Raw genomic sequence first — 72,089 nt, 5'->3', positions numbered from 1 at the left:
CTTTTTTGTAATTTAAAATGCATTTTTGAATGCATAAATGGATTCAACACCCTCAAAAAACTTGGGGCACTCAAATTCTACAAAATAAAAACTTAGTTTCAAGTTTTTAAAATTCTGAAACGAATTTTGGTTAAAATTAACCAAGAAAAATGTAATGAAAAAAGTCATTTCATCTATAAGTTAGACTACGTCATTATTAAAAGTGATGACAAACCATTATACTTATACTTTCTTTAAGAGTAAGAGAACTCTACAAAATGTTTTAAGGTATTATAAAAACCATATAATTTTTTTTATTACACTTAGATGTGCTCTCCAACTCAGTATGGAAGAGATGTTGAAATGTCCTCTTATGTTATGTTATGTAAACACTTTTACTTACAATTAAACAAATAAAATTAAAATAAATAATTGCAATTATTAATTAAAATATTTGTCTCACTTATCTCAATTGGTTGAGTTTCCATTACTAAATCTCCTAGCTAATGAGAGGGGGTCAATTTTCCTCGACACCATCGTGGTTAGACTTTGTCTGGGGAAGTGATCCCTTCGGGTGGATTTGCCCATCTCTGCCTAAATATTTCCTCAAAAATTCTGACTTAGTCAAATTATATAAATATAAATATAAAATTAATAATCAAACCAACTTAGATTCATTTTTACTCTAAATTTACCAAATCCTTAAAGGAATCAATTCTCTTTTCACTCTACAAAAAATTTACACGTTAAAATATTTAATTTGTCTTTAATAAATCCATAAATCTAGATGATATTCTTACCTATAAATAAATTACATATAAATAAATTGAATTGAATTACAAGGTGATGTTCTCATTTACCTGGTCACCCGAAAAAGTTATGATAAAGGAAATTGATTAGTATCGAAATGGAATATGGCATCGTTTCAATGATGCTCGTGCTCACACCTTTACCTTTTTCCTTTTGACATTAAGGAGGGGGTCCTTGGATTCCCTCCAATCATATATACTAATTAATTGTAATTTGAAAGATGAATGACTACCCAAAAAAATATTAATGCCTTGTCGGTACACGTCGCTGTACTCAATAGTTTTACTGGTATGGCAGGCGATACAAAGTGAGCTCCCCTCTTTACTATTATTGTTATTTTTTTTTTTTAACTTTATACAGTAGCAAACCCCAAATGTCTTAATTTAGAATTTTAAGAGGAACTTCAAAATGTCCTGAAATAATTGAATTTGAATTAGCCGTGTTAAACATTGAGGTAATTTGAATTAAATGGAATCAATTTTTATGTATAGTTGAAGTATCTGTCTTCTTATGTGAAATGTGTCTTCTTAGGTGAAATGTGGTGGGTGTTTATTTTGATGTTTTTTTGTTTTATAGGTAAAAAGTTGTATTTAGTTTAATAAAATATTTTAATGATATGATGTGTTGTATGTATTTTAAATAGTAATAAAATTGTAAAATGAATTATATGAATATTTGTTTAGTTTTTTTTATTTTTTTTTTAATATAATTAATTTTTTTTGGTACATAGAGGTTATATATATATATATATATAATTGACATTGAAAAGAATGATAGCAAGTTAATAATTATTTATTTAATATTGAATGATGGTAATTTTTTTATATAATGAGCATATTATAGTACACATGTCATGTCATTAGAGTATAGATTGATATAATGAGAGTTGTACAAATTATATACATGTTTTTTTTCAAATATATATATATTGTAAATTAAAAAATAAAACCCATAAAAATTGTCTATTCAATACTTTACACCAATGAGAAAATGAAATTTTTGAATTTAATTACAAACCATTTGTGTTTATGGTACATAGTAATTAATATATAATGTTATTTTTCAAATTATTTATGTTTATTGTACATAGTAATTAGTGATATAGTACATAGTAATTAATAATAGAGTACACAAAAGTCAATTTTTGCTATCATTACACAATAAGAGGGGAGACATTTCAACCAATCATATTTGAGATAAATAGAAATAAATTTTATTTAAAAATAATAAATTTAATTTCATAATGTTAAACTTTGGATAGATTTTAATTTTTTTTAGTCAAATAAAAACTAATAGCAAATCAATGAAAAGCTGAATACTTTATATCCTGGAGGTATAATAAGTGGTATTAGAAGGTATAAATTCATTATAAATAAAGTGTATTTATGTATTTAGCTGAATATGGTCGGGTGTACATCTTTATTATTACTTCCCATCTTATTAGGGGAGATGTGCACCAACCATAATCTTATTGGTAGAGATGTGCACCAATCATGAGTGAGAGATGTAAATATATATATATATGTCATAATTTAGTTGATAATTAATAATAGGGACATTCATTATTAATTGTTATGTACAAAATGTGAGTTTATTAATCATAGTTATTTACTAGAAATAAGCTATAAATGATCGGTAAAGGAATATGTTTTCAGTCTTTTCAAATGCTTCTTGAATCATTAACCTTTTTAGAAATGAAGATGTACACCTATACATAATATATTACAATAAATTTTAATTTTTTTGTTAGTCAAACATTTCTGTTAATTCTTCAGAATGAAAAATTGGATGCACGTGATATCCCTTGCTCTCTCAGCCTCACTTTGAGCAGATTTGTTGGCCAAGGCAACAATGCAAAAACTAAGCATAAACTGCCAAGTTTTACATAGTTGCCAAAAGCAAAAAGACCAAATAGCCCAAAAAATAGAGAGATTGAGCAGACAACCAACAATCATCACAAAGCTAGCACCAAGAGCAACAAGAAGACCAGGATCATGATGGGCAGGAAATTCCACATGAGCTAGGCATGCCTCTAACTCATCTAAGTGGTCGGTGGTGTGCCTCTGATTCCTTCATAGAGAAGCCAAGTGATCAAGCATATCCCATTGGTTTTGTTGGAAGTCATTCATAAAGCTGATGAGTTCCTTGTGGTCATCGTGCCGCTTTTATCTCATATCCTCCAAAAATTCCATTACAGTTTGCATCTGCAGGTCCAAGGATTCTAAGGATGGTGGTTGGTCCACGCAGCCCAACGACTAGAGTTAGGCATTGTCCAATTCTCCCCCCAACTCAGCTCTCTCAACCCCCTCAACATCTACCACTCCTGCCTGACCATCCCTTCCCCTCAACAAACCTCGAGACCCCATCACCCTATGGGTCCAACTCCGTTTTCTCAATATTTCAACCAGTGCAACAAACCACCAAAAAGGAGTCCCACTAAGGAACAGATTATGGGGTCTTGAATTAGATGTCCAGACAGAGGAATTCTAATTTTCCCCCCACGAAATCCTAAACCACCCTCCCAAACCGCCAACACTTCCTCCACCCTTCAGTGGCAACAATGCCACAACCAAAATGAGAGGGTCTCACCCAAATCATACCTCTGCAATTAAACAAATACCAAACTCCTTCCTCCCAGCAGACAAAGCTCTAATGCTAGAGTTGACTTGGCTTGAAATGCTCCTGAAACACAAAGTCCCTCCCAATAAAATTAAATAAAAAAATAATAGTAATGTACTAACAATGATTGAGCAGGGAGAAAACACTTATAAGTAAAGACCCTCAAAAGGAAACTTACCAAAACCTTGCTTAATGAGCCCAGGTCTGTCCATGTACAAGTCTCCACGAGTTTGACTAGCACAACGACGTCCCTTGTCAACACGAACCAATTGCAGAACAAGCACCCGCAAACCCTTGCCCTAGGGTCCCAGACTGCACACTTACTCTTTCCAACAGGACTGCACTGTAATTCCCACCAACTAACCACAATTACAGAGGATGAATTCACCGGACATGCGAGCATGCACAAGTTGGCGGCATGTGCATACTCCAAATTAATTTCGCCACCCACACTATCGCCCATAACCTGAAACCAAAAGCAGAATAACTAGGAAACTTTCCAAAGTTTATAACAAGCTCTGTCCTTCTCTAGGTTTCAGAGCCTCCCACGCTAGCTATCCTGGCATCCTCCCCCGTGTTCAACTCCTATCATTCGCACAAGTCCCTCAACATTGGATCAGGCTACGCATACCAAGGTCATCCACCACCATCGGGTATATATATATATATATATATATATATATATATATATATAATTAAAATCTTTTATACTATTATTAATGGAAAAATATGATTCAAAAAAATAGTGAAATGTATATATGTCGCATCGAAATTAATTCTATTATAATGATACATTTATGTGGATTATTCTCTTTATATATATAATTGATTCAGTTATTATTCTAAGTTAATTATTTATTGTCTCTTTGGCATTATATAATTTGTTTTGCAATACAATTTTGTTTTGTGAAAATAGCTTGCTATTACTTAGGACTATAGATGAACTAAGATATGACTAAACTATATAAATTGAATATGTTAAATATGATGGACTAATATATATATCTTTTAATGGTTACACACATATTTATGTATAACAATTTAGAGATGAGATTAGATTAATTGTAATGTAGGTGTATATAGACATTGATTCATCTTAACCCTAGATCTATGAAGGGTTGAGAGGGATCAAATCTCTTGAGATGCGAACATCTTTAACATCTTTTAGAATGTAAAAAAATGAAGAAAAGTTTGCACCTTGGAAGATTTGATCCCTCTAGATTCTTGATAAATCAAGGGTTAAGATGGATCTATGTTGGTTATCTCTCTCTCTCTCTCTCTCTCTCTCTCTCTATATATATATATATATATATATATATCAACTTCATGCTAAAACATGTAAGGAATTGCACATGTCCTTCATTTTGAACAACACATCAATAGAATGTTTTACTTATGTATAGATATAGGCATTGAAATATTTTTAAAAGATAGAATAAATACACACCTGCCTCATACTAAAGTCTTAGATAATATTTTTAATTAAAAGGAACCAAATACGTATATTTATTTACTATAGTAAACATTATTAGTTTTTTATTTAGTGAATTATTAATTTTCATCTTGAAATAAACACTTATAAACTCTAGATTGAATATAGAAATAAATACACGTCTCCTCATTCTAAACCGTAGAATGTACCTCTCAGTAAAATAAATAAAGGTGGGTATGTTGCTTAAAATACCACGTAAAATAAATAAAAGTGTGTATGCAACTTAAAATGTGTTACCACCTAAAACTATTAAAACATATAACTAATATAATAATTTATCAAATTAAATAAATTTAAAAATTGCAAATCATGTGTACATGGTTATTTAAAATATGCATATGCACAATATCTTAATTAAACTAACATAATAAAAATACTACTTACTAACCTAAATATAACTTAAATTAATATATATACATTGACACCTCACCTTAAATGAAAGTTAGGAAGATTATATTAATATCTAAGAATTAAGACCCTATAAAAAAGCTTATTCAAGTATTCATATACAATTGAGAAAATTGCATAAGTATTAATATACAATTAAGAAAATTACATAAAATATAACTGTCTTTCTAGATGATAATCCATTTCACTAAAATACATGGGTTTACTAGTATTCTCAAAATAAGAACAATGTTTTAGATTTACTAAATAATTATATTAAAAACTAATTAAATTTTGAAATAATCATCCAAATAAAAATTGCATACCATCCCCATAATATACAATTGAGAAAATTGCTTAAGTATTCATATACAATTAAAAAAATGACATAAAATATAACTGCCTTTCTAAATGATAACCCATTTCACTAAAATACATGGGTTTACTATTATTCTCAAAATAAAAACAATATTTTAGATTTACTAAATAATAATATTAAAAACTAATTAAATTTTAAAATAATCATCTAAATAAAAATTGCATCCCATCTCCATAATGCTATTTGATATATTCCAAATTACGAACAATATTTTAAACTCAAATAATTATATCAAAAACTAATTAAATTTAAAATAATCATCTAAATAAAAATAACACACCATCCCCACAATGCCAAATATCTGATAGACTCCAAGGTGATGAGCTCCGAAAAACACTGAGATATGAATGTGCAAAATCATACCAACACTATTTGGACTCTAAAGTCATCTATATGACTAACCTAAATCCACTATCCATAATAAAACCAAAACAAAAAAAACAAAAAAAATACAAAATCATAGGTAACAATCCTTTTACTAGGCCCTGATAAATTAATGTAACGCAATAAAGCATCTATGCACAAGTGAGAATCAATCTCACGATGATTGTGCTGAAAAAAGGAAAAACACATTAAAAATAAATGAAAGTGTTGATCAAACTAAAAAGAAATTCCTTCTATTTTGTAAAGACGCTAATCTGTTCCCATCAATTAAAGTATGTGTTTTTTTAGGTCTACACTATGATTTCATCTTTGATCTTCCCTCGGATTTTTCCTGTTTAAAGCTTGAACAGGCCCAGCTTAAGTTTCTGGCAGCTGCTATACATTTGGTTCATATGTAACGCCCATTATATTTGCTCAATATAATACCATGCTGATTTTTTTCGTCTGAAAAAAAAAGTATGCAATATATCAAGAATAAAAGTGCACAATGTGCTAATAGATGGGGTCCACAGATTTTCATAAAGGCCACCTCACTTAAAAAAGGTCGTCCATGCATCGGAAATGATAACAACTCTTTTCAAGGTGAAAACATCAAGCACAGAATGCAAGCAACTACATATTTGCTGGTACAAAAATAATAAATGTGAGATAATCAGTATGACTTTTTTTATAAAAAAAAGATAAAAATAAATGGAAGTAAAGACAATAATAATAATAAGTCTACAGTATTTTTATTTTTTCAAAATTAAAAACTTTAATCATATATTTAATTAAAATATAATTTAAATTTAAATTTATATATTTAAATATAAATTTTGTAACCAAATAAATAATATTCATATATATAAAATATTTTGTCAAGTTTTTATTAGTATAATTGGTTGAGCGCGTAGCCCAAACCGGATGCAATTACCAAATAACTTTAATGATTTAAATATCCTGAATAAAAACTCTTTAAACCTCAAACAATTTGACAAAATATATATATATAATATTTAAAAAAAAAAACAATAAAAGAAAATCAATCATCACTCATAATACACTCACAAGCGTCCATCTTGAACCCTATGCCACTACATGCTGCCTTCGAAATCTAATTTGTCACCCAATCATTATTGAACAAAGATAATGATATATTGATTGGCCCCTAATCATGATAAACAAAACATTACCAGCAGTATCAAAATTCTCTGAAATTATTACAACATGAGAAATTTCCTTGATTTCATTCTAACTCTCTCATTTCTGTATCTCCGGCTGAGTGTGGCACGCAATAGAGAGGCTCCCTACCCTCAAACTGCAAACAATTTCCTATTCAAGTCGAGTTAATTCAAACTCCCTCCCCTTTCATACAACATTATGGTGTGTTTGCATTCATGGGAGATTGCATTCAGTGGAGAAACATTCAAACTTCACTGGCAAGTTATGGGTTTTTCATGTACACAAGTTCTCTGAAACTTAGTACTATAGTAAATGGTAACAACAGGAATACAACTACTCTTTCCCCTAAATTTGTTGCATGACCCGCTTCATATCATCTGCAGAAGGAGTCAAGAAATGAAACATCGAAACATGATTTTAAAAGAGGAAATAAGAATTTTATTGTTCAAGGTTTGGAAATTGTGAAAAATGTCAATGAGGTTGTGCAATTTGGGGACTGATTTTTCTGTAGGCTCATGGGTGTGGGACGATTCCTATTTCCTATATTAGTCTGGCAACTGCCCTTTTCTTGATGGAGGATTTTGATGACAGATAGTGATTATTTGCAATGGAGATGGTAGCATTTTTATTGCGATCTCTTAATATATATAATGATTTTTCCTTTACATGTTAATTTCATTGTGTCTATAAAATTCAGAACTCTAGATTTCATGTCTACTTTAGTGCAGAGCTTGTGTTTGCCTTCAATCTAAAATCTGAGTGCCAAATCTTGAAGATGCTTTTCTATCAAACTAAAGTGGTGGAGTGTATAGGTTATCAATTGTCCCTTTATAGAGATTGTTTCAGCCAATTTTTAATAATTTAATTTTGGTGGATCATAACAACACTTTGTTTTCACCAATATTATTAATTGCCAAGGGGCACATGGATTTTATCAGATTTGCCATGTTGGAGGACCCATTGAACCCATGTCTTCATTGCTCTCTAAGTGAGTCTCTGTTAGAAAATGTAATTACTCCCGCATCCCAGAGTTGACTAAATTTAGGAGAGTGAGTTAATTGAGTCAAGTCGAGCGAGTTCGAGTTAAGTTATAGTTAATTACACCAGTATGAATCAAGATAACTCAAACATGACTCAACATGACTCAACTATGTCTGTTGGGCTTGCAATAGAAATTGACTCAATTATCATCAAGCATCCCTGCTGGTCTATGTTTTAGCTAGGCTTACAATGACTCAAAACTTTGAAAATTTTGCATTTTCTTTTTCTTTGCTTCTTTTTCTTTGATAGTCTGGTCTACTATGCATGTCAGGATGACATCAACTCTCGAAATCCAGAGCCCAGGATGCCACAGCGGGCTAACGTCATGCAAAAATTTCAACCAAAATTAACTAAAATTCCACCAATACGAACAAACTGATAACTTAGAAACCAATCATAAATGTACGCAGTGACATAACAAATAAATAATTAGCACAAATATTAAGTAAACTAATGAAATAAAAAATAGATGGTTGGCACAAATACTAAGTAGACTAATGAAATAACAAATCAGAGAATGTTTATACCCATTTTAAGCTAGAATTTAAATGCTACAAATAATATATTAAACATTAAATAAGTAAATGCACAACATTTTAGTAACACAAAATCCCAACCAGCGCTTATAAAAAAAAATTAACATATAACCATGGTTGGCTTTTGCAATAGCTGTAGCGTTTCCCTTGGTACAACACAGGAAGGGATTTACTAAGAATGCCATCTACTCTTCATAGGTAGATAGTCAAAATGACCTTTTTATGGATGTAAAATAAACTCTCTCGCATCATGAAGCTCACAGTTTCATGGCCATTTATTCAAGTGATGGAAAATAGTTTGAGCACTAGTTTAAAGAAAACTGATATTTTTTAATAATTGTGTTTTTATTTAAGCGAAAATGTTCACATGGAATATGAGAAAAATATTGGAATTTTACTTCTTAAACAATAAATTAAAAATTTGTAAAGTTTTCGATTAAAAATATTTGAAAAATATTAAAATTTCGTTTTTCAAATATTAAATATAAAATACTTTGAAATAAACCAATTAATTTATACACATATAAATAATAACAATGCATTTGAATATATTAAATATGTGTTATAATAATAAAATATAAAATGTTTTTATACCAATATTTTGGAATTCATATCTATCCCAAGTTCAATGAGAATTATAGCATTGAGTTGTTAGAAGACAATTGTAGATCAGTGAATCTTTAGATATGTGATTAAAAATATTCATATTTGATATTATTATAGTCTTTGTTATTTTATATGAATGTGAAATTTGGGGATGCAACATTTCCAGATAGTCTCAAAGAAAAAAAAATAGTTTCAAAATCTTTCTATAATTTGTAATCTCAAAATTAAAGGAAATACACCCTATCTTATCCTCCCCAGTAAAGTCATCCTCCTCCACATTGAGAGTATAGTTATGACCAAGTACTTGTGTTGAAAATGTAACTAGTATAGATCTTTATAATTGTCATTTAGCTCATGACATGATGTAATTCTTACGTATTTGTAAAGAAAAGGATAGAAAATAATTGTAAAAATAAAAGAAATTTTTTTTTTTTTTATAAGCATGGGTTTCATGCTCATTTAACTATGTCAATAGGTCAAAGCACCCATTGAGTGCTTTTAGGGTTGAGTCATGAGTCATGGTACTTGTCATCATGTTCTAGACTCTAATTGGGCTTTTTGTACCAAAGAAGAAAAATATTTTTATGTAAAGTAGTCATGTATCTCTCCTCTGCCAAGTCAGCCTGCCCTTCCATTAAGTCGGCCTCATTGAAGGGATTCAACCTCACACAATGGACTATATATATAAACAATGCATTCGACCTTATGGTACATCCTAACAAGTGATTCGATCTGATGTTCTAATGAAGAAAAACAAGTGCAATGTTGAAGAAAAAGAAGAAGATCCGTAACGAAGAAGACATGATTATTTGACAAGCAAGAAGAACTGAAATTCTATTCTTTTTTCTGCCACACATGCGAGATTCTAGGATAGCTAGGGTAACTGTAGGTTTGCATTGTTGTAGGCTAAATTTTCAGAAGCTGCAGAGAGGGCCGAGATCCTTGTTGATTTGTTTTGGAAGGGTTGAATTGTGTTGAGTTTTGCAGAACTTGACTAGAGTTTGACTAGTCTTCTTGGGAGGTTGACTTGGTGGATTGGAGGATTTGTTGTTCTCTAAGGGTCTTGGTTATCTAATTTGATTTGGTTCTTGAAGAAGAGAAGATATTTTTTTTGGGTTTTTCCCTGTCTGAGAGCCTTCATCCTACGTCCTTGTTGTTTTGATCTTCATATATTTATGTTTTGGTAGTTGCTTGATGAAAAGAAGATAAATGAAGACATAAATAAGTTAAAGAAAACCTAAAGAAGACAACAATACATCACAAGTAATTATCAAGAGAAGAAAATATTTCTGCCTCTCTGATTTTCTAATAGCACCTAATTTATAAGAACAAGTTAACCAACATGGAAGAAAGAATCTTCCTACAATTGCTTCAAACTCTAGCCAAAACCACCTTAGGTTCAATTGAGATAAACATGAGGATGACTAATCTTAGGCTAAATCATTGGGGAATCATGAAAGAGTTCATGCTACAGAATACGGACAATATTAAAAAAAATATTATATCAAAATTTAAGGAGAAATTGTGGTGTGATAAAGAGTTAAGAGGGAAAAGAGAAATTAAGATATTATAAGGAGGTGATCAACCATAATCTTGAAAACAAAAGTGTCTCTTTGGCTTGACTAATGTAAAGAAGAAAATAAATATTACTAAAATAAGGAAAAATTGGGTGTTGGTATATTCCCAAAACATTATGGTATGAAAGTGTTTGCCGTTGGGTTACGAAGAAGGTTGAGAATGAAAAAAAAAATCTCGTATATTGTCTAGATACTCAAATTAAATCTTAATTTCAAAATATTTATAACACTACCAATTTTCCTAGCCTTTTAACTCACCAAAACCATGATCTTGAAATGCTTCTTTTAATGCTTTTCTAAAAGAGAATTAACATTTTAAATAATTTTAAGTAATTTCTTATCTTATTAAAATTCAATAAACAAATTTCGATTTCAATTATTAATCATCATCATAAATAAATGATAAATTATTATTTTTAATAAAATAATCTAATTATTATTTAAGGTGTAGTCTAACTTATAGACGAAATAAACTTTTTCAGTGTAATCGGAAAAAACAATTTCAAGAAAGAATGTGATTTTTTGTTGTTTAAAATGCATTTTTGAATGCATAAATGGATTCAACACCCTAAAAAACCCATGGGCACTCAAATTCTACAAATTAAAAACTTAGTCTCAAGTTTTTAAAATTCTGAAACGAATTTTGGTTAAAATTAACCAAGAAAAATGTAATGAAAAAAGTCATTTCATCTATAAGTTAGACTAAGTCATTATTAAAAGTGATGACAAACCATTATACTTATACTTTCTTTAAGAGTAAGAAAACTTTATAAAATGTTTTAAGGTATTATAAAAACTATATAATTTTTTTATTGCACTTAGATGCGCTCTCCAACTCAGTATGGAAGAGATGTTGAAATGCCCTCTTATTTTATGTTATGTAAACACTTTGACTTACAATTAAACAAATAAACAAATAAAAATAAAATAAATAATTGCAATTATTAATTAAAACATTTGTCTCACTTATCTTAATTGGTTGAGTTTCCATTGCTAAATCACCTAGCTAATGGGAGGGGGTCAATTCTCCTCGACATCATCGTGGTTAGGCTTTGTCCGGGGAAGTGATCCCTTCTAGTGGATTTGCCCCTCAAATTTTTTTAATTAGTCAATATATATATATTTATATATAAACCAACTTAGATTCATCTTAACTCTAGATTTATCAAATCCCTAAAGGGATCAATTCTCTTTTTACTCTAGAAGAGGTTTGCACGTCAAAATATTTGATCTGTCTTCGAGATCCAAAGTTAAGATGGATCTAGGTTAGCCCTATTATAGTTCAAGTTTTCTTTAAGTGCAAAGTAAGTTGTGATGTATTATTAAATTTTATTAAAAAAAAAATAATTTAATAATAATTATTATAGATTTATTTATAATTTAAATTTGATTCATAAATATTTTTTAATTTTATTATACCAATACAATTCTTTCTTAACTTTGGATCTACAAAGTGTAGAGAAGGATTAAATTTCTCAAAATGCAAACTTCATTTTAAACGTGAAACTTGAGTAAAAGTTTACGTCTCTAGAGATTTAATAAATCCATAATTAGAATAGATCTATATTAATTTTGGAACATAATAGTTATGAATATGAATCATTATTTTAATTTATATGGTTAAATGAATATATATATATATACCTTAAGTAATAGACAAAATGACTCTTTTACACGCACTTTTTTGGGGTCAATTTTACCTAAAAGATTATTAGTGTTTTTAAGAATCGTAAGTTTAAATTACAAAGATCGATTCTTTATGATGTTGAATCCATTCATGCATTCAAAATACATTCTAAACTACAATAAATCACAATCTTGGTCGAAATCGTATTGTTGGATTCTAGCCACAAAAATCATTTCATCTATTAATTACACTATATATATATATTATCAAATTTTTCTATGTTATGATTTTTACTTGGGAAAATTTGTTTGTAATTTTATTAATAAAATAAATTGAATTTAATTAATTAATTTTCATTATGTTGTACATTTTACTATTTTTTTAATTGAATTGATTTTATATTTTATTATTATTAGTTTTGAAATAATGTTTTATTTTATACACACAATCCGTTTATTATTTTTTATTTTCTACTAATTTTTTAATTGAGATAAGATTATACATAATTAGTAAATTACCTTTTAAATATTTTAATTGTTTACAACCACTACCCATCTTTTTCATATTAAATTAAAATTAAAATATTTATTATCATTTATGAACACTTCACCTCTCCCCTTTAACCTAACAAAAAATTTAATTATATATATTAAACCAAATTGAATTGATTTACAAGGTGATGTTCTCATTTACCTTGTGACGAGAAAAAGTTATGATAAAGGAAATTGATTAGTATCGAAATGGAATATGGCATCGTTCAATGATGCTCGTGCTCACACCTTTACCTTTTTCCTTTTGACATTAAGGAGGGGGTCGTTGGATGCCCTCCAATCATATATTCTAATTAATTGTAATTTGAAAGATGAATGACTACCCAAATAAATATTAATGCCTTGTCGGTACACGTCGCTGGTATGGCAGACGATAGAAAGTGAGCTCCCCCTCTTTACTATTATTCTTATGTTTTTTTTTTTTATACAGTAGAAAACACCAAATGTCTTAATTTAGAATTTTAAGAGGAACTTCATAATGTCCTGAAATAATTGAATTTGAATTAGTCGTGTTAAACATTGAGGTAATTTGAATTAAATGGAATCAATTTTTAGGTAGAGTTGAAGTATCCGTCTTCTTCCGTGGGTGTTTATTTTGACGTTTTTTTATGGGTAAAAGTAATGTATTAATAACAAAATTGTATTTAGTTTAATAAAATATTTTAATGGTATAATGTATTGTATGTATTCTAAACAATAATAAAATTGTAAAATGAATTATATGAATATTTGTTTAATTTTTTCTTATTAATTTTTTTAATATCATTAAATATTATATATATATAAATAATATTGAAAAGAATGATAACAAATTAATAATTATTTATTTAATATTAAATGATGGCAATTTTTTTTTATATAATGTTGTTATTATAGTACACATGTCATGTCATTAGAGTATAGATTGATATAATGAGAGTTGTACAAATTGTACACGTTTTTTTCAAATATATATACATATATATATATTGTAAATTAAAAAATAAAACCCATAAAAATTGTCTATTCAATACTTTACATCAATGAGAAAATGAAATTTTTGAATTTAATTACAAACCATTTGTGTTTATGGTACATAGTAATTAATATATAATGTTATTTTTCAAATTATTTATATTTATTGTACATAGTAATTAGTGATATAGTACATAGTAATTAATAATAAAGTACACAAAAGTCAATTTTTGCCATCATTACACAATAAGAGGGGAGACATTTGGGCCAATCATATTTGAGATAAACAGAAATAAATTTTATTTAAAAATAATAAATTTAATTTCATAATGTTAAACTTTGGATAGATTTTAAATTTTTTTAGTCAAAGAAAAACTAATAGCAAGTCAATGAAAAATTGAATACGTTACAGTCAATGAAAAATTGAATACATTATATCCTGCCAGCAACAGGGATAATAAGTAGTGTTAGAAGGTATAAACTCATTATAGATGAAGTGCAGGTGTATTTATGTATTTAGTTGAATATGGTCAGGTGTATATCTTTATTATTACTTCCCATCTTATTAGGGGAGATGTGCACCAACCATAATCTTATTAGTAGAGATATGCACCAATCATATGTGAGAGATGAAAGATGTAACTGCATATATATATATATATATATATAATATCATAACTTAGTTGATAATTAATAATAGGGATATTAATGGTTGTGTATAAAATGTGAGTTTATTAATCATAATTATTTACCATAAATAAGCTATAAATGATCGGTAAAGGAATATGTTTTCACTCTTTTCAAATGCTTTTTGAATCATTAACCTTTTTATAAATGAAGATGTACATTTATACATAATATATTACAATAATTTATTTTTTTTTTGTCGATCAAAAATATCTATTAATTATTCAGAATGTAACATTGGATGCACATGATATCCTTTGCTCTCTCGGCCTCACTCTGACCAGATTTGTTGGCCAAGACAACAATGCAAAAACTAAGCATAAACTGCCAAGTTTCACATAGTTGCCAAAAGCAAAAAGACCAAATAGCCCAAAAAATAGAGAGATTGAGCAAACAACCAACAATCATCACAAAGCTTGAGGAAAATTTGGTGCATCTCTAGCATCAAGAGCAACAAGAAGACCAGGATCATGATGGGCATGAAATTCCACACGAGCTAGGCATGCCTCCAACTCATCTAAGTGGTTGGTGATGCGCCTTTGATTCCTTCATAGAGAAGCCAAGTGATCAAGCATATCCAATTGGTTTTGTTGGAAGTCATTCATAAAGGTGATGACTTCCTTGTGGTCATCGTGCCGCTTTTATATCATATCCTCCAAAACTTCCATTACATTTCGCATCTGCAGGTCCAAGGATTCTAAGGATGGTGGTTGTCCACGCAGCCCAACGACTAGAGTTGGTCATGCTCCAATTCTCCCCCCAACTCAGCTCTCTCAACCCCCTCAACATCTACCACTCCTTATTAACCATCCCTTCCCCTCAGCAGGCCTCGAGGCCCCATCCCCCTATGGGCCCAACCCCGTTTTCTCAATATTTCAACCGATGCAACAAACCACCAAAAAGGGAGTCCCACTAAGGAACAAATTATGGAGCCTTGAATTAGATGCTTGGACAGAGGAATTCTAATTTGTCCCCCATGAAATCCTCCGCCACCCTCCCAGACTACCAACACTTCCACCACCCTTTAGTGGCAACAATGCCACAACCAACATGAGAGGGTCTCACCCAAATCATACCTCTGCAATTGAACAAATACCAGACTCCTTCCTCCCAGCAGACAAAGCACTAATGCCAGAGTTGACTTGGCTTGAAATGCTCCTAAAACAGAAAGTCCCTCTTAAGAAAATTAAATAAACAACAATAGTAATGCACTAACAATGATTGAGTAGGGAGAAAACACTTACAAGCAAATAACCTCAAAAAGAAACTTACCAAAACCTTGCCTAATGAGCCCAGGTCTGTCCATGTACAAGTCTCCACGGGTTTGACTAGCACAACGACGTTCCTTGTCAACACAAACCAAATGCAGAAGAAGCACCCACAAACCCTTGCCCTAGGGTCCCAGACTGCGCACTTACTCTTTCCAGCAGGATCGCACTGTAATTCCCACCAACTAACCACAATTACAGAGGATGAATTCACCAGATGGGTGAGCATGCACAAGTTGGTGGCATGTGCATACTCCACGTTAATTTCACCACCCACACTATCGCCCATAACCTGAAACCAAAAGCAGAATAACTAGGAAACTTTCCAAAGTTTATAACAAGCTCTGCCCTTCTCGAGGTTTCAGAGCCTCCCATGTTAGTTATCCTGGCATCCTCCCCCACATTCAACTCCTATCATTCACACAAGTCCCCTCAACGTTGGATCGGGCTACGCATACCAAGGTCATCCACCACCATCAGGGTATATTATAATAAAAATATAAAAAAATTAATAATATAATTAAAATCTTTTATATTATTATTAATGGAAAAATATGATTAACAAAAAAAATAGTGATATATATATATATATATATATATATAGCATGGAAATTAATTCTATTATAATGATATATTTATGTGGATTATTCTCTTTATATATATAATTGATTAAATTATTATTCTAAGTTAATTATATATTGGCTCTCTTGCATTATATAATTTGTTTTATAATACAATTTTGTTTTGTGAAAATAGCTTGCTATTACTTAAGACTATAGATGAATTAAGATATGACTAAACTATATAAATTGAATATGTTAAATATGATGGACTAATATATATATATTTTTAATCGTTACTAACATATTTATGTATAGGAATTTAGAGATGAGATTAGATTAATTGTAATGTAGGTCTATATCGACATTGATTCATCTTAACCCCAAATCTATCAAGGGTTGAGAGGGATCACATCTCTTGAGATGCGAACATCTTTAACATCTTTTAGAATGTAAAAAAATGAAGAAAGGTTTGCACTTTGGGAGATTTGATCCCTCTAGGTTCTTGATAAATCAAGGGTTAAGATGGATATATGTTGGTTATTTCTCTCTCTCTCTCTCTCTCTCTCTCTCTCTCTATATATATATATATATATATATCAACTTCATGCTAAAACATGTAAGGAATTGCACATGTCCTTCATTTTGAACAACACATCAATAGAATATTTTACTTATGTATAGATATAGGCATTGAAATATTTTTAAAAAGTAGAATAAATACACACCTCCCTCATACTAAAGTCTTAGATAATATTTTTAATTACTATATAGTAAATACATATATTTATTTACTATAGTAAACATTATTAATTTTTTTATTTAGTGAATTATTAATTTTCATCTTGAATAAACACTTGTTAACTCTAGATTGACTATGGAAATAATTACACTTCCCCTCAGTAAAATAAATAAAGATGCGTATGCTGCTTAAAATATGTTACCACATAAAATAAATAAAAGTGAGTATGCCAGTTAAAATGTATTACCACCTAAAACTATTAAAACATATATTTAATATAATAATTTATCAAATTAAATAAATTAAAAAATGCAAATCATGTGTACATGGTTATTTAAAATATGCATATGCACAATATCTTAATTAAAAAAAAATTTATTCAAGTATTCATATATAATTGAGAAAATTGCATTAGTATTCATATACAATTAGGAAAATTATACAAAATATAAGTGTTTCACTAAAATACATGGGTTCATTATTATTCCCAAAATAAGAACAATGTTTTAACTAAATAATTATAGTAAAAACTAATTAAATTTTGAAATAATCATCCAAATAAAAATTGTACACCATCCCTGTAAGGACCTCCGGTTGTGGGTGTGACGGGCGCCGGGCGGGCGATCGTGCACGGGCGTGGGCGGGCGCGCGGGTGCGCCAAACGACAATTGTGCGACGGTGTGCGGTCTCCTTGCGACGTTTGTGCGATGAACTTACGACAGCAATGCGACGTTAAAAGCGACAATACATGTGCAACACTTAATGCGACTAAGTGTGAGTGAGCACATTTATATGCGATATTAAGAATATAAGGGCCGACATGTTAATAAGACGTATGGGCATGTATCATAGTGGCTTGTGGGGTCGGCCATGGGGCTGACACCCCCATGTAAACCTACGATGAACATGGTATATATGTATGAGCTTGGGAGCTCATTTCAACAAGCATCTTCGCTTGCTCTTTCATACGCTCAAGGGGTAAAGTGCTCACGCAGATTTGGAGGTAGATACGCATACCTCATGCGTAGTCTAATCCAAGTGCGAGGAGGAATTGACTTGCAGGTTGAGGTATGAAGGTTCGATTGTGAGTGCAGATTTGGGTTCTAAGTGCCGGTTTGGGCGAGGCAAGTGTGCCGAGGTGCAGATTATGTGCAGGACTTGACAAAGTAAGATAGGTGGCTCGGGTGGGCATTCTTCTTTGTGAAAGAGTGCATATGATGATGTATAAGGCTGCTCTATGCCTGTTGTAAAATTATTCTAAGTGTTGGCTTGAAGTTTGTCAAGCACACTTGCATTGTAAAAATTGAAGAAGCTGTTATAATACATTGTTGGGCAGACTTTACCGGGAGTTGCCTCTCCCTTTATACTTGTGTATTGTTGATGTTCTCGGTTTGTTGTACATGGTTAATGATTGAGAATGATCTTCTTTAAAGTATAAAGGATAACTCTTTACTTGGTTGCAAGAAAACATAAGTTAAAGTAAGTTTGTGTTGGAGTAGGCGTAGCCCATAAACGTTAGTATTGTTAAAAAGAAAGCGTTCAGTGGTGCCGCACCTCGCTACAAGCGGTTGGAAGATCACCGCAGGTGTAGGGGCGTGACAGTTGGTATCAGAGCTCGGTCGGAGCTGGTGAAGCAAGTGTGAGAACACTTGGAAGATTGACAATAAGGCATGGCAAGCTTGGAAGCAGGAAGAAGGAAGCTCTTGGTTACCTTGGACAGGTTGAAGAGGTTGAAGCAAGAGAGGCCCCGAATCCGTGAAGAGCTTGAAGCCTTGGAGAAGGATGTTGAGGAAGAGCTTCTTCAACTCGGTTGGACAATGGAGCAAGATGAAGTTGCAGGTTGTGACAACAAGGAAGAAGAAGCCGTGACAATTGAAGATGTTGTAGACATGACTACGATGGAGGATGAACTTGAGGATGATCAAGTTAAGCCAGGATCGTGCAGTTTGCCAACATGGTTGAATGAGGAGGAGCCTCATAATGATGAACAGGGATTGTCAGTTGTTGGAAAGCTTGTTGGGGTTACTTGTGACCTTGTGATGAAAGGTGCAAGGACCCGTGAGAAGGGTGGAACGTGATGATCATTGTGGATGATTGGGTCATGCTATAGCCACATGGCTAAGTGCCCGGCATGACTCATGGACAGATTGAGGAGGGCACACACTTGTGATGATGCTTGGGTGGACTTCTCATGGCCGAGACCAAGAGGTAGTCTTGGTGGGCACTTTGGTGGAGGAGCTATGATGAAGGGACTCATGACATGATGATGAGATGGTTGGGTGACCGAGTTCACTAAACCGAAGTTCGAAGACTTGGATGAGATGGCCAAATGTTGTGATGTGTCTACTTGGTTGGACTACATGGGCAGCTTAGTCATGGACATCAGGTTGGAGACTTGAAGACATGGAGCATGGCAGAGACCTATGTAAGGACATTGTGTGGAAGCACTTGTAGAGATGTCAAGGGACATCCTAATAAGGTGCTAGGGCAGGAATGTTATGCAGGAGGACTTGCTAGTGTGACATGGGAACTTGAGGATGGCACATTGCAGATGATGAAGAGGACTTCATGGACCTGAATGGGGCACATCAAGAGTTGATAAGATTGGAAACTTGAGGATGGCACATTGCAGATGATGAAGAGGACTTCATGGACCTGAATGGGGCACATCAAGAGTTGAATGAAGACTTGAGGGTGGCACATTGCAGATGATGAAGAGGACTTCATGGACCTGAATGGGGCACATCGAGAGTTGATAAGATTGAAGACTTGGATGGACTTGTGAGCAGCTATGGAGCATTCCTATTACATGGGGATGGGTTATGGAGCTCATGAGGACATGAGATTGTTGTGACTTTTAGAGACTTCATGTATGGTGGACTTAAAGGTCTAATGCATTGAGGAGCTGAGGTCAGATGACTTTGATGCAGTATGAGATGCATACTTTCAAAGTGCATGGACATGGCTTGGGAGAACTTGATGTAGAGGATCGATAAGAGGCACTTTGAGGTGATGAAGTTACAATGATGATGATGATGCTTTGGTGATACACTTGAGCATGGGTTGAGCCGAGACTCAACGACTTTCTATACATGAGAGCTGATTTGATCGAGGATCATGGGCAGCACATGGATAGGTGAGACAAGTGCATACTTGTTTCTATGAAGACTTGAGGATGGCACATTGCAGATGATGGAGAGGGCTTCATGGACCTGAATGGGGCACATCGAGAGTCGGTTTGATGAGATGATCTCTTCACTTTGGAGGAGACACACACATGGACAACATAGTGCAGATGACAGTGGTTCTACATATGTTGCAGTGATGTTTGCCTTATGTGGAGGAGACCATATCATGGATGATGGTATGTTGTCGAGGACGACAATGACTTCAGGTGGAGGAGAATGTAAGGACCTCCGGTTGCGGGTGTGACGGGCGCCGGGCGAGCGATCGTGCACGGGCGTGGGCGGGCGCGCCAAACGGCGATTGTGCGACGGTGTGCGGTCTCCTTGCAACGTTTGTGCGATGAACTTACGACAGCAATGCGACGTTAAAAGCGACAATACATGTGCAACACTTAATGTGACTAAGTGTGAGTGAGCACATTTATATGCGATATTAAGAATATAAGGGCCGACATGTTAATAAGACGTATGGGCATGTATCATAGTGGCTTGTGGGGTCGGCCATGGGGCTGACTGACACCCCATGTAAACCTACGATGAACATGGTATATATGTATGAGCTTGGGAGCTCATTTCAACAAGCATCTTTGCTTGCTCTTTCATACACTCAAGGGGTAAAGTGCTCACGCAGATTTGGAGGTAGATACGCATACCTCATGCGTAGTCTAATCCAAGTGCGAGGAGGAAGTGACTTGCAGGTTGAGGTATGAAGGTTCGATTGTGAGTGCAGATTTGGGTTCTAAGTGTCGGTTTGGGCGAGGCAAGTGTGCCGAGGTGCAGATTATGTGCAGGACTTGACAAAGTAAGATAGGTGGCCCGGGTGGGCATTCTTCTTTGTGCAAGAGTGCATATGATGATGTATAAGGCTGCTCTATGCCTGTTGTAAAATTATTCTAAGTGTTGGCTTGAAGTTTGTCAAGCACACTTGCATTGTAAAAATTGAAGAAGCTGTTATAATACATTGTTGGGCAGACTTTACCGGGAGTTGCCCCTCCCTTTATACTTGTGTATTGTTGATGTTCTCGGTTTGTTGTACATGGTTAATGATTGAGAATGATCTTCTTTAAAGTATAAAGGATAACTCTTTACTTGGTTGCAAGAAAACATAAGTTAAAGTAAGTTTGTGTTGGAGTAGGTGTAGCCCATAAACGTTAGTATTGTTAAAAAGAAAGTGTTCAGTGGTGCCGCACCTCGCTACAAGTGGTTGGAAGATCACCGCAGGTGTAGGGGCGTGACAATCCCCATAATGCTATCTGGTATACTCCAAATTAAAAACAATACTTTAGACTCAGAAAACAATTATGTCAAAAACTTGATTAAACTCAATCCACTATCTATATTAAAACAAGACAAAACAAAATACATAATCATAAATAACAATCCTTTAAATAAACCCTACGCAATAAAGCATCTATGTACAAGTGAGAATCAAATCTCACGATGATTGTGCTAAAGAAAGGAAAAACACATAAAAAAATAAATGAAATGTATTATACAGGAAAGTGTTTATCAAACTAAAAAGAAATTCCTTCTATTTTGTAAAGACGCTAATCTGTTACCATCAATTAAAGTATGTGTGCAAGATGTCAAGAATAAAAGTGCACAATGTTGCTAATAGATGGGTTCCACAGAATTTCATAAAGGCCACCTCACTTAAAAAAGGTCATCCATGCATCGGAAATGATAACAACCCTTTTCAAGGTGAAAACATCAAGCACAGAATGCAAGCAACTACATATGTGCTTGCTGGTACAAAAATAATAAATGTGAGATAATCACTATGATTTTTTTGATAAGAAAGATAAAAATTAATCTAATCGTATATTTAATTAAAATTTATATTTATATTTATATTTATATATTTAAATACATATTTTGTAATCAAATAAATAATAAATAATATATATATTATAATATTTTATTAAATTTTATTAACATAATTAGTAGACTGCGTCTTGTCAGCAAAGTTATTTAAGATGTGCTTTGTACTAAGGAGAAGAGACACGATAAAAAATATCCAGTTAGCTAAAACGACGCCAAATGCAATCATCAAATATCTTTAATGATTTAAATGCACTGAATAAAAACTCCTTAAACCTCAAAAAAAAAAAAAAAAAAAAAACTTGACAAATATATATATATATATATATATATATTCATTCCTATCTTAAACCCTATGCCACTACAAGCTGTCTTTGAAATCTAATTTGTCACCCAATCTGATTTCGGCCAATCATTATTGAACAAAGATAATGATATATTGATTGGCTCCTAATCATAAACAAAACATTACCGGCAGTATCAAAATTCTCTGAAATTATTACAACATGAAATTATTCCTTCATTTCATTCCAACTCTCTCATTTCTGTATCTCCGGCTTACTCTACCAAAATTTTTAATAGAAACTATAGGTTCAGACTTCTTTTAATTTTTTCGGCATCTAGGTCATAAAATTGGTGTAGAATTATGAATGTTTATTATTCAAAAACTATAAATAAATTTAGCTTCAAAATATTTAGATTATATAATTTTAAAATTTCAAAAAAACTATACTAAATTTTAAATCAAATTTAAAAATAAATATTTAAAAAATATGTAATTTATTTAAAATTTGGGAGATATTTGTTAAAATCACACGTTTAACAAGTGAATTTTTCACAATAAAAATGTCTTCTTAATTTTTTTAAAGTGTTAGAATCAATAAAAATGTTCTCATAATTTTTCAAAATATTAGAATACATAATTTTTTTTATGGGTTAGAATCAATAGAAATGTTCTCCTGGTTAAAAAAAAACAGTTTAAACAACACAAATCAGTTTAAACAACACAAATCTTTAATCACAATTTTATCCAAAAACTCTGGAAAAGTCCCACTTAAAACTACTCCAAAACTAAATACACCATGAGAATATATCTCCTTCCTCGTATCATCACAATTTCACTGTTCGACGAAGGCTTACCTCCGCCTCATCTGATCTTAGGATGCATTTAAAATTTCTTACAGCATCAACATCTTCCGATACGGACAATTCAGAGCTGCGACTACAAGGCCAGAAATGGCTGGAAAAGCCTAATGTGCTGAACTTCGGATTTCGTGTGTGCGCGCACGGAGTACTAATTCTGTGAATTACATATTACTATAAGAAAACGTATCTACCTATCTGCAACAAGCAGGCAGACGTCGCTGAGAATATGCACAGCGAAAACAGCAGGCCCGTTTGGTGATGCCATTATAATCCCTTGATTTCACCAGCTACCCCCTGCTGCAGCAATACTCAGGTCATTGCAATGCTTGCATTCTTCGCTTCCAGCCCTTCAAATTGATCGAGGGTCCTTCTCTTCTTGTCATTGGCTATAGAACTAATTCGCTGCATTCTCTTGCTGGGATCCACACGCCCTCTCACTGTTACCGTATTCTGCGTCACGTCCACCACATAGTCCAGCAAATCTGGTCATTGTCACGCCAGAGCCACATTCAGAAAATGTTAAAATGAAAAGAGGCAAATAAATTCATGGCAGTTTGAAAGAAATTAGGCCTCCCTTCCGTTTTCTTTTTCGATAACCCTTGGTAATGTCATTATTATGATCCCAGAGTATCCAGAAAAATGATGGTGTTTAAAGACACAGTTGTTGGCATAATGGATGCCTGTCAAATTTACTTGATCCACCATAACACTTTATCTGATCCACCCTAACACTGATAACACTTTACCTGATCCACTCTAACACTAATAAGATTAGGTGAGAGTGAATCAAGTTAATTCAGATTAGGTGAGAGTGAGATTCATCCAGATTAGGTGAGAGTGAATCAAGTGAATCTCAGAGAGTACCCAGAAAAGTGATGGTGTTTAAAGACACAGTGGTCGTACACCATGGATGTCGAGTGGTATAACTTTACTGAGTCAAATTTACCTGATCCACTCTAACACTCACAAGATTAGGTGAGAGTGAATCAAGAGAATCTCAGCTGCACTTATTTTCATGGTATGGAAATGGATTCTGTTAATTGAGCAAGATTCTTTCTAGAATAAGATAATTTGCCCGAGTCAAGTTTACCTGATCCACCCTAACACTAACGAGATTAAGTGAGAGTGAATCTCAGCGGCACTTATTTTCATGAGATGGAAATGAATTCTGTTAATTGAGCCAGATTCTTCCTGTGTATGGGGTGTTCAGGGTTGTTTATGCCTCCTAAAACATACCTTAACAGAAAAGGTAAAACCAACAAGCTTCAAAGAAACAGAGTTACTTATTTTCCTGGGATGGAAATGGATTCTGTTAATTGACCAAGATTCTTCCTGTGCATGGGGTGTTCAGGATTGTTTATGCCTCCTAAAACATACCTTAACAGAAAAGGTAAAACCAACCAGCTTCAAAGAAACAGAGTTACATATGAATGGCACAAAGAACTCTAAATGATACATGAATGTTCCATTTCCATTAACAGAATGAATTATTGTGCAGAATGTAATGAAGAAACATACCGTCCATTTTGGAGAGCACTTTGGAGACTTTGGAGCGACACTCTTGGCAGCGCATATTAGCATGCAGAACAATCACTTGAACCTGCAATATTGTTATTAATTTCATACTTTAGGGACCTTTACTAAACAATTCAGTTCATAACATGGTACCAGAGTTCTTGACAAATTCAATGGAGGAAATGGGGTTACTCCTGGCATTGTTAAGGCCTCCGCAGAGCGCAGCATTTGAGTTGTTGAAGGAGCCATTTTGGTAGCTTGATATGAGAGTTTCATGGAGCTGCAACGAGGATGTTGTTAGGAGACACTGCAAATCAGTTGAAATCTTTACTTTACTTTTATTATTGAAGTCATGATTCCGGGAGTGAAAAGTGAGAGGGGAAGGGTGTCAATAGTGTTCTCTTAGAATCCCTGGCAGATCGGACGCCATTGAACTACATTGATAGGGTGTACTGGTGAGGTACTTACTCGCCCCTTCTCTTGTCATTGGGTTGTTTTCTCGCTGTTGATGTACACGCAGGTTTGTCGGTGAGCATGTTCCAACGCATCTCTGTAAGTCTGCCATATTCTCAGATCACTTTACCAATGGTGTGATGAGCTGATTGATACATTTCGTGAGGCGTACAAAGAGGTGACTTTTTGGGTTTTCTCGGGGTGAGATTAAGTTTAAATTATATTTTTAAAGTGTAAAGATGGATTTATTGTTATGCGTTATACAAATTGAAATTTAATCAGACTTGTAATTATGGTTTTAAAATATATTCAGGGCAGTTATTAAAGGAAAAGCAAAGTGGTTAGTTTAGGCCATCAAATTATTTTAGATGTAAGATTGTTACGTGGAGGATATTTAAGGAAGTTTGGGAAGAGAAAATTTGCATATTTTATAATAAGGGTGAGACTAAAACTCAAACAGAATAACATCTTGTTATGGAATGTAAATTCAATATAAAAACAGTTTAAAAATCGATAACATAACTCATCTATTTGATAAAAATAAAATCATCCAAATTACTATCCTCCTAATCAAAATCCATAATAAAAAAATTAAACATAATATTTTTCTCTTACTCCTTAGGGTTCAGCCTCATAAACATCATTAAAATCAATCAATCAAGCAATTAAAGATAAAATGGGAAAAAATTCTACCAACAAAAATATCACCTCATTAGATTAATGACATTTTGTCATATTTGACAAAAAATTCTACAACAAAAATATCACCTCATTAGATTAATGACATTTTGTCATATTTGACAAGTATAGGGTAACTATAGTACGATATAGTCTGGTGAACGTGATGGGACGAGTTGAATGATATATTTGGTCACATATGACAAGTACAGAGTAACAATAGTAGCACACAGGCACAACAAAAGTAGATAGCAGTGTTTGCTATGGGAAACAAAATGTCCATAACCTGGAGGTGTAGGTTGCCCACTAGAAGGTTGTTGAACATTGAAGTTGATGTAGGGATTGCTTTTTCAAAATCTTAACTTTGTTGATTTAAGCAGAAATTCCATTTTCATGGTGAAGCTGAAAAATAAAACTTGAAGATTTGAAGAAAACGATATTGGTATAAGTTCATATAGCATTTTATAATGAGAAATATTAGTATAAGTTTATATAATATGACAACAGTAATTTATATATTGAAATAATATATTAATAATTATAATATTTTTCAATAGATTAATGTATAGAATTGAATTTGAATTTTTAATAAAAAATATATTTTTATAATTATTAAATTTACTTAAATATTTTTTGGTTGGTAAAAGATTTACATTATATTAACAAAAATTGAATATATAGAGTATGAAGTAAAGATGCATGGAGAGACATGGTCTATAGGTGCCATAGAAGGAAGTAGAAGGGAGACCATTTGCTCTAGGAAGGAGAAATCAGATAGTCTACCCAAGGAGAGAAAGTTTGGTGTCATTGTTACAGTTGAGAGATGCAAAAAGCAAAAGAGTTGAGTAGACCAATTGCTAGAGAGCCTACAATTGTTGTTGTTCTAATATCGGTCTTTCAGAAAAACCAAAGACAAAACACACCAAGCACTAAAACGGACCTGGTCAAGCTGAGTTGGCACCACATGAGTTGGAGGGAGCGTGGACACACTGCTTCTATGCATGTTCACTGTTGGTTGGACCAACAACATCAATGTTTTTGGGGTTGGAAGGGCCTTCTTTAGGTGATTCTTCCATTATGAAACAACCATAGGGACTGGGGCAAGGGGGAGAGTACCTTTCATCAACCAACTAGATATTCATGGGATGGAATGAGGTGTCCACCGATCCACGAGTCGGAGAAGTACACCTAGCACCAGCGTAAATGGTAGATGATGAAGAACATCCAAGAGGGACCGAAATTGAAGCAAAAGGACGAGGAGAGGAAGATGAGGAAGTTCTAGTGGGAATGTTATACGAAGGTCGTGAGAGAGATGGTGGAGGGAAGAGTATATGTGGTTGTTGTGGGCATTAACTTTGGCTATCCTCCTTGCAACACTATTGTGTTCCCATTCCCAAGTCAAGAGTTGGCGAGAAAGGAGATTGTGGAGCACCTAGAGAGAATTTCCCACTCATCGAACATCCTCTGCTTCCAGACCTATAACTTGTCGTCGAATGTGTGCAGGGATGTCATTGTCAAAAATAGTTATTTCTTCTTCCACTATAGGGGCTATGGGTGGGTGGCCTCGCCCCCATCCACGACCACCACAACAAACTCATCCTTGTTTCAAAATCATGAGTTCGATTTGGAAGGCGATGAAATTTGTTGGAGGCACAGGGGTAGCAGAAGCCAAGGGAGCAGAGTAGGCACAAATACAAGACTTGGCATGGAGCAAAATGACCAGAGAGGAAGGAGGGACATCCAAAACATTAGCATGGCGAGCATCATAAATGCATGTAGGGTGGTGGCCAAGAGTGTTTTAAGACAAAGTGTTTGAGGACTTGGCAGAGGACAAGAATTAATTGATGGTAGGTGCATGGATAGGCAGGCCATCGAGAGAGGTTTCCAAGTGTAGGGTGGATTCACGCCAAGCTCAAGCAAGTGTGAGCACCCAGATCCGAGATAAATCTACTCAAATATTATATATATATATATATATATATATATATATATAGATATAATCAACAAATAATTTCTGATATTAGATTATAAAATTTTACCCCTTTTTAGAAGTTTTATATGAATGAATCAACTTTTATTTATTTATTTGGAAATTGGAAATTTTATTTATCATGGAAAATTGATTTAAAAAAATTGTGATGATCATTTAACTATAATAATATTATTAGAATTCATCCAATAATATTATTTAATATGTTGGGAATCCAATTTATATGTTTCTCTATGCTTCTTTGTCGCCAACCTAAGAAACTCATGTACCTACTTTGATATATTTCATTAAACACTAAACCTAACTATAATACTAAATAATATTGTGTGCCTGAAGACTAAGGTGAGGTTGTTGGTATCGAGCCAAGGTGAGGTTGTTGGTATCACGCTAGTGTAAGGGCGAGAGATGAAGATTTGAACTTGGGCGGAGAAGATAACAACCATTCTGCTCAACCACCAAACATAACTTTAGACTTTCTTTCTTAATCACACAAACTATCTAATTTGTATACTCTAAGCTCAATAAAATGTTTGAGAGTTTATAAAATGTTCAAAGTTTCCAAAGCTACTTTTTTCAACACATTTATCCATTAACATTTACTTTAATTATTTATTATTGAAATACCAAGTTTAAAGACCAATCATGATTAAAGTTTTCAAATAGATGTTGATATTAATTCCAATATAAAAATATAACATGTAGTAAAATTTATCATAATTACATCTAATTTTATAAAGTGTTATCATAATTACATCTAATTTTATAAAGTATTTAGATTTTTAAGGTTTAATTTTTTATAGTAGTTAAGAGTCAAAAAAATTGATAATGAGGAGAAGACACAATTTTTTTTTTGTTAAAGGTCGGTGTGGCCCAAGCCACGTGTAATCCCCAAACGATTTTGATGTTACTCTTTGAGACCACACCACAAGTTAGTCCTACATATCATAAAAATTACGAACACCCTAACACATTTAACAAAAAAAAAACCATCCTTTTTTTGTAAATTGTTTGGTAGTTTTCTATTAATATCGAGATGATTTTTTTTTTATATTGCAATCACTTTCATAGAAAAATGATGAGTAATTTTGTTCATCAAAAGAAGAAGAAAATTACATTTTGTATATGCGCAAGCACATTCCTGAAAACATCCAATCTAAGGACCAGGGACAATGCATATAGTTTACAAATAGCCCCAGAGACAACAAACCCCAAGCCACAAAACTGTGGACAAAACCAAAAACAAGGCATGAAGGGCCCCGAGGGGAGCACCCAAATATGCCCAAAAACTGGCATTCGATCATTACGAAATAGGTTTGCAAACCCAATAGAGAAATTGAAAGAAGAAAGAGCACAAGGCCTACTTACAAGACCCAAAAGGGCCACTTACGTTCTGGGTTGAAAACCCCCATAGGAGCCGAGAAGGGCGACCACAAACAAAGACAACGAGAGCCACACTCGCACCAACAAAGGGTGCATCCACTGACCAAGAAAGGAATAAGGCCGAAAGACCACATGCGATGTCCACCAATACCATAACCCTAGATGCACCCTGCTTGAGAAACCAAAGATAGTGACAACATGAAAACTGTGCAGTGCAAAGAAAATTGAGCAAAAGACCCTGAAGCACAAAACACCCACTGCAACAGAGAACTCAACGACAAACATAGACCCCATACGCAACAATGATGACATCCACAAAATGGCAATGTGAACAACTCTAGCAAAATTAAATGTTGTGACATCAAACAAACAAGAAACACAAATCAGGGGCAAAGGTGACTAGGGTTCAATCGCCCCACCTATTGGTCCCTCAACTCCTATCTCTAAACCAAGGATGAAAAATTCTATAATCAAAGTGATTCAATTTTTTTTACAAATAACCACATTTTCTATTTATTTTATCTTTAAAAAAAATTCTCACTAACTTTTTTTATTATTTTTCTATAAGCTTTTAGTATTTATTTTTTCATTTCATTTCAGATAAATGTTGTGAAATTAAAAAATACCTGAGTAAAATTTAATTTTATGCATTTAACTTAAAACTAGATACTTATATCTACATAGACTTGTGGTTGTCTTTTTAACTGATAAAACATCTAATATCTTACCAAATTCATTTCCTCATTTCTCAGTTAATAATATGCAGGAAAATATTCGAAATCCAAAAAGTAAGCCTTTGAGAGTGTACCATGCAAATTTAACAGAAGTGTGCCATGCTATTATTACTTGTTTTCAGTTGCAAGTATGCAAAGAAAACTTGTAATCACACATTTGCCTTGTCGGAATCACTTTTCTGAATCATTACAATGCCAAAAAAATGCTCAGGCTTCAATCACCTACTTGGTGAAACCTTCAATGACACTCGCCCAAAAAGGACGAGTAAATAAAAAAAGGTTCAGATAGAATTTAATAAAAAAGGTTCAGCTAGAATTTAATGTAATAAGGAGATTGTATTCAATGTGGAAAAAAAAATTCGAGAGTGTGTTTAGTGACATTTATGTAAATTTGTTGTTATTTTATTAAACAATTTTATTATTATTATTATTATTATTCAATTTTAAGGTTATGGTTAGGTCAAACACTAAATTGGTGTATGAGACTTTTTGGTTTGTGGGACAAGAGACCCAATTCCTAGGTACCAAAAGGGTGTATGAGACCCTCTTGTTTGAGGGACAAGAGACCCAACTCCATGTAACGATTTCACTGCTAAGTCTACAAAGGCATACATACTCTACCCCCTTTGGTTTTGGACTTGTGACCTCTTAGGAGGAAACACATGCTCTTAACCATTAGGCCCACTCAAGCTGTATCTATTTAAATTAAAATATATATATATATATATATATATATATATATATATATCTATATATATATTAGTTTTTTGGGCTTGAATTTAGCAATATAATTTTTTAGTGAGATTGTAATTTTTTGTTATTTAAAATGTTCTTTTGAATGTATAAATGGATTCAACAAGTTGAAAAACCCTTAAAACACATGATCTTTGGAAATTAAATAACTTAAACTTATAATTTTTAAAAATATATACTACAATAAAAAATACCATAAGAAAAAACCATGGCATATAACAATAATTTAATTTAAATCCAATTTCTCAAAGTTGGTGAAAGATTCGAAGGGATTTGCATGTTGCACACAGATATATGTATTTATAATTTCTTTTACAAATGGAAAAACAAAAAGAATATTTAGAAAGATAATTTTATTTACATCATTAGATTATAAATTTTTGATATATTTAATAAAAAAGTAAAGTAAATAATCAATTATAAATTTTGTTAATAAATATTTAATATAAAAAATGAAGTAAATATTTAATTTTATTTATTTTAATACAACATAAAAAAAATTACACCCGAATGGGGTGGAAGATCAAAGCAGTGGTGGGGTTGGGAGTGCTAGCCACCCTATCAAATCCCAAGGCCCATAAAGGGGTGGCATGGCATGCTCCCACGTGCATCAAATGTGTGACATACATTCTTTTATTTATGGATGAGCTCATTTGATGTTTCATGATTTTCCATTTTTATTGTTCATTGATGCTGACGCTTTGGTGCTATAAGGGGTGGAAGGGTCGATCGTATGGAGGCCTTGCAAGTTTGGTCTTGAATCTTTGGATGGAAATTTCCTGCCACATTGCATGGTCTTCATGTGAATTATTGGAGGGCGAGGGCTTACTGGTAAAGTTTGGGACCATGGTACTGGTCAACTCTCTATGTCTGAGGAGTTGCTAAGCATAGAGGGAAAGAGACACAAGCTTCTCCAACCAGTGGCGAGCATGCAACAAAGCTCTTCCCTTCAAATTCAGTCGGTCCAGGAGGTAAGTTAGGCTCCCTGGTTAGGCTGGCTCTTAAGCTTTGTTATTGTGTTCTGCTAGTTCACCCCTTAGGCAGGGCCCCACTAGTGTTTTTCTTTGGCTTTAGTCTTTGTGGTTTGTTGAGCTTATTGCTATTTGTTTTTGGGGTTAGTCTTGGTATATTTTATAGAGGTTTGTTGTACGCCTAAGAAGAGGAGGGTTTTCAGTGTTGTTTTGGTCGCACCAAGGGATTGGGGGCTTGCAACACTAGTTAATTCCCTAGGTCTTGTGTGCTACTTTGGGTGTTTGTCTTGGTGGTCAGTTTGGTTTCCTGCATTCTATTTCAGGGGTTTGTTTGTCGTTCTCGACCAAGGATAATGGCCGAGAACTCATTTCATTGGTCCCTGCCTTTTATTGTTCTTGGTATCCCCTCCCTGGATCTTATTGTTCTTGGCTTCCTCTCTCATTCAGATTGTTCTGGTGGATTGGGGATCAACATGATTAGTTAATTACTTGGAATTGAGATCCTTGTTCAATTATGAGGATGTGGAAATCCTCCTTTCTGGTGTACTCTGGTAAATTTTGCACCTTCAACTGTCATTGGGTTTGGGTTGGTATCAGGATGCCACGACAACGTGGATGCACCCATAGGGGTGTTATAGAAAGGGGTCAGTCTAGTCGACATCTTCCTGAGACATCAGCTCCAACAGAGCCTGCAATTAACCAAGCTCCAATTCCACAAAGTATGTGAGAGGAGCATCACTACTCAAAGGGGCTGGCACACTGAGACAAACATTATGTATTTGATTATGACTTATTAAGTGAAACGCTTACCAGGCATAGACAACAACATGTCTTAATGGAGCAACTCCTAAAAGCAAGGCATGCCGACTGAAATGCACTCATTTCCTTCATGAATGACTTCCAACGAAATCAATGGCACATGCAAGATAGTATGACATGTCTCCAACGCAATCAATAACACCTGTTAGAAAGCTTGGATCATCTAGATGGCCACTTAAGCCATATGGAAAAAACATGTCTATTGTGACTTCCACCTGCCATCTCCCCCTAATTTTTAATGCTAATAATGATATATACATCTTAATCTTAATTAATAGTTTTTTGGTATTTCATCTCTCTTCAATTTTGTACAACAAAATGATTATAATTTAGAGTAATCATTTTTTAAAATTTTCTATTTAGCAACAAATCTGATAATAATGAAATATATAAAATTTTGTTTTTTCAGAGGATAAAAATTTGGACCATTTCTCGATTTGTGCGTGTCATCCTTGCGCAGGGGCCATGTTAATCTTCTCTGTATCGTTCCAATTTTGAAATATATAAAATTTTGTTAAACAATAGACAACGATATAATTTTTCTTTATAAATAAAATTTCAAAAAAATGTAAATTCAAATTATCCAAAAATGAAATTCAAAAAAGCAAAGCTATTATTGCAATTTATCTTACCATAAATAATACCCTTCCTTTAACATAAGGAATATGACTTTCCCATTTGTCCATGTACTCCTAACACCTCTCGATGCTACTTTAAAGGAATTCGTGCAAATACAATGTGCTTTTCATTATTTGTGGGCGTCCGTGAGTGACCACAACGTGCGCCACAGCAAGTATGCAACAACAAATATTAATTACCATGTAATATGTTAATTATTGTATTTATTAAAAGGAAATAATAATGTTTAAAAGAATATTATAATAATTTATTTATTTTATGATATTTAATATATATTAATAAATAATATATTATTTATAAATATAATTTTAAATGATATTTAATTATTATATATTTTGAAGTTGTTGAGTTGAATTTTTTTTTGTTATTGTTTGAAATTAATTTAAATATTTAATATATATACCCAAGTTTATTTTACTAATCGCAAGCTTCAATTAAACAAGAAGTTCCCACAATTTCTTATAGTGTATACACTAATTAATGTGATACTTGTCCATGAGAGAAGGTTGTAAGTTTTGAATTTGAATACAAATATGTCACCGAACAATTCAAATCCTTGTGCAACCGAGTTTGCAGGGGAGAACTCCTTAATATCACAAAACGTTTATGAACTATATATATGTTTCAATATTTATGAATATTTTATATATATAAAAGTATAGGTTATTTGTTAAAAAAAAAATTGGAGGTTTTTTGGTTTATTTTTTGGTCAAATATTTTTGAATTAACTATATATATGTTTCAATTTTTATGAATACTATTATTATTTTTTTAATGTAAAAGTATAAAAATATAGGTTATTTGTTAGAATTTTTTGAGGGTTTTTGATCTATTTTTTGGTCTAATTTGTTTAGAGTAGGGATTCATTGGATTTACAAGTTTGAGGGATGAACTATTCACAATTCATGTGCTCTAGGGGTTTTTCAGGGTGTTGAATCTATATATGTAGTCAAAAAACCATTTTAAATGACATCAATCAAGATTTAACCACAATTTCTTTTGTCGGATTCCAACTAGAAACTCCAAAAATTCTAGCAGATAGACAATGCCAAATACAAATGTCTAAAATTAAAATATCCAAATTTAAAATAAATAATTCTTAAAAAAAAACATATAATTTAACCAATGTTCAACTCTATCTCTTGAGCTTTTCAACTTTTCATTTCAACATCTTTCAATTTGCCAGAATCAGTGTTCCAAAATGACAATTTATACATTTCTCACCAAGGCCTTCCAAAATGACAATTTATACATTTCTTACAAAGTTCTTCCAAAATAACAATTTATACATTTCTTACAAGTTACGAATTGTTATCAATCTCTGATGCAGTGACTTAAGTGTTTTTTTTTTTTAATAAAGTTTGCCATATTCCCGATTACAATCCATAATTCATTATTTATCCCAACAATAAATCCACCCATTTCACATTTCCATAAATCAATGACAGAAAAAAGAGTATGAAACGTTCAACCCAACTTCCTTAATATTGGAAATTGCACTTGATTGATCAACTCTATCCATGGGAAATGCATATATCACTCTTACTTTACTCCCAAGCAACACACCTTAGAAGGCACCCCTTATCAATTTTAAGTCTCCACACATAAACATTTTCCACCCTAATCTACTAGTGAATTTCACACCTAATCACAAGCTCAATATTATTTTCTAACCTACCTTTTTAACATCGAGTTGTTAGCCTCTCATATAGTTTGTTGTTTTCTAGGTGACTTATTTATTTTGCATGCCTTATTTTATATTACAAGTATACCTTGATGTGATGTTTTTATATCTTTAATTTTGTTTTATATCATTAATTCTGTTTTAATTTTATATTAAGGTACTTTATAAAGCTAGTTAGTGTTAGTGTCTTACTTTAACCTCTTTATTTTGAGTTATTTAGAAGTTAGTTACTTGTTGTCTTTGGTCATCCTCTTTGAATAATGTTTATTGGATAGTAATGGATATTTTGTTTCTTATTTTTTTTTCTTTTTTTTACTTAAAATTCCATTTCAAACTTTAAAGAAGAAGATTCCAACATATATGGTGTTTGTCCTGAAACCAGACCAGTCATAGCACCATAGTTTTTGCAACATCCAAAGATAAAGACTTTTGAGATTTAACAAGATTATTAAAATATTGTACTGGAGTTCTATATATCCTAGATTAATTTCTAGCTTAAAAGAAAAAGAAAGACATAAACAACTAAAAGAACTTTACTAATAAGAACTTGTTATTTGGAATGCAAAGAGTTTTAAGGCATCCACGGTGATTGGCTCTTTACCTGCACTATAAGAGCATCTTTGATCCAGGGGCATGCCCAAGTGAACTTCAACACGTCCCAGTCTACTATCTAGGTTCTGCATAGTCAGTTATAGCTCATTTAACATTAACATAATATCCTCTTTGGCTTCATTTCATTCAAGCAAAAGTCGACTAATGAGAAGCTTCATATGTCACTATATATAAACAACATGCATGTATTGACTAAAGTGAAACCTGGTGTGACTAGTATGAGGAGCTTCATATGTCACTATATATAAACAACATGCATGTATTGACTAAAGTGAAACCTGGTGTGACTAGTATGAGGAGCTTCATATGTCACTATATATAAACAACATGCATGTATTAACTAAAATGCAACCTGGTGTGACTAGTATTAGATACCCAATCAACAATCTCCATCAACACCTTAGAGTTTGTTAAGTATTCTCTCTCCCCAACAATTTCAAATTCAACCAAAGCAATTTTCTCCAGCTTAACTTAAGGAGTGTTGGCTTGATACCTTTGAGATGATCTCTCCACCCTCTGTTGGGCATGAGAGAAACCTTGTTCTTGAAAGTATGTTGCCCCTTTCCTACTTTTATAGGCCATTTTGTTACATCTGGTCAATAGGCCTATTAACTGGATCAATCAAAATCCTTTTAACCCTTGTCATCACCTTTGCAAAAAGCCCTAAGCATGACTCTCCCTAATCCCAAAGTTTTTTCCTTTAACTGCTTCATTCAGTGATTTTAATGCCCAACACACCCTGGCCCTATAAGAGACTATGTTCACTAGCAGGTTGACCCTCTTTAGACCTGCGTTGATCACCAACAGGTTTCCCCTTACTAGGGGCGCTCTGATACTAGAAATTTGAGAAATATAAAAAGAATTCGGAAGCTTCCTCTACCAGAAGCTTCCAAGAGTTGTTATAACCATTTACCTTGGATGAAAGTCTCAAATCCTATCTTATCCTACTATGGATATTTCATCCCTTATCCCTTGATTTCATCCTCCCATCAAGAGTGGATCTCAACCCTAGATTGGTAAATGGATAAGAATTCCTAACCTACCATCTTCTTTTATATATTTACTACCATCCATGAGCTAAGGGTTGGATTTTGGAGATATATTCTACCCTAACGCTATTGTTGTGATTGTCATTATTCCATGCATTAGGGTTACATAGAGGCACACTTTGTGGCAAGGAAGGATAAGTCAACTTGGAGGATCTCTTCTACAAGATCAACTCTATATTTGGTTGTAACTCTCTCCATTTCTATTAATACAAGGAGTACATTGTTTTCCTATATGTGATGTTATGATTGTTGGAAATACTGAGAGGGGGGGTGAATCAGTATTTCTTTTTCTGACTATTGTTTTACCAGTTAAAACATTTATATTCAGAACACAAGATGAACAACAAGAATAAATGCCTTTATTAATATAATCTTTGCAGTAAAATAGATACAATATATAAGTGGTTGCAATCAGTTGCCAAGCACCAACTTGGACTTTTGTGAGGCTCCAACCTCTAGAGCTCCAACTCTATTTTGCCAAGGCAACAATATTGGACTTAGGAGCACCAACTCCCAAGGACTTCAATCCTTCCAGTTCCTGAGACACCAGTCCCAAGGACACCAATCCTTCCTACTTCTGAGGCACCAATCCAAAGGACTCCAATCCTTCTTACTTCTAAGGCATCAACCCCAAGGACTCCAATCCTTCTTACTTCTGAGGCACCAGCCCCAAGGACTCCAATCCTTCTTACTTCTGAGGCACCAGCCCCAAGGGTTCCAACCCAATCTTGTCAAGGCACGTTTGATAGTAATGTTCTGCTCTCAGAACTCTTCATTACTGAGTTCTGTCTATTTACAACTTCACTGTAGTCTCCATGCTACAACATCAATGACAGCCAGTCTTCTCATGAAGGAGTCTTTACAACTCTTCATATTGCCCACACAGAGTCTCCAATAGCCTTCATGACCTCTGATAATGTCTCCACACAGCTTTAGTGAGTCCACTGTTAGCTGCACTAAGCTCTGCATAAGAACCAACTTTTTGTTCAAGCATATGTTCTTATTGTCACAGTGAATGCTTCAGCATGACTGTTTCTCTACTGGCTACTTTTGCCCTTCGACTATCTCCTGTCCTGTTGGTCCTTCGGCCCTTTTTTTTGTTCTACTGGACCCTCTCGCTGCCTCTGTTTCCTCCAACTGTATCAACAGCGTTCAACCACCCTCTGTTCTCTGTTTTTCCTTTTTTATGCATTCCTCATGCCTCTGTCTATCGGTTTCCTCTTTTCGTTGGCTCTTTGGCTTCCTCCTCGGTCTCTGTAGTTTCCTCTGCATCGCTTGATCCTTCAGCTTCCCTCCTTGGTCGCTTTGGCTTCCTCTATCTCTTCGTGCTCACCAACACTCCTGAGACACATTGATTCAACGGAAAGGACCGAATAATACACAGAGAACACATATCCCAAGTTAAAACTGTAACAACGCTCCTATTTTCAATCATCATATATATACACAGGACTTTACAGTTTAACGGAGATGCCACGTCCCAATTGCAATCGCCATGATTTAGCCTACTGAACTATTGTTTAGGCCTCTTGAACTGTCCAGTGCATTTTATATGCCTCTTTGGCCTAAAAACCCCACGCAATACAAAAAATTGAATACACAGAGTTATATGAAAACACACGACTGAACCGCTTAAGGGAGGACTTCAAATTTAATTCACCTGAGTCTATAACCGCATCGGATCCGATGTGCAATGGCAATCGGCAGTCGCGCTCATGACATCGTTGATGGCTAATGGTCGATTCTCCACTGGACGCGATATTATATTAAGAAGCAGTTGATAGCTCCATCGGATCCGCAACAAGGCCTTACACACTTGCGATATGGCGGATGCGTTATTGTATTAAGCCCAACTATAATGTTGCATCGGGTCCGATCTTGCAATCACAATCAGCGCTTTGCAGAGGACAACCCTTTGGGCATTATTGCGATGGGCAAATGCGATATACAATAAAACGTTTCATAATGTGCAGCGGGTCGGCACATATCACAGTTATATGATATCCATACATATATCACAAGCGGGGGTTTTGGGGTGATGGCATATAACCGAACCCGCCGATTACACTGTCGCCGATATATATATATATATATATATATATATATATATATATATATATATATATATGCCGCTCCGATAGTGTATTCCAATGCAACTATGATTTCCGCCTCTAATAGTGTAAATGCCTCTATGTATAGGTTTTCGATATATATGTGAATTCCGCCTCCGATAGTGTATTCTGAGGTATATGTACACTCTGCCTCTGATAGTGTATATTGCGCACATATATATAAATGAGTTTTTTCCTCCGATAGTGTTTAATGCATGCATATAACCCTTTTGTGGCATATATTGCTCCCGATAGTGTATTCTTTGGCATTCTTTCTCCGATATCTCTGTCTGCTTCCTTTGATGGCTCCAATAGCTCTGCTTGCTTCCTCCAATGGCTATGTCTGCTCTTTGCTCCTCCGATAGCTCTGTTTGCTCCGTTTGCTCCTCTGTTTGACCTGTTTGCTCCTCCGATATGTTCTTCTTTGGCATATATGTATGACATATATATATATATATATATATATATATATATATATATATATATATATATATATATATATATATGGCTCCTTTGGCATGTTGACTCCTCTTTTGATGACTTCTTCCTCTTGATTCTTCTTGGGCATGTATTACATGCAATGCTCCTCTGATATGGCTCCTCTTGCTCCAATGTGGCTCTTCTTGTTCCAATGACCTCCTCTTGATATCTTCAGACCTTGATGGCTTCTGCCTTTTCCGACATGCCTCTCTTGCTCTGATATTCTGCAATATACTTTGATATGCCTCCTTTGTTAACTCCTCCGTTAACAGACTCTTGCTTATGGCTTGGCTATCCTGATGGCCTTGCTCCTGTCTCTTCATGGATCTGCTCTGCTTCCCCTTGGCTTCATATCATCATCTAGAATATTGCCATATTGACATCAATGACAACCTAGGTCAACAATCTCCCCCTTTTTTATTGATGGCAATATTCTTCTTCTCTCCCCCTTTGACATCAATGGCAAAGGAGTGCTCTGGGACTCCCCCTATCAAACTGCTTCTATTCTTCATGAATGGTAGATCTTCATGGTTTTGTGACTCCCCCTGTCGTAGTGCTCTTTTTTTTTTTTACTCAAGATAGAAGGATTGATGCTTTATCATCAATTAGCACATTATTCCCTCTTCATGTCTCAGAACTACTTTATCATGGCTTCAACAATGCTTAAAGATGCTCTACTTCAATGCTTTCAATCAGATTGCAAATAGCCATACACCAAGTGTCCAAGTTCAGGTTTTTATGCTTCAATCCAGATTGTTATCTCCATAGTCAGAATTGAGAGGCCTTCATAGTCCGAATCAAGAGAAAAATGCCACTAAACTTTTATTTCTTGTTATCTTTCTTCAGATCCGAGTTCCTTTGTGTCTCTGTGCTTCTCCTTAAGTCACTGCCATCCAGTATTCAACATTACTGCATTTGGATGAAGTGGTGAGAGGTTGTGCCTTACTGTTGCTATATTTTCTCAGTGACCAGTCTTAGCATAAGTTATATTTGACTGCACAACATTCTCCTTTCTATGAGCCATATTTTCCTTGTGTTCTTGTACATATCTTAGCAAGTTATTTCCCTAGTATATTTAGATATCCAATCTGTGTCTGTCTTTTAAAAATCATTCTGCTGATTTGCATATTTTTGCAATGCTTCAGTTTGTTATATGTTGCCAGCTGCTCTTACTTCAAAATCCATTCCAGATGTATCTGTTTGTTTGAAGATTGCCTCTATTAGTGTCCATAATTTATCTGTTCTCACATTAAATTCCTGAGTCAAGACGTTTAGCATTTGTAATATCAGCACCATATTTATTTGCCGTATTTCTTTAGCATTAGATGACTTTCTCTCTTGCTCCAAATACTACTTAGTGATTAAGTGGAAAGCATCTTTAACAACAGTCCAAAGAATGGTTACAGAATCATATTCTTCAATGGAGTACCCCTAAGAAATGATCTTTATCAAAGAATGACTGTTATTATAGCTCAGCAAGGATTTCATAGGGACCCTTTCACTAATAGCTTCTGCAATAATGATCAAGGATCACAGGCTCCCCCTAATTGTATGCATCATCTCCTTTTGGCAGAGTCTCTCTATCAAATGCTTAGGTTTTCAAAATTCAGGCCAATGTCATATGTTGTTGGCTGGAGAGTTCAAGGGACTTTCGGATTGTATTTGCTTCCTTCTCCATACTTGTGTAACTTTCTTCTTTTGCATGGTTCTAAGAGCCCAAGTTAAATTACAATCACGTGCCATATGACCAATGTTATGACACTTGAAGCATTCTACATTGTTCATGAATAAGAATTCATGATTTCTTCCTGCAAAATTGTTTCTTGGAGATTGTTGGGGACCATAATATCTATCTCTATGAGATGGTTGGGAACCATAACATCTATCTTTATGATATTCTTTACAGTCTTTTGCCATGTGACCAAAATTTGTACAAGAATAACAATAGCCAAAAAATGAACTTTGGTACTCGGGAGATGGAGATTTCCTTGATGTACTTCTGAAGCTTTTCTGCCTTGAGATCCTTTGATGATAACCATTGCTTCTCACATCTTTGACATCATCTAGATTTCTTCTTGGAGCAGGATTTCTTCTTGGAGCAAGATTTCTTCTTGTAGCAAGATTTCTTCTATTGTAGCCTTGATTTTTCTCCTTGCCTTTGCTGGAACTAGGAGCATCATCATTTCTTTTTGGCTTCTTCACATCCCTTTTGTTTGAAGCATTATCATTCTTGTTTGAGGATTCACCTACATACCCGAGACCTAATTTATCAAATGGACATCTATGATAGCTGAGCATGTCATCCAAGGCCTGAGAGCTCTTCAAGATTTTGTTCATCCCTTCAACCTTTGTTCTGAGGAAGACAATCTCTTCTTCCAATCTTTCACACTCATTATTCTTCTTAGCAAGTTGTTTCTCAGTTTCTTCCTTGATACGAGTAGCTTCATCTGCTTCTATTTTAAGGGAGATGATATCTGACTTCATTCTGAAGATTTCTTCATTCTTTGCTTGACTGCTCTCCATTTCTTCCTTGATCCTTGTAGCTTTACATGTTTCAGCCTTGAGAAGCTTGATGTTAGATTTTAATTTGAAGATTTCTTCATCCTTTGCTTTCAGTTGACAGATCATGGTGTTTCTTTCCTTTCCTGCTTCATCAACCTGTCCTTCTATGACTTCCAATGCTTCCATGGTCTTTTCAACTCCTTGTGCTTGTTTCCTTGCTTCTTGTAGTTGAGACTTGAGAGAGGAGACCTCTACCTTGTACTGACCAATCTCTTCTTCAAGTTTGTTCAAGCTTTTGTGCCTTTGTTCAAGTTGACTTGACAAGGTATCTTCCTGATTCTTTGCTTTATTCAATTGATTTGTCATGGATATGACTTCTTCATGATGCTTTCTTTTGCTTTGATGAAATTCCTTCTTAATCTTGGCAAGCTCTTCATCCCTTTCTTGTACTTGAAGCTTGACAAGGTCAACTTTCTCCCTTGTTTGATCTTGGTCACCAGCTAGTGCTATCTTCTTAAGTTCCTTATTTTCCTTTTTCAGATTTTTAATCTCTTCCATGGCAGCCATAAGTTGAGCGAGGAGATCTTCTACAAAATCTTTTTCATTTTCTTCATATTCTAGGTCTGCTTTGGCCTTGGTGTCATCATTCTCATTTTCAGCTTCTATGATGAGTTCTGGATTTCCTTCTTGATTTCCATCATCTTCTTGATTGATGGTCATGGTCAATGCTCCTTTTGAGTGAAGGTCATGAAGTTTGTCCCATATACCCTTTGCTGATGAATATTTTCCTAGATTGTTCTTTATAGAATCAGGTAGCCCATTCAAGATTGCCTTCATTGCTTTTGTATTGTACTCCTTGGATTCTTCATCCATCCTGCTATCAACAATTACTGATTTCCAGATTTCAATGCTTTGAGTCTATAAGAAATTCCTCATTCTTGCTTCCCATATATTAAAGTTCCCATTGAACCTTGGAGCCTCCTCAAATTGATTATCTTCTATCTTAGTAGTAGAGGGAGACACATCCTTGGGAGGATTGGAGACTTTCTTCCTTGACTTCGCCATTTGTGTTCTGAAGATCAACCTTCAAGCTGTTAGGCTTTGAATGAAGGTACTGGCTCTGATACCAATTGTTGGAAATACTGAGAGGGGGGGTGAATCAGTATTTCTTTTTCCAACTATTGTTTTACCAGTTAAAACATTTATATTTAGAACACAAGATGAATAACAAGAATAAATGCCTTTATTAATATAATATTTGCAGTAAAATAGATACAATATATAAGTGGTTGCAATCAGTTGCCAAGCACCAACTTGGACTTTTGTGAGGCTCCAACCTCTAGAGCTCCAACTCTATTTTGCCAAGGCAACAATCTTGGACTTAGGAGCACCAACTCCCAAGGACTTCAATCCTTCCAGTTCCTAAGACACCAGTTCCAAGGACACCAATCCTTCCTACTTCTGAGGCACCAATCCAAAGGACTCCAATCCTTCTTACTTCTGAGGCATCAACCCCAAGGACTCCAATCCTTCTTACTTTTGAGGCACCAGCCCCAAGGACTCCAATCCTTCTTACTTCTGAGGCACCAGCCCCAAGGGTTCCGACCCAATCTTGTCAAGGCACGTTTGATAGTAATGTTTTGCTCTCAGAACTCTTCATTACTGAGTTCTGTTTGTTTACAGCTTGACTGTAGTCTCCATGCTACAACATCAATGACAACCAGTCCTCTCATGAAGGAGTATTTACAACTCTTCATACTGCCCACATAGAGTCTTCAATAGCCTTCATGACCTCTGATAATGTCTCCACATAGCTTTAGTGAGTCCACTGTTAGTTGCACTAAGCTCTGCATAAGAACCAACTTTCTGTTCAAGCATATGTTCTTATTGTCACAGTGAATGCTTCAGCATGACTGTTTCTTTGCTGGCTACTTCTGCCCTTCGACTATCTCCTGTCTTGTTGGTCCTTCGGCCCTTTTTTCTGTTCTGCTGGACCCTCTCGCTGCCTTTGTTTCCTCCAACTGTATCAATAGCGTTCAACCACCCTTTGTTCTCTATTTTTCTTGTTTTATGCATTCCTCATGCCTCTGTCTATCGGTTTCCTCTTTTCGCTGGCTCTTTGGCTTCCTCCTTGGTCTCTGTAGTTTCCTCTGCATCGCTTGATCCTTCGGCTTCCCTCCTTGGTTGCTGTGGCTTCCTTTGTCTCTTCGTGCTCACCAACACTCCTGAGACACGTTGATTCAACGACGAGGACCGAATAATACATAGAGAACACATATTCCAAGTTAAAATTGTAACAACGCTCCTTTTTTCAATCATCATAGATATACACAGGACTTTACAGTTTAACGGAGATGCCACGTCCCAATCGTAACCGCAATCGCCATGATTCAGCCTACTGAACTGTTGGGTGCGTTTTATATGCCTCTTTGGCCTAAAAACCCCGTGCAATACAAAAAATTGAATACATAGAGTTATATGAAAACACACAACTGAACCGCTTCAGGGCAGACTTCAAATTTAATTCACCTGAGTCTATAACCACATCGGATCCGTGGCAATCGGCAGTCGCGCTCATGACATCGCTGATGGCCAATGGCCGATTCTCCACTGGACGCGATATTATATTAAGCAGTAGTTGATAACTCCATCGGATCCGCGGCAAGGCCTTACACACTTGCGATATGGCGGATGCGATATCGTATTAAGCCCAACTATAATGTTGCATCGGGTCTGGTCTTGCAATCGCAATCGGCGCTTTGCGGAGGACAGCCCTTTGGGCATTATTGCAATGGGCAGATGCAATATACAATAAAAAGTTTCATAATGTGCAGTGGGTCTACACATATCATAGTTATATGATATCCATACATATATCGCAGTTGGGGGTTTTGGGTGATGGCATATAACCAAACCCGCCGATTACACTGTCACCGATATATATATATATATATATATATCTTCCGCTCCGATAGTGTATTCCAATGCAACTATGATTTCCGCCTCCGATAGTGTAAATGCCTCTATGTATAGGTTTTCGATATATATGTGAATTTCACCTCCGATGGTGTATTCTGAGGTATATGTACACTCTGCCTCCAATAGTGTATATTGCGCACATATATAGAAATGAGTTTTGGCCTCCGATAGTGTTTAATGCATGCATATAACCCTTTTGTGGCATATATTGCTCTCGATAGTGTATTCTTTGGCATTCTTGCTCCGATAGCTCTGTCTACTTCCTCCGATGGCTCCGATAGCTTTGATTTCTTCCTCCAATGGCTCTGTCTGCTCTTTGCTCCTCTGATAGCTCTATTTGCTCCGTTTTCTCCTCTGTTTGACTTGTTTGCTCCTCCGATATGTTCTTCTTTGGCATATATGTATGACACATATATATATATATATATATATGGCTCCTCTGGCATGTTGACTCCTCTTTTGATGACTTCTTCCTCTTGATTCTTCTTGGGCATGTATTACATGCAATGCTCCTCCGATATGGCTCCTCTTACTCCAATGTGGCTCTTCTTGTTCCAATGACCTCCTCTTGATATCTTCAGACCTTGATGGCTTCTACCTTTCCTGACATGCCTCTCTTGCTCTGATATTTTGCAATATACTTTGATATGCCTCCTTTGTTAACTCCTCCGTTAATAGACTCTTGCTTATGGCTTGGCTATCTTGATGGCCTTGCTCCTGTCTCTTCATGGATATGCTCTGCTTCCCCTTGGCTTCATATCATCATCTAGAATATCTAGTATTTAGAATATTGCCATATTGACATCAATGACAACCTAGGTCAACAATGATTTCATATATTTCAATACCATGTTGATCTATTGAATGAAGTGATTGGATTATGCTACATAGATGTCGTAGATCTTTGGCTTGTGTTGTCTGATTGTGCAAGTTCTAATTATAGTGATTGGAGCTAGGATTGGAGCATACAAACCAAGAAAGGAATGAAGCTTGCGACAGATTCCATGTAGGATTCATCCCATTTTCCATTTACTTTAAGGAAGACATTATAGTCCTTATTTTTTGTTGTTTTAGGTTAGTCCACAAGACCTAGGGAAGACACTTTTGTTCGTAGTTGTAGATTTTGTATAACAAATTAGTGACCATACTGGGGATCAAATTATTCCTTTGGTGGTTTCCTTGTCCTTAGTGCTTGTTTTATCTCTTCTTTAGACCTTCACTATCTTACTCAGTCAAGAATAGACCTAGGAAGCCCTTTGATGGAGTCTTAATTGCAATTTTTGTGTCTAAACCTTGCATCCCCTGATCAGTGCTCCCTCTGGTCTAGTGATAGAGTGTTGCAACGCTCCTGAGCCTTCTCTGTGCCTGGGTTGCAGAGAAATGGTGCCCCTTTAGCACCTGCATTGGTCCATGTTCATGCACATATTTGTTTTTGCTTGAATTTCTCTCTGTCCAACTTTGTTCCAGTTTCCCGTCCTTGGGTCCCTGAGCATCTTGTGGTCTCTCAGAAGCCTCCATTTGATTTTCTTTTGGTTTTAAGTGCCTTTGATAAGGATTTATTTAGATTTTCCTTTGTTCTTATCATTAGGTCATTAGCAAACTGATTTGTTTGATCATTGAGTTCTTGAATGAATTGGTGTTTTAGTCATCGTTCTAAAAAGTTTGCTTTTATCAGTGATTAGACGTGCATCTTAGTTTTCATCATATTTGAGAATTAAGTGGAATTGAAAAGAAAAATCTCTTTGCATTGGCATATAGGGTTTTGTGTGTGCATCAGTATTGGAATAGTTGCATTAAAAGGGAATTTCACTTAGCATATTGTTTGCTGCATTTTGTATGTTGCATACTCTTTGTCTCTTCCCTCCTTTAGATAGATTTTCATTGAAAGTGAAAGATTTCATTTCTTCATGCTAGCTTGCATCTTTGGGAATTCAGGTGAAACTCATGGTGAGCCCAAAAACTGAAACTTAATTAAAGATAAACATTAAATTTACTGAATCAACCTAAGGAGCATTTGTAACAATAACACAAACACTTAGAGGTTTAGCCTAGAGATGTGTTTTGGTGTTGATAAACATAAGAGATGTCATTGTTTGCCAGCGTTGTATCAGAGGGGTGATATCTCGTTCCATGTATATAAGTGTATCAGATCGTACTTTGCATACCTTTAGGTATATTGGATGGCACTCCATGCATGAGGAGTATATGGGAACGTTCTCATCGAATATTATGCATTAGACAACACTACTACGGAGCTCACGTCCATGTACCATTGAGTATATTTTGGAAGTTTGCCATAGGTTGCTATCCTTGCCATAGATAACCAAGTTGTCCGCCTTGTATACTGTGATGCACCGAACACAACTTTTAGGGAGATTTCCTACATGTACGTTAAGTCCTTGGTTTTCCAAGGTGTATATTACTGTTCACGGTTGCTTGGTAAACCTTTATGCCTAGTTTATCCCTTTTTTTAATTTATTTTTGTGTTAATTGTTAAAATTTATTAATCTAATGTGGAATAACAAACACCTTTCCCCCGTCGTTCATGTAGAACACAAAATAATCCTTCTCTTCCACCAAAGGAAACTCTTGGACATCGTCAGAAGCATAAGAAAACACAAACTACCGAATCAGGGACTTCTAGAACTAATTATGGTCATCCTCCTGAAATTGATCCACCAGAATCATCCTTGCCTTTGAGCTATGAGCTCAAGATTACATCTTCTCTTCCTAGTGAATCTGACACAATAAAAAAAAAGAACCTGAACCTTTATTTCCTTAGGTTATAGAACCTGACTTTACTGAATCATCTACTTTATTACCTGAGGTTGTTCAACGTGAGGTACCTCAGACATCTTCACATGTTACTTCGGGACCTTCCCTTTCTCTTCCTTTGTCTCAGACACAACCACTGACTATATATCTTGGACTCGACGGTGAACCCCTTCCACCTGGTCTTGTGAGTATTGAAGAGATCCCACAGGAAGATCCTCGTCCATCTTCTCATGTTCATTTGAGAGGACTTCATATTTATCAGACTTATCCTCTTCCTCCTCTTCAAACTCCATCTCAGCCTTCTTTGTTAGATTTGTTCCTTTCAGTTCACCCTTGAGTTTTTCATAGCAATCATCTTTGGGATTGTTAACCATGATTGAATCCACTATGGTTTCCCAGCCTGCTACTTTGGTTGAGACAACCATTGTTGCTTCCTCATCCATGTTTACGACATCACTAGAGACACGTCTGTATGGTGTCCCATCCATCCTACCTAGTTATCAATCATTATTTGGTACCGTCTTTGGTGCAACGTCCAATCCCCAGACCTCTCCCATGACATTTATTTCTGCAATTCCATCTAGCACTTCTCTAATGAGCACTATGCAGTCTTCTCCTTCTCCTCCACCTACACCTGTAATCGAATAGCAGGTTGGTCCTTATGTTAGTGGATACCTTCAACAACCCAATTCTCCTTATATTGGGTACCCTTCACCTAGTGGGAAGTTGCCTCCATCATCCCCTCCTCCTTTGGCAGGGGGGAAACCTATCGTCGGTATGCCATAGATTAGTGCTCTGCCTTATTTGAATCCTCCTTATTCTAGTTTGGTTGCTAATGTTTGGCAACCTACTTTTCCAGTCCAACTTGGTTCGGTTGTGAGTACATCCATGCATTCTCAATCTATGCCATTTGCATCCCAAATTCCTACCTATCAATCTATACCTCAACAAGCTCAAATCAATGTGAGCCAACCTTTACAGGCTGTCACTATGACTCAATCTATTCCAACGATATCTGGTACCTCCCAGGTCCCGCATACTCAACCTCTACAAGGTACCTCACAGTCTCAACCACTTGGACAAGGTATTCCTCAAATCACAGTAAGAAAAACTACATAGGGTATGACACAACCTCCATCGTCTCCACCATCTGTTGGAATGATGCAAAATCCTACAGGACAATAGTATCAACCTTTTCAAGATATCCCTTAAGTGCCTTATCAAGGCCAACAAGTCCAAACCCAACCGCTCCAACATTTGCATGGTTATCTTGGATCTGGACAACAAGGACATGTGTATACTGGTTATCAGAATCCTCCCTATCCTTGTACCCAGGTTCCTCTTTATCAGAACCCTCCATATTATGGAACACAAATTCCTGTTGCCCAGGTTATTCCATCCTATCTAGGGTATCATTTTATGGATTTTAATAGGTAGTTTCTTTTTGTGGAAACTCTTGAACTACCAAATTTGACTCAACTCACGAATGATCCTATTGCTCATTGTCCTTCTTGGTTGATAATTTCTCCTAAATTGCCTTATGATATCCCAAAATTCAATGGGAATCCTAGAGAAAACTCGTCCACACATGTGATGACTTATCATCTATGGTGTTCTTTGAACTCCCTGAATGATGATTCTGTTCGATTATGTATTTTTCAGCATACACTTACGGGTTCTGGAGCTAAATGGTATATTGAATTACCTAGAGTTTCATTCAATAATTTCAATTCCATAGCCACTACATTCCTAACACATTTCCAGTTTCCCATACGATATGATATTAGAACAAAACTCTTGACCAACTTTAAACAAAATAATGCTACTCACATTTTTTATCATATTCATGAGTGGTGAAGTCATCTCGGTTGATTAAGACTTATGTTCCCAATCAATTGTTAGTAGAATGGTTCATTAAATATCTATTTCCATAATCACAAAATATGTAGATAAGGGTGAAGTTGTGACTGAATAGAAAGTGATTTCTTGTGCCCAGTATTTTGATCTCATCTATACCCAATCTGGCACGCTTTATGAGAAAATATTGAATGCTCTGAGACCCTCGAACATTGTTCCTCATCCTCCTGGTAAAGAATCACATGTTGTTGATGGCATGATTGGTTCTTCCAGTTTGTAGTTTGAGAGTAAATCATCTGGTGCTGCTCCTACGGTTGCCCAGAACTCTACATCCAATCCCCCATGCGGCTTCTACTTCCCAGATTAATATCGTCTATTCCAATAAAGGTAAATCTCAACAACAACCAATAAGTAAGAAGAAAGGTAAAGGCAAGAAGAAGAAAGATTCTCCTCTGAGGGACAAACAAACAAATCAATCCTCTTATGAGAAACGAAAGCCTTGCTATCCATGCTTGATCTATAATGAAGAGCACTTCACTCGTGACTGTCCTCACTGTGCGGAAGTGAATCCATTTCTGAAATATTTTACTTCTCTTGCTGTGTTGACTAACCCATTTCTCAATCAAGAGACTCACATGGTTTCTTAGGACTCTACTTCCTCTAACTCGGTTTTAATGCTTTCCTCTGCAAAATCAAAGTCTGATGTTATGGTGGCCACCTAAAGTAAATACTTTGGTAATGTGAATCCTACGAATGGTCAGGCTAATGATCAACCTACCTATTCGAATCCATCTCCATTGGAATCTACTCTGTCTATGATTCCTACGGAATTAACCACTAAGCCTCCAAAGGGTGTCATTCATAAATCTGCTTTCAACCCTCATGCACAGGATGCCCAAAATGAAACATAGTTAAGGGCATGTCTCAATCTCCATCAGCTATGTCCACGCTTGAGGTGTTGCAAAATTGTCCCACCCAAAAGAAGGTTTTTCTTTATTCCATCGGATGTATTGATCCTTCATATTCTAACCTAGTCGTTTTCAATCATGAGAACTATTCACCTCGACTTTCAGCTCAATTGGCCTTTATGATCCAGGTCATCGTCCGCAGTAAGAACATCCATCGTTCTATTGTAGATGAAGGAGCCTCAACCTGGATTACGTATTTACCTTGTTGGAAGGTGATTGGTTCTCCTCAATTGAGTCAGTCACCCACCACCTTGAAGTCTTTTGATGGACGAACATATAAACTTTGTGGTATTTTGAACTCCTTGCAAGTAGAATTAGGAGGTAAATTTGTATCCATATAAGTCAAAGTTATTGATGAACCACTTGATTATAACCTTCTATTGGGTTGCACGTGGGTTTACACCATGGTTGTTGTCGTTTCAAATTATTTCTGGATGATTTCCTTTCCCCATAAAGGTGGGATTGTAGCCATCAACCAACTCACCTTCTTTGCCTCTAGTTATCAAGTTACAGGAAGTTTCCCTCTTGTAGGGGAAACTCTACACCCTTATCAGCATGTCGGGGTTGGACTGCTTAAGGATTCCTCTCTCATGGGAACCTTTTCACTTCCTCCGCCTTCGCTTCCTGACAGCTCTCCTTCGGTTGCCTATATCAATATGATATCATCTTCTACTATTCCAACTGATCCTTGGATTGTACCAAATGAAACTAACATCGACAATTTTGGCGACTGAATGTCGTTGAGCCCTATTGAGCTTGATTACGAAGCCATTTATTCTTCTTGTGTGGCTCATCCTGATCTTACCTCTTCTATCAATTGGGTTGATAATTTATTGGATTATGGCATGCCTTTTAATATTTTCTCTCGCACGTTCCTTACTGATGAGAGAATCATGGATATCATGATGCCAGACGACACATCATGGGACGATCATCACCATCGTCCCTCCTTACCCGATTCTATTGAGGATAATCTCAGTGACCTATATCAACCCAATATCATTGAGTTTCCTACAAATTCTATTTCAATTCACGAAGTTGATTCTGTAAAAAATTTGTCGAGTATAGAAGAGATGATACCTCTTAATATTTCAATTAAACTAGGTATTGTCGAGAATCTACATATCGGTGTGTCTTTCTCTCCGAGTGAGATTAAGACCTATAAGGCCCTATTCTAGGAATTTCGAGATGTATTTGATTGGTCATATGAGGAAATGTGAGGTATCGATCTAAATATAGTGGTGCATGAAATTAAAACATATCCTGATGATAAACTAGTCTGACCGTGCCTTCATTTGGTCCATCCCAAGAAGGCTGGCACAATTAAAGCTTAAGTTGAAAAAATTCTACGTGTTGGTTTTGTTAGTGTCGGTCTTGAAGCCCTCCATCAGTGATCAAAGCTCTTTGCATTTGCATTCGTAGGTGTCTCATCGGTGTCAAATTTTGCATCTCGTTAGGCATGCCATAACCCTGATGGAGGAGCTGGTTTATTTATACCCCTCTTGGTTTTGCTGGATCAGGTCATATCAGTCATTAAGCTCTTTCAAGCTTGTCTTGTTTTGTCTTGAGGTCAAAGGTCCTAGGTCTAGGGTTTTGGTCATTTATCTCTGCAAGGTCATGTCTTTGAAAGTCCTTGAGTGCCCAGCAAGCCAGAGGGAGGATTGTAAACATGTTTCTTTGATATTTTCATCATGTACAGTTCATTTTTAACCTTGGATTTAAAAACTCTGTTTTTAAAGCCAAGGTCATGTTAAATTTTTGTAAAAAGAATGAAATTCCAAAATGTCTTCAAAAAGGCAGCAGTAACCCTGGTCCCCTTGCCAAAGTCCCTCAGATGATCTACCTGCAAAAAGAATCAAGTCAAAGCACTCAATGAGTCAAATTTAGGATAAAGGAAACCAAAAATCAGTGTTATAAAGTGTCAAAAGAAAAACATTAGAAAGTGGGTTTGTAAATGAAATTTTTTCAAATGAGACTTATAAAAGCCCAAATTCCCTCCTTTCACTCTCATTGTGCATTCTAACGCTTGCAAGAGAGATAGAGAGAGTGATTGAGAGAAAGGAGCAAAATTACAGCAATTTTGGGCAGCTAAGAGGGGCGCGACCTGTTGAGAGAGGTGCGCGACCTGTTGGGTGGTGCGCGACCCGTCCAGAGCCCTTCTGCAGTGCAAAAAATCAACGTGCGCGACCCGTTGGGAGGGGCGCGACCCATTGGGCGGCCTGCGCGACCCGTTGGACTGTCTTGCTGCAAACTTCAAACAAATTGCCCAATCTTCCTCCAAGTCATCAAATTTGTTCGAGGTAGGCTCTTTACACATCATTTTTGTGGTTGGTGATGAATGTAAGCCCTCATGCTTGTATTTTAACCTCAAATCGTGCAAGTGAAAAGACATTATATGGCTGCAATGTTAATGAGCAAACTGTGCTAGGGTTTGTGTTGTTTCAAGCTATTTTTTCCTTTGGTTTGTTTCCCTCATTTCCCTTTCACTCACACCTATGTGTTCATCTCTTTTCCTATATTATGTTACAAATGAAATGCAAATCTTTCCCCATCCCTAATCACTAAAAATGAAAACCCTACCCCTCTCCCAAAGCATCAAAAAACAAATTCAAATCCTAATTTCCCTCCACCATATGCATGTGTAAATAACAAAAAGTGTTGGTAAATATGTCAACATGTTTTGTGCATGGTTTCCCTATTTCCCCTATTAATACATGTATGCACATTCCCATGTTCACTTTCATACATGTTTTTTCCCATATGCAATGATCTTTGCAAATGATTTCCCAATTATAAATATGTATTCCTATATGCATAATGATTTGCAACATTTCCCTTAAAAATTCCCTGTTATATTTATATATTCCCATTCCTTGTTAAAAGATCCCTCGCCTAACATTTCCCTCATGTCTTTTTCCCCTTGAAACATCATATATTTCAGCACTTTTTGCAGGCAGAGACAGCAGTTCAATTTGTCCACTTTGCTCCTAAACCATGTCAGAAACCGAAACTTATGAGCAAAGTGATGACCATTCATCATCTACAGAGGTTTAGGTACAGAGGAGGCCTCGTAAGGGTGGTAAGGGTGGACATCATAAGCGAGAGGAGCCCACATCTTTGGCAGAATTACAGGCTTGTCCCATGGCAGTGACTTGTTGTCAGTATATGTCTTGTTATGATTTCTGTGAGAGGATTTCCCGGATTTAGCACCATAGAGAGTTGGCCCGCTTGTTTGTTTTACACCTTCATGATGGACATGTCACTCTGGCAGGGGTGAACTTTACATTGACACCCGAGGTGATCTCACAGGCTACAGGGATACCGAATGTGGGTGAGGTGTGGCCTAAGCGCAGGTTGCTAGATTTTGTTCACTTTGAGCCCTATGTCCGGCCACCATTCGTGAGACTTTTGATGGGTGTTTTTCCATTCAGATTTCTCCGGAGCGAGTATGCTCCCATCATGAGGCTTATTATGCATTATTTTACCTGTGAGGGCAGATTTTCACAAGTGTACTCATATCACATTCGCCTTTTGATGCATTTCACCCGAGTGAGGATGATGAACATCCCGGTCTTCTTGTTTCATAACATTCAGAGGATGGTGCCCATGTTGCAGAAGAAGACCCTGGCTCAGCAGTACAGGAGCTTATGTCATTATGGTTTGATTCAGCTCATAGTCTCACATCAGTTGACTCAGCAGGGCATCTCATGGGAAGAGTTCATCTCCCGTGAGTTTTTCACAGCACCACCCCAGCCACATCCCGAGGTCATTCATGAGGAGGGTGGACTGTCTCAGCAGCCTGATATTCCGGTCACTAGACATGTTGTTTCTTCACCTCAGCTCACATATCAGAAAGGCCCGAGGGCCTTATTTGCAGCAGCTAGGCGAGTACTATCTCCACAGCGGGTGGAAGGGGTCTCGCCTTCATCTTCAGCTCAGCGAGTGCTATCTCCACATCAGGTGGAAGGGGCCTCGCTTTCTTCACCAGCACAGGTACTAAAGAGGGGCAAAGAGCCCATGATTCATGAGGGTTCGGTGATTGATCTTGAGGCCAGTTCTCCTAGCCAAGAGGCGAAGGAAATCATTCAGCATCTCAGGGCTGAAAATGATGTTTTACAGAGGAGACTTGAGGGTGCCCAATGGACTATTACTTACCTGGAGCAGCAGAACAAACAGTTAGAGGAGGAGAAAGCACTTGATGAGCTTTGGAGGATTTGTAGCGACCGAGTCTTGAACCGTAGAAGACTCGGTGATCCATTGCCTGCTGACCGAGAGTCAATGCTCATTCAGGAGAATGCCCACTTGGAGAGGCTGTTGGCTAAGGCCAACCAAGATAAAAAGCTACTGAGAAACATGAAGAATCACTATTGGGCAAGGATGCATGTATGCAATGCCAAAATGAAAATGTTCCAAAGGAGGTTGTCCGAGGCTCTTAGGCGGAGGAAGAAGACCAATCCACTCCATATCTTGGTGGAGGCATCCCTCAAAGATCATGGCACTCACTAGCTCAGCCACAGCACAAATCCCAAAATTTTTTGAGAATTTTGGGTAATTTTGGCATTTTTTGGAAATTTACAGGTTTTGGCTCCTCAACGGGTCTCACCCCTGGTGAGACCCTTTGTCATGACAGCTCCTTTTTGCAAAAACTCAGCATTTCTAGATTTTTCATGCAAAGTTACATATGCCTATGGATGGACTTGAGTTTTTATGGAGTTTTGGGCCTCCAGAAGGTTAAAATACATGCAAAATTTGACTTTCTGCCCCTTTTTTGAGTTGCAGAAGAAGTCTTGGGAGAATTGAGTTTTGACTGGGCAAATGAACTCCAAATTCAAAACTTCCAGTTGGGTTGGAAAGTAGACTCGCAGACCTTTCCAACGAGCTATCCTGCACCCAATTATGACACCTGGAAGTGACCCAAACAGAGCTCCAAAGTGCGCGACCTGTTGAGAAAAGGGGCGCGACCCGTTGAACAAATTTTGCCAGATTTGACCAGTTCAGCCCAGAAAATGCAGATTTGACTCTTTTCGACTTTCTGAGGTTAATGATGGTCCTCTTGGATGTAATTGTGACACTTTTTGGATACTTTCACTCTTGTTTAACACTTCTAGAAGATTTTTTCATGTAAAGGGTAAAAATTGAATGTATGAACTGGTTTCCAAGTTTATAGAGGCAAGTTGTTTTGACTGCCTATTTTGTAGTGCTTAGTTTAGAAGTGGTTCAAACAGCTCCTAGGATAGTGAGCTCGACCCATGGAGGCAGGGAAAGAGGTTAGATCATCTATATTATGTACTTTCTTGCTCATTTTCATGGTTGGACTCTTGAGGGAGAAGCTATCATTGTATTATTCACTGTATCTCTGCAATTTTTGGCTAAGGAAGACCAGGGTTTTGCAGTCATCTTTGGGATTCTTGTGGACTCATGTGTTGATGGTGTGTTTCTCAATGTTCTTGTAAGCTTTTTTATGTGATTCATTTCCTTTCTTTACTGCTGCACATTAAACAAATGAAGTGTTAAAGTATGAATTCATGCTAGCCATGCTCTGCTTTTAAATTTGTTTAATTTCAATGTTTTCTACTGTCTAAAGGGAATTCAAAGTCATTGTTTGCTCTCTTTAGCTCCTCATCTTTCATTCCTGATCATCCATCTCACTTTAAGGCATCAATACTGTTTCCTACCTCGCCCCAAGGAACCCCCTGCAGAAACTGTGTCAAATCCCCGCACCCAAAATTGCAATTCCTCAATTTGCCACCAAAAACCCAAAAAACCCCAAATCAACCTTTTTCATCAGTTTACTAGCCTAATATCAGTGTTACCTTGTTGGTCATCTCATCCCATTGAAGATATACCGAGATTGACCAGAGAGAGCCTTCTCCTGCCCCGTAGGGCTAGCTACGAGGCTGAATGGTTTGATGTAGCCTTGAGGTTTACCTTTCTCAGCCTAAGGTGAAATTTCAAGCGCTAACAGGTTTCATCTACCCAATTTCTTTAACCAATTGGGTATCAAATATTTTCCCTTTCATGAATAAATAGGGAAAAATCCATGTATGCATTGATTATTGGGATATAAATCGTGCTTGTCCAAAGGACAATTACCCAACCCCATTCATCGACCAGATTGTTGATGATTGTGTCGACTGTGAGGTATATTTGTTCGTGGATGGTTTCTCTGACTATAATCAAATCAACATTCTCCCAGTAGATCAACCGAAGACTACATTCATTTGTCCCTGGGGTACATTTGCATATCGAAAAATTCCTTTTGGCTTAAAAAATGTTTGGGCTACATTTTAGAGGGCGATGGATTATGCCTTCCATGACACCAAACATATCATGCAGCCTTATTTGGATGATATACCTGCTCATCTTAAACATCGGGCTGATCGCCCGATGCATCTTAGGGTTATCTTTTTACGATGTAGACATTAGAATATTTGACTTAATCCTCACAAATATGTGTTCTATGTTAGTTCTGGTCAACTTCTTGGTTTTTTCATTTCAAAACATGGAATTCATATCGATCCGTTTGAAAGTGCAGACAATCATTGATTTTCCTTCTTTGTCTTCCCTCATTAAGCTTCAACGACTCCAGGGGGAGGCTAACTTTCTCCGGAGGTTTGTCCCTAATTACACTGAGTTGACCAAAGGATTCACTCGTCTGCTCAAGAAAGGGTTCCCTTCCATTTGGATAACGCTGCCCAACAAGCATTCGATTCCTTGAAAGATGTGATGATTCAAGCATCTCTACTACTAGCCCAATTATTTCTTGCATCTCGTTGTTGCAGTTACTACCATAGCAATGGTATTGGTTTAGGAAGACGATGTGGGGACTAAACATTTGATATATTATTTGAGTTAGAATCTTAACGATACTAAAATCAAGTACATCCATATAGAAAAGTTGGCTTTGGCGGCTATTCAAGCCGTCCAAAGATTTCACAATTATATATTGCTCCAGAAAACTATTGTTATTTCATATTACAACCCTATGACACATATTTTGTCACATCAATTGCTGGGGGGGAACACTCCAAATGGATCGTCATCCTGCAGGAGTTTGATTTGGAATTTATCAAGTCCAAATCCAAGAAATCCTTAGTTTTTTCTGAGCTTTATTTGTGACCTTCCCTCTACTGATTCTGAATCAAAGTCTAAAACTTCCATCCCAGACGAGTCATTGTTCCCGATTTCTTCATATGACCTGTAGTATGGATACATTATGATATATCTCTAGACCGAGACTTTCCGGTCTGATACCTCTCGCTCTAAACAACAACATGTTCGATACCAAGCCAAGCAATACATCATCATCAGTGACACCCTTTATCGTCGTGGTATTGATACAATTTTCCCTAGGTGCCTCACCCATGAGGAGGCTAAGAAAGTCCTTAATGAATTCCACTTGAGGGCATGTGGCATTCATTTGTCTCGTTATGCCACCGCATAGAAGATCCCGTGTGCTGGTTACTTTTGGCCCACCATATTTAGCGATTGTATTCTAATTGTCCAAAAGTGTCACACATGCCAGATTTGCAATTGTAAGACCCATGCTCCGCCGGCTCCTATGAATCATGTTATTGTCGTAGTTGCTTTTGTGAAATGGGGTATCGATTTCATGACATGTAACTCTCACTCGACCGGGGGGCATGGATATATTATTGTAGCGGTTGATTACTTTACTAAATGGGCCGATTTGATTCCTAAATATAACAATTATAGTGAAACAACTGCATATTTTTTATTTAACCATGCCATCGCATGGTCTGGATTTCTACAAGCCATAGTTACAGACCATGTGAAACAATTTCGAAATCACATGATGTTTGAACTTACTGCTAAGTTGGGAATCTCTCATGAAAGTTCCACACCCTACTACCCTCAAGATAACAGGCAAGTTGAGGCTATCAATAAATTTCTCAAACGATGCTTCAACGTATGATAGGGGTCCATAAATCAGATTGGCATTTTCTTCCTTTTGCTACCTTATGGGCATACCGAACCTCCATTAGGACTACTACCGAATTTATGCTGTTTCAATTGGTTTATGGTCTGGAAGATATCCTCCCAATTGAATGTGAGATTTTGTCTCTAAAATTTGTTGTAGAACTTCTTCCTGCTACTTCCGTAGAAGAGGAACATCTCTTACATATGATGCGCTTATATGAGACTCAAGGAGATGTCATTATGGCTAATGAAGCCTATAATAAATGTGTCAAGGCGCAATATGGCAAAAATGTCAAGCCTCGTGTATTCTCGGAAGGAGATCTTGTTCTTATATATGATCAAGTATATGATAAATTAGGATTAGGAAAGTTCCAACCCATGTGCCTAGGTCCATATATTGTCAAGTGTGTTCTTGCTAAAGGGCCCTATGAGCTAGTCGATTTTGATGGAATTCCACTGACGTAGCCTAGAAATGGGATGTACCTTAAAAAAACACAATTCTTGATTTTTGTGTAGTGCACTGTGTAAATACTATATATAGATGTGTTGAGTGTGTTTGTAGTGTGTCTCTTCAGAGTTTCATACGGTTTCTTTTGATCCCGTTTATGTTTGATTTGCAGATGTCGGCATTCTCTGAACCATATGTTGGTTATGCTGATGACGTTAGTTGTAGTAATTGAAACCTATCTTCCGCAACATGGGTTATTTTTGCCCCAAATGGTGAGTTAGTTAGTCTACGAGGGATCTATATTGGTCGCTCCACCAATAACATCGTTGAGTATAGCATAGTGGTCGAGCTTCTATTTGATGTTATTTCACATGATATCCGCCATTTAGTCATCAGACTTGACTCACAACTTGTACTACTACAATTGACTAATGACTGTTTGGTTAGAAGTCCAACTATTCTTTGCATGTTCTTGAGGGTTCACCTCCTATAAAGACACTTTGATTTCATCCTATATCAACACATTTCTAGAAATCTAAACACATTGACAGATACACTAGCTAATCTTGTGTTAGATAGACATTTGCGACATATGTAAATATATTTTGATACATATCACATCCATTGAAAATAATAATAGGAAAACAAGAAACTTTGAACATAGTTTTATATATAAAGGTTTGGTTCTACAAAATTTGTGTCTGAGACACATATGGTAACATGGCCTATCATATCAAAAACTACATGTAAATATGGCTATCAGCCTCCTAGTAGACTAATCATAGTGCTCATGATAACATGCCACTGCACGAGCTATCTTGCGCAGTAGCCGACCAATACAGCTTGGCACTCCAATAGTGTGTTGTTGAAGTCACATAGGAAGTTGGTCGATCATGGTCTCATCTATCCCATGTGTCAATTCCCCCATGTGGTGCTCCACCTTTGCCAAGGTCTCAGCTACATTGAGATCTTGTAGTACATCTTGTCCTATTGCAACAACCTGTACTGGTGCTACTGCCTGTTGTGGGTCTCCCGAAAGATGGAGATATGAAGCATGTATAGGTCGAATGGGCCCAATATATGCATGAACAAATCAATAGTTTAGTCTCAGAAACATTTAAAAAAAAATTGTAAAACTTAAAATAAAAAATGGTTGAAATGTCGTACCTATAACACCCCACTGCTCACCCTCAGGAAGCATGAGCTCAGGGTCTCCATGAAAATTCATCCCTACGTATGGATAATCATCTATCATAATGAATTTCCTGTGCAACCATCTAAAGAAGGCTGGTGAGAAACTAATCACTGATGGACCTGCATGTCGGGACATAAGATCTATCCACCTCCTCATCTGTGGAACTCTCGGATCAATGGGCTCGAGTGTGATATGTTGACGCTATAGAAACAGAATCTATTCTAAGGCAAAGGAGATCAAGATCGAACCATAGCCAAAAAATTTCAATCGTCCATCTCTTGCTTTAGTTAGTTGTTCTTTCATGTTGACCAGCAATCCCTCGCTTCAGTTAAAAATTGTTTGCTCAATACATTATCGGGCATACAACATGTACACCCTGTTAGATACATGAAGTGTAGAGCTACCAAACAATTTGGAAATGATGAATAAGATCGTTCTTAAAGGTAATGATGCCACATCTTTTATGTTTATTTTCCCATCCTTAGTTGGCTGGGATTGTTATAGACATATTTGGGCACTACAACCCCAATCTTATATGTCAATAAACCAAGGGCTCTTTAACCCCTAAAAGTGTTGTTTCATACCCTAAAGGATCATGGTCAACTGATTACATCATTCCCCAAAAGTTCCACCTAAAAAACCACTCAGAACTGGCCAAAACTGGACCATACTGACTGCTCCACTGTCAGGGTGCGATGCATCTCACCTTCTACACTCGGGGGGTGCGATGCATACTGAAAAGGCCTTCTGTGGGGTGCGATGAGCGAGGATGGACAAATGTCCGAGACAGTTTGCTAAGTGGATGCTCATGGAATCTTCCAGAAACTTCTCATATGACACTTGCCTCTTTGAATTCGCCCAGGGATGAGTAAGAGATCCAAGAAATCTCCAAGTGGAACCAAAAACAACAAGTGGAATGACACTAATAAAAAACCCAGAGATGACTCACACCCTTGCAGACATCTATAAATGGATCCCTCATCTGAGAGATCTAGAGGTGGCAATGTTGTAATTTGTAAGAAGTGTTGTTGGTTTATGATTGAGAAGAGACATTGTATTGTTGGGTGATCTTTCTTTTCATGAGGTGAAGAGGGCTTTGATGCTGGGAGGATGATGTTGGATCAGAAAGCTGGGTTGTAATCCTCTCTTCTACTATTAATAAAGTTCTTTGAGTTTTCCTCCATATAATTGTGTATTTGTGAATCTTGTTATTTGTGAATGCAATTGTATGGTCAATGTATTTCTGATTCTAGATTTTTTATGATATTATAGATCGAGATGCTTTGATGGTGTTTTGTTACTTTGACTCTACAGGTATTCTCTAAAGCGGGACAAGTAGGAGAGGAGTTGCAAACTCTATCAAGGGAGAGAGAAATCAAGCAAGGAGCCAAGCGGAAGATCCAGGTTGGTCCCCTTTGCTTCTCTCTTATCTATCATACATAAAGGAAATCGCAAATTGCTTTGATTGTTTGTTTCTAAGATAGCTACTCGTCTTAGTGGGACTAGCAGATCGAAAAGACACTAGTTTTCCCAGAAACAAATGGCAACTCTACTGGGGACTGAATAGTTTGTTTGTTTGTTATTGTTGTTTGCTTTATAAACTACAGACGGAGCCTGAAGTTAGCTAGATAGCCTTCGAACTGCTCTTGCTATGCAATTGCAAAGTAGATGAATGCTGCTTTAGTCAATCTCCAGGTTGGTTTATGAACTGAACATCTGACTTACAAGCATTCTAAGTGCCCTTGTGGTAGCTCAATAACCTCCTAAGATCATACCCCTGTACTTTGTTCTTTACTGTTCATAATAGCTTAGCCTAAATCCCTGAACTTAGTTGCAAATTTGACCAACAACCCAACTCAGTTTCGCTCCCTGGCCCATTGCACTCTCTGTAACTAGAAGCCTGTATGCATCACACCTCCCGTGTGTAGTAGGTGAGATGCATCCCTGTTTCTGAGAAGCACAGGTGCGATGACTAAGTGATCTCATTTCTCTTGAAATTTGGTTTTTGTCCTTGTTTTCAGCTCTATTTGATTGTGTTGCTTCTTATGATCAGTATCTCATTGCTGAAGCCTCCTTCCTTTATATTGTTCAGCCTCCATTGATTAGGATTTGTAAATGTTTTTATGTATTTGTCCATCATTTACAGTCCTTATTTGTCAAAAGTAGCTTAATCGAACTGTCGTTTTTGATGCAACAAATGTGTCGTAATTGTCATTTTGAGTAAAAAAGAAGAGTGTCATAAAGTCTTCCTCCTCTAGATAGTCGATTGTACTTTTGTCATTGTATTTGATTTGAATTGTTAATATTTGAAGTGTCGAAAGCAATTTTCTATTCGGAATCAAAAAGTGTCGTTTTAGTCTTCCTTTCGTTTTTTGAAAAGAAATTGTCGAAATGTCGCTTTGAAGAAAATATTTCAGATCTATATTTAGTTTTCCTTTTTTGATATTCTCACATTAAGGAAACGAAAAAACAAATACATGCATGTACATTTGCATTTAGACTGTGTGCGAAAATGACTTAGGAAAAGTGCATTTAGTGTGTGCTCTTTGCTCTCTATTGAAAGAATCGTAATATTCTTTCCTTAGTAGCTAGGATTTTCATTGGTAAAATAAAATAAATGACTATTTATCATTTTAGATTGCATATTTAGGAATTTTACATCTACATCCGCGGTGAACCTCGAAAGACAAACTTCTAAACAAGATCAACTCTAAAATAAATCTCAATGAACATAAAAACACTTTGGAACCTAACGCAACACATCTAGAAGTCTAGGCTAGAGACGTGTTCTGGCGTCGTAAAACCTGGTAACTATCGTTTTCATCGAAGGTTGGGTGATTCCTCCTCTTTGATATGACAAGTGCTAGTATGGACTTGTGCTCCCCGTACTGTCGAGTATATATTGGGAGACCACAATAGGTTGATATCCTTTATCCATAGGAAGCCGTGTCTGTTGCCCTATCGATCGCAATGCACTGAACACAGCATTCGGGAAGATTGACTGCCATACATAAGTCCTTGGTAATTTCTCTTTAATTTATCACCAAGGTGTATTTTGCAGTTTTGCGATTGGTTTGGTAATCCCTCTATCTAGATTTCCAGAGTAGTCACTTTCGTTCCTTTTCGACTCCTTAAAAGAAAAGGTCCATCTAAGCACTTGTCACTTCAGGCTCATTAAAAATCGAAGGCGACTAGAGTCATCTTTAGCTTTTTCTTGACTCTCAAAAATTGAAAAAGCAAAGTTGTGTCAAAGCGTCATTAAAATTTATTTAATATGGAACATCTTTTTCCCCTTAATTTTGAGTTGATCAAGTAATCCGCAATCGTGGAAGAAAGTCAATCAAAACCCCGTCGTTTGTGGAGACTAGCGAGTCAACCGTCTTTGACTCCAGAGACGAAACCATTCTGGGCAAAACGGTCTCGTTTAACTGAGTCCAATTCACCTGATTTATTTGAAACTTGTGTTTCAACATCGTCAGAGACTACAGTTACTCCGATCATTTCTGGTACATCTGCCTTTAGAGAAGGAATTCAGCAGTTACAAGAGGACATTAGAACTGATCCTAGTGTAATGGTAAACACTTCTATACCTGAAACAACTCCAGCTAGAGTTGAACCAGAGACTGAAGTTCACTTACCTGAACATCTGGAAGTTGAGTTCCAGAATTCAGAAGGTGTCACCCCTCTAGTATCTGTTACTGCAGAAGCTATACCTTCTTCGGCTCCAGAAATATTTTACGGACCTGACGGTCTACCTCTTCCACCTGGACTGATTGCCATAGAGGAGATAGTAGAGGATCTTCCATCCAATACTCCATTGCATTTTGGAACTGGGATCCACTTATATCCTTCTATTCTTGAAGTTAGTTCTTTTAATCATCCTTCATCGCAAGTTCCTGTCGAATCGCTAGGAAATCTTTTGGATAGACTAAATATGTCTGAGCAACCATCAACATCTAGGACTGTGTCATCTGACACAACTATGGCAGAGCTTCCTGCTACCATTCCTACAATTTTTGCTAGTATACCATCTGTCCCAGCTAGTTATCAACCACTAGCTAGAGTCCACTCAGGGATTGTTTCGACGACATGGTCTGTTCCTATTTCTTCATCCGGAGTCTCATCTAGTATTTCTTATGTTGAAACTCAAAAAATTGATCATGTATGTTAGTATCAATTTGGGCAGTCCAGTCTTCAAAGACCAATCTATCCTTTAAGCACTGGATTGCCACCATATGGGGGGCAGTATGCCTTTTCATTGTTCCCTCCTAGAGAGCAACCATATGAGAGTTTACAACAAAATTCAGGTCAAACTGGAATTACATCCAGCGGTTGGGTACTAATACTACCTCAAAAACCAAGGGTTGTATATTCAATGCAACCAGTCCAACCTGTGTCAAATATTCCTACTACACCTGCTATTGTGACTGTATCGCAAGTACAAGCATTACCTGTTGTGTGTCAACCTCAAGTCTCTCAGGTTGCAATACAACAGCCTCTTGTCTTTGCGGCTCAATCACAACCTCAGGTTAGTGCCTCCTTACCTAGAACGACTCAGGCTCAAACAGGTACTATCACTCCACATCTTGGTCAATCATCCGGTATTGGGCAACAACAAATGGTCCAACAACCATGGCTGGTACAATATCAACAACCTCAATTCCAACAAGCTTACCGAGGACCTGAGCAACAAGGCTTTGTAGGTAACGGGCAACCATATTTTCAAAACGGTTATCAACAACCATACTATAATGGTTATGCCCATCAACCTTATCAAAGTTATTAGCATCATATACATTATGCTGGTATGCAAAGACCTACTGCTCAGGCAATCCCATTTTATCCTGGGTATGCTTCGCCAAACCTCAATCAAAAGTTGCCTTTTGTAGCAACTCTAGAATTACCAGATCTGAACCGGTTGACGAATGATCCAATTGTTTACGCCCCTTGGTGGCCAGCAATTCCTCATAAAATTCCCTCTGATATTCCTAAATTCAATGGAAATCCAAGTGAAAATCCATCGAATCACGTAATGACCTTTCATTTGTGGTGCTCATCTAACACCCTCAATGATGATTCGATTAGGCTTCGCCTTTTTCAACTAACGCTAGCTGGTCCGGCAACAAAATGGTATATCGAATTGCCTAGATCCTCGTTTGATAACTTCAGCACCCTTGCCATTACCTTTTTAACCCATTTTCAGTTACCCATAAGGTACAAAACAGAGACAGAACTCCTTACCAATTTTAAACAGACAACAACCACTCACATATCTGATCATATTCATGAGTGGCGGCGTCATCGTCGAATGGTAAAGACGTATGTTCCTGATCAGCTTTTAGCTGAATGGTTTATTAAGTCATTATTTCCCTCTATTACAGAGGACGTGGCTAAGGGAGGGGTGGTCACTGAAGAGCAAGTCATTTCTCATGCACAATATTTAGACTTGATCTATACTCAGTCTAGCACACTCTACGACAAAATTCCTGATGCTCCTAGACCAGAATTTGCCGTTCCTCCCCCTCATAAGTCAAACAAGGACTCTCATTTCGGTGATGGTGTGATCGGTACCACAAGCACGAAAACCGCAAAGACTCCATCTAAAAAAGCCCTTGCAATTTCTAGTCAAAAAGCAAATGAAGAACTTCTTGCCTCGGAGGTTAATGCCATGTCATCTGACAAGGGCAAAGAACCAAAGCAACCAGGGGGAAAGAAAAAAGGGAAAAACAAAAAGAAGAAACAAGAAGATTCGACTCTTGATAAATCTTCTGGAAACCCTACTGGGCGAAAGAAACCTAATCAGCCATGTTTCATATGTGATGAGGACCATTATACGAGAGATTGTCCACATCGAGCTGAGGTCACAAAGTTTTTAAAGACTTCAAATACCTCAGCGGTATTGACTGATCCGTTTCCAAACCCAGAAACTAATCTGGTTGCTATTGATCATGCTTCCCCATCCCAAGTGCTTATGCTATCCATCTCGAAATAGCAAAATGATGCTTTGATATCGACAAGGAATAAAGATTATGGGAATCCATAGTCATTGAACAACAAGGCTACAGATCAACCCAGTAGTTCGACAACAACTTTGCCAGAAGTTGTTCCACCCATCATTCCTGAATTAACTATAAAACTGCCAAAGGGAGTAGTACATAAATCGACATTTAATCCTTGTGCCTGAGCAACATAGAATTATAATATAGTGGAGGATTTGGCCCAATCGCCATCCGCTATGTCGACACTATAAGTATCGCAAAATTGCCCCTCCCAAAAGGAGGCTTTGTTATCAACGATAGGTGGGATTGATCCAGCGGATTCCAATCTGGTGGCCTTTAATCATAAACGATACGAACCTCAGTTACCGGCCCAACTCGCTTTCCTTATACAGGTAAAAGCCCTCAATAAAACTGTTTATCGAACAATCATTGATGAGGGGGCATCCACTTGTATTATGTCAATGAGTTGCTGTAAAACTTTAGGCTCACCACCCTTGTCACGATCATCAACGACATTAAAAGCATTCGATGGAAGAACATACACGCCATATGGGATATTAAGTAACTTGCAAGATGAATTGGGGGGAAAGATAGTAGAAATTGAAGTCGAGGTCATTAATGGAAACCTTGACTACAATATCTTGCTAGGAAGGCCCTGGATTTATGCTATGGCTGCCATTGTGTCAACATATTTTAGAAAGATTGCATTTCCCTTCCAAGGTGGAATTACAGTCGTTGACCAATTAACCTTTTTCACCAATAGTTCACAAGCTACTGGAAGCATTCCATTGATCCATGGAAGTTCTCAATCGCTTCAACATGTCAGAGTAGGTCTCCTAAAAGACTCTTCCTTAATGGGTACTTTTTCCCTCCCACCTCCAAGTAATTTGGCGGAAGTGGCCACAGTGGCAACCTGTCATATGATATCTTCTACGTCATCGAAGATTAAGAAGAACTCTGACCATTTTATGGATCATCAGGAGGGTGCATCTTTTGAAAGTGAATCTTCTGAGTCCATACCGGACCAAAGTCAACAGATCGAAATGGCAGTCCACCTAGTCTTGCCTTCAGAAGATCCACCTTCAAATGATATCATTCTCAAAGAGAATGAGAATGATACTGTTCAAATTCTTTTTGTCACTTCAGAGTCCGATGAACTTGGGGGAAATCCGCCCGTTCCTTCACAACAAGAAGAGAATCCTCCAGTTCTCGCTTCTCAAGGGGTTACTTCACCCGTTTATTCGGTACCCCCTCCAAGCAGTCCGATCGTTTCCTTTGATTGGAATCGACTAGCAAGATCTCGCCTTCCTTATAATATACCATTCCGGATCATAGTACAAGTTTACAAAATGATTATGTCTGGCACTATCATAGATGAAGGGGCTTTAGTGAGTATCCTTTCCTCAACTGCTTGAAAAGTGCTTGGTTTGCGATTGCTTACGTCTGGTGCAAAAAATTTATCAGGTTTTAACAAAGGAACTAGTCGACCGTTAGGGATCCTTCCTAAGTTGCCGATAACTTTGAGAAGGAAAACCGTTCACTTGAACGTGATGGTGGTCCAAGGGCCGTTAGATTATAATCTACTCCTTGGACGTGACTATGTTTATAGCATGGAAGCTATTGTTTCCACACTCTTTCGAGTGATGTGTTTCTCGCGTGAAGGAAAAATTGTCTAGCTTATTGACCAGCTTTCATTTCCCGGTTCAAACATAGTGCCAAGTCAATCATCATCCCTAAATGGTCTTTTTGAGTCAAGAGTGTCTCTTCAACCTTCATTCCATCCACCTAATTACCACGAGTAGTCCTGTGAATGTAACGAAGTTTAGGAGGGCATGCACCCTTGTCCATTTGGCAGACGAACCCAGATAAAAAAAATAAAATAGGTTTCCCTGTAGGTTATGTGATTGGTCCAAAACACCATTCACTTTTGTCTGCGCTGCGGACGAAGCCAAGGAAATGTTTTGTCTATTCTGTGGGCGAAACCATCCTACCATATGAATTTCCCTGTAAGTTAAGTGATTGATCTGACACACCACTCACCTTTGTCTAATTGGCAGACAAAGCCAAGGAAGTGTTTTTGTCTAACCGTTGACAAAAACAATCCTGCTTAACTACAGTGGTTCCCATATGGTTATTGGAGACTCTCCTTTTCTCGATACCTGGGGGCATGCAAACCTTTTTATGCGAGCGAAAAAACGACCAATTTCATTTTTTAGCTTTTTAGTTTTAACTCCTGAGGTCAGGTGATTGGTCCAACACACCATTCACCTTCGTCTATTCTGTGGGCGAAGCAAAGGAAGGGTTTTGTCTAAACAAGTTGATGAAACCATCCTACCTAACCTCAGCAGTTCCTTAGCTTTAATAGTTTTTTTAGCTTTGTAGTTTGGTCGTTCCTAGCTTACATAAAAAGGAAGCTGAGCATATGTTATTGTAGAGTTCAAGCTCACTAAAAATGAACCTACCAATGAAGGACATCTTTGACTCTCACGAGCATACTTTCCGTAAGGTTCGAGCTCGTCGCTAAAAAATGAACCTGCACTCAAATGAGCAATGTTTCTGCAAGGTTCAAGCTCGTTAAAAAATAAACCCACCTATGAGCATAGTTTCTCCTGGTTCAATCTCATTAAAAAATGAATCCACCCTCGGTAAATAACCTTTGTGATTGCCCTGCTATCAGCCTTTTGAACCTTGGTTGTGTTCCTACCGTCACCTCCATTCTTTTGGCCAATCATACGCTTCCACTTGATTGTTTACCCTTTTGAGGAACAGCTGCGATGAGTGGTCCTGTTAGCCACCCTCTTCACACTGCCATGTTTTGAGAAGTTCCAAGCTTACCCGAAACTAGTTGCTACCCCAAAACACCACTCATTCCTAACAAGCAAGTCTCTTTTAAACTCTTTTTAGACTCGTTAAATATAAAAAGATTGTCGAGCTATTGGCCTTTCTAGCTCGTTAAAGGAAAGGGAAGTGCCATCCCTTTTGTATATTTTAATCTTTTTCAAACCTGAGGGATTATCTCATTGAAAAGTTCGAGCGCTTGTCTTTTTCGGCTCGCTAAAGTGATCGAAAAGTCATCCCTTTCGTATTATTTTATCCTTTTTCGGACTTAAGGGATTATGCTACGAAAAAGAACTGCTGGAGTTTCCTTTTCGTCCCTTTTCAAACTCTCTAAACATGAAAAGGACCGAGTTATCTTTGTCATTAAACTCGTTAAAACAATAGCGACAAACTTTTCCACCTAGACAAGAACGAGTTTCACTGTTGCTAGGCTCACTAAAACATAGCGATAGGTTTGCCCAAAGGGAAAATTATAAAACAAGCATATGTCATCCTCCTCAAGCTTGACAAAAATAAAGAGGTACTGGTCAGCAATGACTGGGGAAAAATGGAAGAAAACTTGAAGAATTTTATGGTAGCAGGTCGCTCTTGAACATGACACTTTCACTCCATCACCATGATTGAGTCGGGTTGGGTTATTCCGTTCACTGGTCATATCACCATTGGTCTTCCATACCATCCATCTTTTGGGGTTAACGCTACCAATCCATCTCAGTGTCACTGATATGTTCAAGAGAAGTCATTCAGAGAATTCATCATCCAGTCAATGCCTCATCCATTGCAATACCTTCAACCTCCATTTTTCATGACCACCATTCCTGAACCTTGTATCATTAGATCGTTTTCACCTCCAGAAAATCATTTGCTTTGTTTCGTGTCGTAGATGTGGGATACATTAAGGCCCTCCTACGATGGGTCACTTCTTGTCGACATCAACTCATTATCCAAGAAGTTGACTTAGAAACAACCCTTTCAGTACTTTGAAGCTTGCATGCCTCAATGGCAAGTTTCTCACTTCCGGCGACAGGTTTACATCAATGGCCTTCGACTGAAAGATTTTGTGTGGTGTTCAACATCGAATCATATATTCACACCACGTGAATTGTACTGTAGTACCTTGAGGGTCATTATCATTATCGGTGATTCCTCTTGCGCTTGTTAATAGCTTACATTATTGGCTGGTAATCAGGAGATGTCTTTCCATGTTCGACTTAAGGACATCTTTTCACATGGATCGACTTGTACATCGGGTGAAAATTGAACGAGTTTTGAAGACCCCGGATCTAGTTTCATCCATCCGGGGTGCGATATATTCAGGAATATAAAGACATCAAACGTAAACAGAAACTGCACAGATAGTCATCTAAGCCAGGGAAGATGACTCTTCGTATGAAGAATCACCAGTTTGCAATTGTAGAGGATTGTCTGTCCTATGTACATGAAAATGAATTTATAAAGCTAAACATGGGAATGCCCGCCTCAACTAGATCATGAAAATAATATGATGATGATGTATCGTATTGTATCTTATACAGGTCACCTTCTAGTTCGAATACCTCGGATCCTCATGATAAGGCATTTCAGTCGACATCAAAAGATTTACGACTTCATGCTTTAGGGGGCAACTGTTATAGACATATTTGGGCACTACAACCCCAATATTATATGTCGATAAACCAAGGGCTCTTTAACCTTTAAAAGTGTTGTTTCATACCCTAAAGGATCATGGTCAACTGATTACATCATTCCCCAAAAGTTCCACTTGAAAAACCACTCAGAACTGGCCAAAATTGGACCATACTGACTGCTCCACTGTCAGGGTGCGATGCATCTCACCTTCTACACTCAAGGGGTGCGATGCATACTGAAAAGGCCTTCTGTGGGGTGCGATGAGCGAGGATGGAAAAATTTCCGAGACATTTTCCTAAGTGGATGCTCATGGAATCTTCTAGAAACTTCTCATATGACACTTGCCTCTCTGAATTCGCCCAGGGATGAGTAAGAGATCCAAGAAATCTCTAAGTGGAACCAAGAACAACAAGTGGAATGACAATAATCAAAAACCCAAATATGACTCACACCCTTGCAGACATCTATAAATGGATCCCTCATCTGAGAGATCTAGAGGCAGGAATGTTGTAATTTGTAAGGAAGTGCTGTTGGTTTATGATTGAGAAGAGACATTGTATTGTTGGGTGATCTTGCTTTTCATGAGGTGAAGAGGGCTTTGATGCTTGGAGGATAATGCTGGATCAGACAGCTGGGTTGTAATCCTTTCTTCTACTATTAATAAAGTTCTTTGAGTTTTCCTCCGTATAATCGTGTATTTGTGAATGTAATTGTATGGTCAATGTATTTATGATTCTGCATTGTTTATGATATTATAGATCGAGATGCTTTGATGGTGTTTTGTTACTTTGACTCTACATGTATTCTCTAAAGTGGGACAAGTAGGAGAGGAGTTGCAAACTCTATCAAGGGAGAGAGAAATCAAGTAAGGAGCCAAGCGGAAGATCCAGGTTGGTCCCCTTTGCTTCTTTCTTATCTATCATACATAAAGGAAATCACAAATTGCTTTGATTGTTTGTTTCTAAGATAGCTACTCGTCTTAGTGGGACTAGCAGATTGAAAAGACACTAGTTTTCCCGGAAACAAGGATCAAGGTCTGTAATGAGTGGCAATGTAATCATTGACTATATATCCACCCCTTCTCCTGCCTAAGAAGGAGAGAGGGGCGCCTCTCATAGATAAAGCAGTGAATAAATATATGTCCTATACCTTTATCTCAAACATATGTGCTCCTAACCTGAATGCTTGGGCTTGAACATCCCATGAGTGAATAAGATATCCTAGTAGCACCATTTATTGCCTCATGCTAAGAAGCAGAAGAATTTCAGTAACCCATAGTTATTTAGTGTCTGGATGGTATCAAGGTCATTTGCTGTATTCATATATTGTTCTTCAAGTTCTCTTTCCCTCCATATTAAAGCCATTTTGTTCCAATGAAGTCTTGAAACATCACAAGGAGACTCGTTAGGATTCCTTCCATGCAAAAAACTTGACAAATTTTGAAGGGAACTAGCATAACACATTATAAAACTGCACCCAACACACCCCCTCAAAGAGAGACAGTGCGTTGCAATGATGCCTCCAGTGCATTTTTAATAAAAACAACGCTCCTTTCGACATTAGGAGGATCTGTTGATC

The 72,089-nt window shown here is 36.4% G+C and overlaps 1 protein-coding gene and 1 non-coding gene across 3 annotated transcripts; both read right to left on the bottom strand.

The window, feature by feature from the left end:
• Nucleotides 1-23,399: 23,399 nt before the first annotated feature.
• On the bottom strand, nucleotides 23,400-25,549 carry LOC149149839 (copper transport protein ATX1-like). 2 transcript variants are annotated; one of them, XM_089440191.1, is made up of 3 exons: nucleotides 25,181-25,549; nucleotides 25,031-25,112; nucleotides 23,400-23,994 (listed from the first exon to the last, which is right to left on the bottom strand). In XM_089440191.1, the coding sequence occupies exons 1-3, from the start codon at nucleotides 25,301-25,303 to the stop codon at nucleotides 23,822-23,824; spliced, it is 378 nt and encodes a 125-aa protein (XP_089296317.1). In that variant the 5' UTR covers nucleotides 25,304-25,549; the 3' UTR covers nucleotides 23,400-23,821. The 2 variants fall into 2 exon arrangements, with proteins under 2 accessions (XP_089296317.1, XP_089296318.1); XM_089440192.1 differs by having other exon boundaries at nucleotides 25,220-25,525.
• Nucleotides 25,550-33,219: 7,670 nt separating this feature from the next.
• Nucleotides 33,220-33,324, bottom strand: LOC149149838 (U6 spliceosomal RNA). Its single transcript, XR_016263836.1, has one exon. It is a non-coding gene; the product is annotated as a U6 spliceosomal RNA (small nuclear RNA).
• Nucleotides 33,325-72,089: the final 38,765 nt, after the last annotated feature.

The sequence above is a fragment of the Pinus tabuliformis genome, chromosome 9 (assembly GCF_031772625.1).
Source record: "Pinus tabuliformis cultivar Carrire ecotype Pingquan chromosome 9, CPIR1, whole genome shotgun sequence".
NCBI classification, from domain to species: domain Eukaryota; kingdom Viridiplantae; phylum Streptophyta; class Pinopsida; order Pinales; family Pinaceae; genus Pinus; species Pinus tabuliformis.
This window is presented reverse-complemented; position numbering and strand designations above follow the sequence as displayed.

What these genes read in the sequence shown, in the direction of transcription:
- LOC149149839 (XM_089440191.1), bottom strand. Translation starts at nt 25,303, where the DNA reads ATGAAACTCTCATATCAAGCTACCAAAATGGCTCCTTCAACAACTCAA. An exon ending in TGAATTTGTCAAGAACTCTG is followed by an intron (nt 25,113 to 25,180) that starts GTACCATGTTAT and finishes ACAATATTGCAG; the next exon opens with GTTCAAGTGATTGTTCTGCA. An exon ending in AGTGCTCTCCAAAATGGACG is followed by an intron (nt 23,995 to 25,030) that starts GTATGTTTCTTC and finishes GACAATGACCAG; the next exon opens with ATTTGCTGGACTATGTGGTG.